General features: G+C 41.6%; 1 protein-coding gene across 2 annotated transcripts; it reads right to left on the bottom strand.

The window, feature by feature from the left end:
• Positions 1–12,798: 12,798 nt before the first annotated feature.
• On the bottom strand, positions 12,799–59,519 carry CPNE3 (copine 3). Of its 2 annotated transcripts, none has more exons than XM_065902548.1 (17): positions 59,386–59,519; positions 46,752–46,891; positions 46,278–46,457; positions 44,682–44,756; positions 43,367–43,438; positions 38,959–39,042; positions 37,359–37,448; positions 32,357–32,455; positions 29,101–29,187; positions 28,363–28,422; positions 27,717–27,850; positions 22,978–23,032; positions 22,844–22,895; positions 19,383–19,516; positions 18,127–18,363; positions 14,335–16,059; positions 12,799–14,288 (listed from the first exon to the last, which is right to left on the bottom strand). In XM_065902548.1, exons 2-16 carry the CDS (start codon positions 46,881–46,883, stop codon positions 15,949–15,951), a joined length of 1,602 nt encoding a protein of 533 aa, XP_065758620.1. In that variant the 5' UTR covers positions 46,884–46,891; positions 59,386–59,519; the 3' UTR covers positions 12,799–14,288; positions 14,335–15,948. The 2 variants fall into 2 exon arrangements, with proteins under 2 accessions (XP_065758620.1, XP_065758619.1); XM_065902547.1 differs by having other exon boundaries at positions 12,799–14,242.
• Positions 59,520–65,937: the final 6,418 nt, after the last annotated feature.

Genomic DNA, 65,937 nt, shown 5'->3' with positions numbered 1-65,937 from the left:
TGTTTCTCTGCTCACTTTAGTTCAGTTCAGTCGCTCAGTCATGTCCAACTCTTTGCGACCCCATGGACTGCAGCACGCCAGCCCATTGAGACAGTGATGCCATCCAACCATCTCATCACTGTCGTCCCCTTCTCCTCCTGTCTTCAACCTTTTCCAGCATCAGGGTCTTTTCCAATGAGTCAGTTCTTCACATGAGGCGGCCAAAGGATTGGAGTTTCAGCTTCAGCATCAGTCCTTCCAATGAACACCCAGGACTGATCTCCTTTAGGATGGACTGGTTGGATCTCCTTGCAGTCCAAGGGATTTTCAAGAGTCTTGTCCAACACCACAGTTCAAAAGCACCAATTTTCAGCGCTCAGCTTTCTTCACAGTCCAACTCTCACATCCATACATGACCACTGGAAAAACCATAGCCTTGACCAGATGGACCTTTTTGGCAAAGTAATGTCTGCTTTTCAAAGTAATGTCTCTGTTGTTCTCTAACTTCTGCTTAATTTTACATTACAATAAGGTAAAGACTAGCTCCTACACTTTATTTGTATAAAGACAGAAAGCCCAGGGGTTGTTTGTTTTTGTTTTCACCTTTTTATTTTTTAACTTATTTTAACCTGGAGGATAATTGCTTCACAATGTCGTGTTGGTTTCTGCTGTACGGCGGGAAAACTCAGTGTATATATTGCGATACGGGTCTCCCTGGTGGCTCAGAGGGTAAAGCATTCGTCTGCAAAATGGGAGACCTGGGTTCGAGCCCTGGGTTGGGAAGATTCCCCTGGAGAAGGAAATGGCAACCCACTCCTGTATTCTCACCTGGAAAATCCCATGGACAGAGGAGCCTGGTGGACTGCAGTCCACGGGGTCGCAAAGAGTCAGACACGACCGAGCGACTTCACTTCACTTCACTTCACATTGTGTATACACACACACGTACGTAAGTGTGTATCTATCCCCTCCCTGTTGAGCCTCCCTGCCACCCCCCACCCCACGCCAGTCCTCTAGGTCTTCACAGAGCGCCAGGTTGCATTCCCGCTGTCGTATGCCAGCTTCCCGTTAGCTATCTGTTTTACCCATGGCAGTGTATATATGTCAAGGCTAATTTCTGTTTGTACCGCCCTCTCCTTCCCCCGCTCTCTGTTTTTTAAGAAGAGAGGTTATTAACAGTGAATTCATGGGAGCACAGTACATAGGAAATTAGCATAGAAAAGAGGCTTGGCTTCACTCATGCTCAAAGAAACATAAATCAGAATGAAAAAGGAATACCCATCAAATAGGAAAATATTCGGTAGTAGACAGTAATACCAAGTGCTGGTATGTAAATTTGGGCTACTATTCCGGCAGTACATCTTAGAACCCAGCAGTACTGGCTCATATATAGATTCCAGAAAATCCTCAAGTAGGTCCATAAAATAAAATGCAAGAGGAAAGGCATTGCTTGTAGTACACAGGGAACGGAAGGCAACCAGATAGGCTCTACCAGCAGAATGGATAAAATTTATATATGGCGTGTGGAGTATGGATGTGTTGTTAATGAAATTTTATTCAGACATTAGAAGTAATGAATTAGATTTACATCTAACAACATGGATAGGGCTCTTTTAAATACTAGTGTATTTTTTTAAGTAAGAAAAAAGAATGAGACCTTTAGTTATACCATGGATCACATTTTTATAAAGCCGAACTAATCAAGACTACTGGGGACAAATCCGTAGCCTAACAAAACCAAGTTTATTAACCTGCAGCAACAGGAGAGACCATTCACCAGAGGAAACATGAGTGTTCCACCAAGCCCTGAAAAGGATGAGTTATGATAGGATCTTGGGCAAAGGTAGAGGTTTGTTGTTGTTGTTCAGTCACTAAGTCAAGCCCGACTCATTGTTACTCCATGGACTACAGCACGCCAGGTTCCTCTGTCCTTCACTATCTCTAGGAGTTTGCTCAAATTCATGTCCACTGAGTCAGTGATGCTATCTAACCATCTCATCTGCCACCCCCTTCTCCTTTCACCTTCAATCTTTCCCAGAATTGGTCTTTTCCAATGAGTCAACTCTTCACATGAGGTGGCCAAAGTATTGGAGTTTCAGCTTCAACATCAGTCCTTCCAATGAACAACCAAGACTGGTCTCCTCTAGGATGGACTGGTTGGATCTCCTTGCAGTCCAAGGGACTCTCAAGAGTCTTCTCCAACACCACAGTTCAAAAGCATCAATTCTTCGGTGCTCAGCTTTCTTTAGGGTGCAACTCTCACATTCATACATGACCACTGGAAAAACCATAGCCTTAACCAGATGGACCTTTGTTGGCAAAGTCATGTCTCTGCTTTTTAATATGCTGTCTAGGTTGGTCATAACTTTTCTTCCAAGGAGTAAGCATCTTTTAATTTCATGGCTGCAATCACCATCTGCAGTGATTTTGGAGCCCCAAAAAATAAAGTCTGTCACTGTTTTCACTGTTTCCACTGTTTCCCCATCTATTTGCCATGAAGTGATGGGACTGCATGCCATGATCTTTGTTTTCTGAATGTTGAGTTTTAAGCCAACTTTTTCACTCTCCTCTTTCACTTTCATCAAGAGGTTCTTTAGTTCTTCTTTGCTTTCTGCCATAAGGGTGGTGTCATCTGCATAACTGAGGTTATTGATATTTCTCCCAGCAATCTTGATTCCAGCTTGTGCTTCTTCCAGCCCAGCGTTTCTCATGATGTACTCTGCATATAAGTTAAATAAGCAGGGTGACAATATACAGCCTTGATGTACTCCTTTTCCTATTTGGAACCAGTCTGTTGTTCCATGTCCAGTTCTAACTGTTGCTTCCTGACCTGCACACAGATTTCTCAAAAGGCAGGTCAGGTGGTCTGGTATGCCCATCTCTTGAAGAATTTTCCACAGTTTGTTGTGATCCTGTGGCCATTGCTGAGTTTTCCAAATTTGCTGGCATACTGAGTGCAGCACTTTCACAGCATCATCTTTTAGGATTTGAAATAGCTCAACTGGAATTCCATCACCTCCACTAGTTTTGTTCATAGTGATGCTTCCTAAGGTCCACTTGACTTAGCATTCCAAGGTATCTGGTTCTAGGTGAGTGATCATACCATCATGATTATCTGAGTCATGAGGATCTTTTTTGCATAGTTCTTCTGTGTATTCTTGCACCTCTTCTTAATACCTTCTGCTTCTGTTAGGTCCATACCATTTCTGTCCTCTATTGAAACCATCTTTGCATGAAATGTTCCCTTGCTATCTCTAATTTTCTTGAAGAGCTCTCTAGTCTTTCCCATTATATTGTTCTCTATTTGCCTTGATCACTGAGTAGCCTTAGGAGAAACCAAAAGTTCAGGCTTCCTAATTTTGGACTTCCAGCCTCCAGACTGTGAGAAAATAGATTTCTGTTGCTAAATACCCATTCTATACTATATCATTCTATACGACAGCCCCAGGAGACTAACATACTTAGTTTCATGAACTATGGCAGGAAATAGCTGTCAGTTGGAGAAGCAAGAAACAAGAATGAGAAATATCTCATTTCAAGATATGGAGATTCAAGAGGCAGTGATAAGACAGGTCTATGGAGGTGTAAAACAACCATACTAGGGGAGCCACAGCTGTGAGTGAATGTACGGAATGCCCGCCTTAAATTACATCAGCTCGTTTGTTGGGTACATGGCAAACAGAGCTCCCAGCACCTTAGTTACAGGGAAGAACAGTAGCTGAAAATGGATTTGTAACTTCCATGGGCTTCCCAGGTGGCTCAGTGGTAAAGGATCTGCCTGCCAGTGCAGGAGATGCAAGAGATGAGGGTTTGATCCCTGGGTCCAGAAGATGCCTTGGAGGAGGAAATGGCAACCTACTCCAGGATTCTTGTCTGGAGCATCCCATGGACAGAGGGGCCTGGTGGGCTACAGTCCACGTGGTCACAAAGAGTTGGACACATCTTAGCAACTGAGTGCACACACACACACACACACACAACCTCCACAGATGTTGACCACACTTCTCTCAACAAACTCTAATACACTGATTCATTCTACATAAAACCACAGGGTCTTATCACCTCCTAGTTCCTAATAGACACCAAGCCTACAACCCACTGTTGATAACAATTCCATACTTTGCTTTAAAATGTGAAATATGTGAAGGGGACAGTGAGAACCTGGTGAAAAACATAGATGGGGGAGACATTTTCCCTTATGAATTTCGAAAAAATCTTCTGATTAAAAATGAAAAATTTGCATAAGGTGGGGTTGCCCCCACCCCGGGATAGAATAACTAATACCATGTGTTCAATAAAAGGTAGCTAAGTTAATTGGAGAAAAGTTATGACCAACCTAGACAGCATAATGAAAACCTGAGACATGAGTTTGCCAACAAATGTCTGTCTAGTCAAAGCTATGGTTTTTCCAGTAGTCATGTGTGAATTTGAGAGTTGGACTATAAAGAAAGCTGAGCACTGAGGAATTGATGCTTTGGAATTGTGAGAAGGCTCTTGAGAGTCCCTTGGACTGCAAGGAGATCCAACCAGTCCATCCTAAAGGAAATCAGTCCTGAATGTTCATTGGAAGGACTGATGTTGAAGCTGAAACTCCAATACTTTGGCCACCTGATGCAAAGAACTGACTCATTTGAAAAGACCCTGATGCTGGGAAAGATTGAAGGCGGGAGGAGAAGGGGACAACAGAGGATGAGATGGTTGGATGGCATCACCAACTCGATGGACATGAGTGAGTAAACTTGCGGGAGGTGGTGATGGACAGGGAGGCCTGGCGTGCTGCAGTCCATGGGGTCATAAAGAGTCTGGCACGACTGAGCAACTGAACTGAAAGTAAATGGAATCCCCAAATGAAGTGTGGTGTTCCTCCACCCAGTGCTGATACCAGGACCAGCCTCTTCGAGTCTGCCTTTATCACTATGCCAGACCTTGGAGTTACTTCTGAGATTTCTGCTGAAAACTACCTGGCTTTTCAAGGCATGGAGCCCTCAAGGTCTTGTTCTTCTGTACTCTTTTCAATTCCCTCAGCTGAGGATTCAATGCCCACAAAGTTCTCATTCAGGCTTTCGCTGTCTTACCCAGGTCCCCTCAAGAAGTAGGGTGTATCTTCCAATATTCTACACTCGATGTCAAGTAACACTGGGTCTCACTGCTGCTGACCAAGTCTTCCAAGTGCTACGGGAGTAGAACACCCCCCAACCTGGTCCCCAGACTCCCCACAGGCGGGCTCGCTCCTGTCAGTTCTCCAGCCTCGTGCCGCAGCCCCGGATCCACGTGCTCAGTACTGCAGGTCAGCACTGACACGTTTCCCTGCAGGGCCTTCTTCCACCATCTCCTTGCCTACACATTGTGCCCTCCAGGGAATGCATACTAAATCCAGCATTGCGTGCTTGCATACTAGGTCACTTCAGTCGTGTCCCACTCTTTGCAGCCCTATGGACTGTAGCCCGCCAGGCTCCTCTGTCCTTGGGATTCTCCAGATAAGAATACTGGAGCGGGTTGCCATGCCCTCCTCATCAACTTGCCCTTGATTGTTATGAGTACAAAGATTTCCTGGGTTAGGATATTGGAAAGGGCTCACCACACTCCACAGAGCACACACACACTTCACAGGGGTTTTATCTAAAGGCAATGGATACCAGGCAGAAAGAGAAGAGCTGCCCAGGCAAACACCGGAAGGTCTGCCTAACCTCCCACCAACGCTCCGCGTCTTTAGTCCCACTAGGACCTGATCACATGTTTTAGGACTGAACTACTCACAACCATGTAAGGAACCTATGCTTCAGGAGAGTTCAAAGCTGAGGTTCCCAATGGGGATCCTATATCCCTGGAGCCACATATACGAGGCTGGCTGACTAACCAGTGAGATCACTAGAAAACTTTCAGTGAAAACTGATTCTGGCGGTCACCCTCGGAGTTTGGCACTTTAAACACTGCCTTATAAATCCCACCACGCTTTTCTTGACTAAGAGTCAAAACCCAGATATCTAGGGGTTCTCAGAGATAAAAACTGAGCTTTCCCCTGTTCCTTCTTTCTTCTACTACTGCTAAGCCATCTATCTCTCTTCTCTGGACCTGTGAGAGCCCATGATCATTAATCATTTAACTAGTTGACAAGCAACTGTTGACTAACTGGCTAATTGGTGATGCAGAGATATATGAAAGTTCTCTCCTCACTCCCACCAGAATCCTACCTCAGTGATCAGTCACCAAAAGTGTAACACAAAACACTGGTGAAAAGGAAGGTATCCTGGAAAGGTCTGCAAAGAAGGAACTAGAAAGCGGGAAGCCACTCAGCAGGAGTTCTACCCTTTATGGACATTACATGGCCAAAGACGCAACGTCTTTTTACAAAAGGGAATTTTTTCTTGTGGGCCCAAGTGCATTCAACAAGCAGTTTCTTCTGATTTCTTGAAGTCATCCTCAAGCATTATTTGCTCAAAATTAATTACAAAAAATATCTCTTACCTTACTTTCATCTGTGGCCTTTAAAACTCAGCACAATCATGAGTTCCCCTCTAGTTTTAAAAAAACGCCTAGCTCCCCTTTGCATTGTTAGGCTAGATCAGTTTCCTTTGCTAATTAAAACTTAAGGACTTAAAATAAAAATTGTTACTGCAAAAGGGATAGATATAGAGAAGGGAAGGATTTGGGCCATTTTTGCAATCTATCATCCAGGTAGATTGCCCTAAAAAATACAGAACACCCAGTTAATGAATAATTTTTTAGTATAGGTATGTCCCATGCTAAATATAGGATATATCTATACTAAAACATTATCCTTTTGTTTATCTGAAGTTCAGATTTAACTTGATGTCAAATTAAACTTGTATTTTTGTTTGCTAAATCTGGCAACCCTACACACAGACCATGCCAAAGATAAATAAAACCTTTATTTAAAATAGAACAAGAACTTTGAACTTGAAATCATTTTTAAAATGTACAACTATACAGCATGTTGTATTAAAATGAGCTAAAATCTCCAAGTACATCCACAGGAGAGGAGTAACTTGGTCCCTCTCCATAGTCTAGGGAACATCTTGGCTTAACTGGTATTAATTAACCCTAAAATAAAACATAACATATTATGTTTCATTTCAGTTATGCATTACATGAAAAATGCCTCATAGGATGCTAACAAGAGAAGCATCTATACTTTCTGTAATTTGGACTTATTCTATACTGAAAATAATTCTTTTACCTTCCTAGGAGGAATTTTTAAAAATCATCAGAAGATATTAATCATTATGCTGTCCTGAAATTGATTATGTCTAATCAGACAAAAGATACTTGAAGCTCAAGTTTTAAGCACTCTACCCATATACACTGTAGTAAAATTTGATGCTTTCCTCTATGAGTTTTTACAGCTGGCAATATTTTTCCTCCTATAACTTCTGTGACTAGAATGGGGACACTGCAAAGGTCAAATAAACGTGAATCATTAAGAAATACAAGCTGACATTTCTAGATAATAACTCTCCCAGATGAGGAAAGAGGCGTACCTGGAAGGTCACGGCCCCTTCCTGTCCTTTGCTCCTGTGATTATCTCTGCCCACTACACACAATTCCGCTGCAAGTTTACTAAAACTTGCTGTGCTGAGACTCCTATGTAATACAGAATTCAGCACACAGGGCATGCTAAGTGCTACTAAACAGACTCATGATGTGGTTTCTTGCACCCAGCTTTAAATAAACCAAGCTGTGTTATTTATTCCAAAACCTCAGACTTGAAATTTAGAGATTCCTACTCCATGCTGCTATTATACAAAACACAATACAAAATCCAGGATCACATAGGATGTGTGTGTGATGGCAAAATCCAAGAAAAAAGATATCACACTGCTTTCAAACAGGAAGATGATGGACAAGCTTGAAAAAGTAGCATCTGCCTGAAGAAGGACTTTTTGAAATAAACAAGTGCATTTCCTGAGATTTCATAGAGCAAAATGGTGCTTAAGTCTGACATTTTAGGACCATATTTATACTCCAAATTTGACAGGAAACTTTCAGATTTATCTTGTCCTTCAGAAATGGACTAACCACAGATTTCATTAAACTAGGAATGTGAAAGATGAATAAAGTTGCAATTTTGATATGCCATTTGTAAAAGTGAGTAAAAAGATTCAATTATGAAATAAAAGGGTTGGTATAAGCACATGTTCATTTCCCTGTACCAATAATGTTCACATCTCACCCTACTTTCTGACTTCAACCCACAGACAATGTCTATTTTTTGGTCTGGAGTCTCTTCTTTACATGATAAAACTCTATGTAACCATCAAACCCCAGGTGAAATGCCAAACCACCCATGAAGTTATTCCAGACCTCTCCATTGTTCTAACTGCTACCCAGATTTAGAAGAAAATCTCCCCACTCTAAACTTCAATGTTTTCTCACATACATTAGCTTCTACCCCTCTATGTGCAGTAATACATACCAGATTCATTCATTCTCTTGGTGATTAGTAGGGAGGGCCTAGTTAATGCCAAGTTCTTTTCCAGACAGTGAGCAAAATTTTTTTAAAAAATCTCTGCTTTCTTGAAACTGACATGTCAGTGAGTGGAAATAACAAGAAAACAAATAAAACCCAAACAGGGAAATAAAATGCCTAGGAATATACACTCCTAAGGAATCAAAAGACCTGTAATCTGAAAACTATAAGCTGTTGATGAAAGAAATCAAAGATGATGCCAATAGGTGTTCTTGGATTGGAAGAATCGATACTGCCAAAATTGCTATACTACCCAAGGCAATCTACAGTTTCAAAGCAATCCTGAGGGGGACTGGGGAACAGAGCTGGAGGAATCAGGTTCCCTGACTTCAAACTATACTACAAAGCTACAGTCACCAATATAGTATGGTACTGGTACAAAAAGAAAGATGTAGATCAATGGAACAGGTCAGAAAGCCCAGGAATAAATCCATGAACCTATGGCAAATTAAACAATGACAAAAGAAGCAAGAATATAGAATAGAACAAAAGTCTCTTCAATAAGTGGTGCTGTGAAAACTGGACAGCTACATATAAGAGAATGAAATTAGAACATTCTCTAACACCATTCACAAAAGTAAATTCAAAATGAATTAAAGATCTAAATGTAAGACAGATACTATAAAACTCTTAGAGAAAAACATAGGCAAAATAAAAACAAAAATAAACAAATGGGACTTCATTAAACTTGAAAGCTTCTGCAAAGCAAAGGAAATCATTAAACAAAATGCAAAGACAAGCCACAGAATGGGAGAAAGTATTTGCAAATGATGTGACTGACAAGGGATTAATCTCCAAAATATACAAACAGCTCTTGCAGTTCAGTATTTAAAAAACAAGCAAACCAATCAAGAAATGGGCAGAAGATCTAAACAGACATTTATCCAAAGAAGACATACAGATGGACAAGAGGGACATGAAAAGATGCTCAGCATCACAAATTACTGGAGAAATGCAAATCGAAACTACAAAGAGGTAACACCTCACACCAGTCAAAATGACGATCATGGAGAGGGTGTGACGAAAACGAATTCTCCAAACTGTCAGTGGGAATGTAGATTGGTATAGCCACTATGGAGAACAGTAAGGAGGCTCCTTAAGAAACTGAAAAAAAGACCCATATGATCCTGCAATTCCTCTCCTGGGCATACATACGGAGAAAATCCCAATTCAAAAAGATACATGCACCCCAATGTTTATTGTGGTGTGGTTTATAATAGCCAGGAAATGGGAGCAACCTAAATGTCTTTCAACAGAGGAATGGATAAAGAAGATGTGGTGTATATATGTGATCGAATATTACTCAGGCATGAAAAAGAATGAAATAATGCCATTTGCACCAACATAGTTGCAACCAGAGACTATCATATGAAGTGAAGTAAGTCAGACAGAGAAAGACAAAAATCATATGATATCACTTATACATGGAACCTTAAAAAAATGATACAAAAATGAACTTATTTACAAAACAGAAACAGGCTCACAGACTTTGAAAACAAACTTATGGTTTGAAAACAAACGAAAGTTGGGGGGAGGAAGAAAAACTGGATAGGTGGAGTTTGGGATTCATATACACACACTACTAAATGTAAAACAGATAATCAACAAGGACCTTCTGTATAGCACAGGGAACTCTATTCAGTATTCTGTAATAACCTATACGGGGAAAGAATTTGTAAAAGGATGGATGTATGCATATGTATAACTGAATCACTTTTCTGTACACCCAAAACTAACACAATATTGTAAATCAACTATAGCCCAATATAAAATAAAAATTAAATTTATGGAAAAACAAAAACAAAAAACCTAAGCCCAGAAAGGAGACAGAATGTTCTGGGGAAAGAGGAACAATTTTAAACAGGATGGTCAGCAAAGGTCTCACTGACTGATACTGGAATGAAGACTTGAAAGAGGTGAGGAAGCAAGGCTCACCAGTGACCAGGAAGGGTTCTGCAGCAAGGGGAACAGCACTGACAAAGCCCTGAGCCAGGAGGGTGCCGCGCAGACTTAACCAAGAGCAAGAACGCCCACATGGTGGGAGCAGAATGGCCGAGGCAAAGACCAAGTAGGGAAGAAGTCTAGAAAAGGAGGAGGAGGGGTTCACGCCACCAAAGTCATTGACCACTTGGAAGGTTTAGTGGATTGAAGGCACTGATGGAGAATGATTTGTTGGAGTTTTACTACTAGAGGGAATAAGTTGGAAAGTGGGTTATTGCTGGAAAATTGGGGTACCTGAAATTGAGATTAGGGAGGGCGTTGTAATTGATAATGACAAGGTATGACCTTAGGAGTAAGGGCTGGGGTAAGGGGGAGAAAACTATTACGAGGACGAGGGACAGAGTGTGGTCTAGTCCAAGGATCTGATATTCAGAGCTGGTTGTCTTAGAGTAGGAAAAGGTCATCTGTAAGCAGAGAGGAGGACTTAGGGGTACACTTCACCGGCTTCCAAGCCCAGTGGTGGATCAGGAAGAGAGAAGAACCACTTGAAAGGGCTGCAGAGGAGGGAAGATTCTTAAAGACAGCCAGGTTTTCATTAGAATAGAAACATGAAGGACTTGTTCAGAAAATGCAGGCATGAATTGTTCAGAAGATGCAAATGAGTGACTGAGCTCCCAAGGACAGAGGCGTCTGAGAGAAGAGGGGTGTGGTCAGAATATGGGTTCACGGAGAAGGCACGTGGAGATTAGAGTGAGAGCCGACAAGAGGCAGCTGGTGAGGAACAGCAGGCCCCACCCTGGTTCTGGTCGGCACAGCGGACCCCGGAGGCCAGGGAGAGAGGAGCATCTGGCCAGAAAGTGCTCAGGGTCCCTTCTGGACTCCTGTCACAGCTTGCCTCCCGAGGAGCAAGCGCCTTTTCTTTTCCTAGCTGCAGTCACTGTCCCCAGGGATTCTGGAGCCCAAGAAAATAAAATCCGTCACTGCTGCCAATTTTTCCCCTTCTATTTCCCATGAAGCGATGGGACACTTCCTCCTTGGCAGGAAAGCTACGGCAAACATAGACAGTGTATTAAAACGCAGAGACATCATTTTGCCTGCAAAGGTCCAAATAGTCAAAGCCATGGTTTTTCCAGTAGTCATGTACAGATGTGAGGGACTATAAAGAAAGCTGAGCACCGAAGAGTTAATACTTTCCAACTGTTGCTGGAGAAGGCTATTGACAGTCCCTTGGACTGCAAGGAGCTCAAGCCAGTCCATCCTAAAGGAGATCAGTCCTGAATATTCATCGGAAGGACTGATGTTGAAGCTGAAGCTCCAGTACTTTGGCCACCTGCTGTGAAGAGCTGACTCATTTGAAAAGACCCTGATGCTGGGAAAGGTTGAAGGCGGGAGAAGGGGATGACAGAGGAGGAGATGGGTGGATGGCATCACAGACACAGTGGACCTGAGTTTGAGTAAGCTCTGGGAGTTGGTGATGGACCGGGAGGCCTGGCGAGCTGCGGTCCATGGAGACCATGGACTCTCGCAGAGAGTCGGACACGACTGCGCGACTGAACTGTACTCTTGACCGCAGAGGACTGAAGGGATAGGGTGCAGTGTGGGCGGGAGTCGGTTGGTGCCTCTGCGGGTCCCCGCGGCCCCTGTGCGTCATGCAGAGGACGTTCGTAGGGACCGTCAAAGCGCCTCCGAGCCGGAGGGCGCCTCTCCGCGCTCAGGCAGCAGCTGGCGCAGGCCACGGGCAAGCAGGCGCAGCAACCGCGCTGCGCGGGGTCCAGGACCGGCTCTCGGCCCCCGGGGCCCCAGCGAGCCTGCGGGCTCTGTAGGCTGCACCGCATCGGCGAGCTCCGCGGGCAAGGCCCGCTCCGACAGCGAGCTGCCTCGCCTTGCTCCTTCCTTGTTTTAGCATCATGTACTGTCTCCGTTCTCATATTAGATCATAAACTCTTTGAGGTTAGTAAGAAATATCACTCACTTTGACCTCACCTGTTGATTGCTAGTACTAAACGATTGGGGTTTCCCTGATGGCTCAGCAGGTAAAGAATCCGCCTGCAATGCAGGAGACCCTGGTTCTTCCCGCCCATTATTTCCACGAAGGCGGCAACTTTGGCTACTGAGGTCACCACTGTTCCCCCAAGACCTTGCCCGATCACTGCAACATGATAGAAGCAACTTTAAAAAAAAAGTTAGGTGAATATACTGTCCATCCTAACACAACTGATAAAATATGAGCGCTGTAATTCTCATGCAAGCACTCTAGTTAAGCTGAGGGCCTTTCCCTTACTGTACCCTGAAAAATACCTTGAATACAATCAATATCTTTAAGTGATTACATCCCATAAAAGAATAAACCCCCCAAAACTGTTTAATTCAGAAAAACATGGAATACAGGCTGATTAAAGCACTAACTTTATTTCTAACTTTTCGACCAACATCATTTGAAGAAAGAACAAAAATAAACAAGGTACTATTGTAACACATCAAGAAATGACTTTACCCAAATGGAAGATACACTTAACATCAATTCATATATTAGTAACTTACACACTTATTACCAAATATGACATAAAACCACAAAACAGTCTCTCGAGATTTCAACCAAACCATATGTGTCACTTCCATGACTACCAACCACACATATAAAGAGACTAGGAGATATTTTATTGAAGATGATTTTCCAGAAAGTTTACACAATTAATAAGGCAAAGTATGTTAAATAAGGCATAGGCAACAAGGGGGCCCTGAATTTACTCTGGAAAGGCTGCCTAAGGCACTACCCAAGTAGACAGCTGTAGATCCCTGTTGTAACTTTAAATTTTTCTGATCTTAAAATTTTCAGTTCCAAGCACAAGGTGACATGACCATGCTAATTGCTATTCTCTCGGTACAGGCAGATGTGAGAAATATTACATCCACCCAAGGTACAGTCACCCTCATATATGTTTGCAATATATCTGTTTGTATGAGATGTGAAAGTCAACTTGGCTATTTTTTTCTTTAAATGCATTTTAAGGACTTTAATGGCACTTGAATGAATGGTAGCACAATAGGGAAAAGAGATATTTTAATATAAAACAATACTAAATCAGCATGTGATGACATAAAATGTTGAAGCTATAAGAACTTTATAAATGATAATTTAGAAATTATAAATGCTTTTATTCAAAACTGCAAGAAGGTATCAATTCCCCTAATCTACTGGAATCACAGGTCTTATGAATAATAGCACTTACTGATGAAGCAAATCAAGAATGCATAATATAAAATTAATTTTCAAAAGGGAACAATTCTGGTTAAAATCAGAATGTAAAATTATGAAGACCAAATCAATGACAGTGGTGGCAGAACGCTGATTTGGCCGATGAAAGCAATGAATGCTTATGACCAGCAGTCCCCAGGTACCCCGTGCAGACGACCTCGGTGCACCAGGATCAGGTTCAGGAGACTGACGGGGGCGCCCAGTGAGCCCTGGACCCCTGGACCCCGCCCCAGCTTCAAACGAGAACCTCTACTTCCATCTTCCAATACACTGAGCTCACCCGCAAATGTTTCCTTTAAAGGCCGCATATGTTTAAAAAAGAAAATTCTGACAACCAAAGCAATATATATATGCTGTTCCCCAGCACACAAAGAGAACTGAAAGTAGGACATCTTAGACAACAAAGGCTGCGAACTCCTGGAAGAATCAGCAGTTTATTCCTCTCCTGACTGACGTCAAGATGACTTGTCATTCAATGAGTCATACTATAGGGTAACAGACGACTAGTTAAGTACCTTCAGGTTAACAACGCACGTCCAGAGGCCAGCTAGCTAAGTGGGAAAGCGTCAACTGCTCGCCTGGGGCGGGCACCCACGACGGCCAGCAGACCCCCTCTCCGCTCACCTGGGGCGGGCACCCACGACGGCCAGCAGACCCCCTCTCCGCTCACCTGGGGCGGGCACCCACGACGGCCAGCAGACCCCCTCTCCCTGACCTGGGCAACGAGCGGCTTCCGAGAAGCCAAGAGCTGTTCATGGCTGAGCGCTCGCTTCCTTCAAACAGTTCAGGGAACACAAGACCCACGCGGTGGTGCATTTTCAGTGAGACATGAAGGCAGGTCGGCACAGGGTGCATCCACTTACGGACCTGGGACCGACATGCCGTCCTCAGTATCCAGATGGCCAAGATGACCGGCCAGCATGTGGACATGCAGAGTACTTGGCACACAGGTCCTCAGTAAAACCTTAATCTACTCTGAAAAGGTAATGTTTGCTACGTATTATATTCTAAAGTGTAAACATCAGGAAAAAAAAATACTAAAAAAAAAAAAGCATGTTAAGTCCACTCTATCCTATGCAGCAGTTGGATTTTTTTTTTAAGTTATAATAGGTTTCTGCTTAATACCATACATTCTGGGCTTAGGAAGCAGCATGTCATTAAAATGTAAAATAGGGTTTTGATTAATAATCATTATCATGAGTTTTAAAAAATCAGAGTAAAAATGTCTTTAAAACTTAAAAAAAAAAGGAGAAAATATCTAAATGAATCTATACAAATGGAGAAATCAATGTATGCTTCCTTTGCAAGGAAAATATAAAGCTTGCCTTTTTTAATAAGTGAAGTCTTTCATTAACTAACAGAAAGTGGAATTCCGAATTTTCCCTTACATGTTTGGTCCTTATAGCTTTCCTGGACAAACCCAGTCCTACCCATTTTCACAAACTCCAGTTGAAATCATCTAATAATGCTGAGTCTAGGACAAGCTATCATTAATGCACATACAGAATCTCGAGTGTCACATACAATCAATGAAAAGGTCAAATCCAACCATGTTTAGAGTATTAAACAATTTATATGAAAGACCTAGGCAGGCAAATAAAATGGCTTACAGGAAGTTCCTTTTACTTGTGATTTTACATTTTTAAGAACTGAATATGTATGTGCCTTCCTTTCTAATTTGGGACTTCTCATGAAGTCTTACGAGGATGCATTCTGTTTTGAACTGTGCATGTCTAAGTTGCAGCAAAACTCACACACAGGTGAAGGTAGTTTCATCCCATGGAAAAGCATAAAATATAGTTCTAGATGCAAATTCAGTATCATCTAATTTAAGAAACTCTCATCATCTGGTGTGGACACCGGCTTATAAAACATTTATCACCTAGAGCACAGCATAGCAACCTGTACATCACATCGTTCCAACAATTTCCCATTCTTTCCATGGACAAACATTCAGAAACAGCATTTTCATCATATGAAAGCAAACAACAAGAACCTTTACTTTTCTCACACCGGTTTCTAATCCAAATAGCCTCACCGCAATTACTGTAAATCACGAGCAATCACTGAATTGATTGGGCAAAGACTAAGTTAGCACTTTCCTCCAAAAAAAGTATAAAAAGAATGCTTTAAATAGACATACTCCATAGAGAACTAGGTTTGCATCGTAAATGGTGGGGTTTGCGAGAAGGGTGTAAGATGACAGATTCACGATTTGGGATGGAGAGAAATCTGTTGCTCCACACAGCACAAAGGAATCCTGCTCCGACGGCCAGAGCGCCTCTCATTTCGTAGCTGGGTTCTTGGGAGGAAGGAGCTTGTATGTGTTGAAGTAGCCCACCACCTGCTGGGGGACCTCCGCCAAGACGCTTTGAGCAAGTGCTTCTTTCGGAGCCTTGTGAACAGATAAAATCAAAGCAATTTTATTAGCAACAAAATTTTTAACTGGGATTTTGATAAAAGACTAGGAATTCCTCACCCACCAGGAAAAAGCAGTTAATTTCCAATTTCTAGGTTTGCATCTTGTCTCAAGAATAGTCCACGAAACATGCAATAAACCAGTGTTACTCAGGAATGCCTTAGTATGCTCACATTTAACAAGTCCTTTTTTGGTGCCTGCATTTTGGCATTTAATGATGTTGGTTCTTTTGCTTTTCAACTTTTAAATGTGGGTCTTTCATTCTCTGGGTATGAATTTTTTTAACTTTTTATTCTGAAATAATTACAAATAGTGCAGAGAGGTCCCATGTATCCATTACCCAATTTCCTCCAAAGGTAGCATCTTATATAACCATAGTACAATAACAAACTAGGAAGCCAACATTGGTACGGTTCTCAGAACTTATTCAGATTTTACCGGTTTTACATGTTCTCACTTGTGTATGTGTGTGTGTGTGTGCCTGTGTGTATACAGCTATGTGTAATTTTATCATGGGGGTCTATCATAATAACATATGATGATAACATATCATCATAACACCATCATAACCAACATACAGAACAGTTTCACTATCACAAAGATCCCTAACATTGCCACCTTTTTTAATATACACCCACCTCATTCCCTTCCACCCATTCCCACTCATACATTGGCTGTTGGGAATGTAAAGCTAAGACATAATTTTATATAATTATGTAAATGACATGGTTTACATTATATGACATTTTTGTCATATTCAGATTTCACCAGTCTGTGCGTACACAGTTATATTCATTTTATCATCGGGGTCTATCTGTATAACCATCATCACAATCAAGATACAGAGCAGCTTCACTATCACAAAGATCCCTAACATTGCCACCTTTTGCATACACACCCACCTCATTCCCCTCCACCCACTCCCATGCACACACTGGCTCGTGGGAGTGTAAAAAGACATAATTATGCCAGAAAAGTTTAGAAGTTTCTTTAATGACTAAAATGCAACAACCACGCACCTCAGCAACTGCATTTATAGGTATTTATCCCAGAAAAATAAAAACTTATGTTCACACAACAACCTGTAAATGAATGTTTATAGCATCTTTGTGTGTGACAGATGAGAACTGGAAACAACTGAAGATGTCCTTTAATGGGTGAATGGTTAAACTGGTATACCCATACCACAGAATACTACTCAGCAACAAAGAAGGAATGTACTCAACAAGTGGGAAGACTCTTAGAATTAAGCTGAGTGGAAAAAAAAGCCAATGTCAAGGTTACACACTGTGTGATTTCATTTATACAACATTCTTGAAATGGCAAAAATATAGAAATGAGGCCAGAGCGGTGGCTGCCAGGGGTTAAGGAGGGAGTGAAGCTGGCCGGGAAGTGGTGTGATTGTAAAGGCTACATGAGGAAGCCCGCCGTGACGGACCTGGACTGCATCCACGTCAGTATCCTGGCTGTGATTCTGGACCATAGTTTTACAAGATGTTACCATTAGAGTCGTCCGGGTAAAACAGTCTCCTCAGAGATTTTTCATCAAATCAACTTCTAGTTTGGTAAATCCCTCATGTACTTACATAGTTTTTCTCTTGTCACATACGTAAAGATAAAATATAGTTTAAAACAGCAGCCACAACAACATCGTTTTAAATAATTTATCATCTGGACTGTAAGAGGAACACAAGACTACAACCTGGAAAAACACCTGCCAAATCGAATCAAGGTTCTTCAAATGGGAAACTCACACACTCCACTAGCTCAGTGTTGAAGCGTCTGCAGGAGGCCGGGGACTGACGCCTGGGTCAGGAAGATCCCCTGGAGGAGCAAAAGGCACCCACTCGAGTGCTCCTGCTGGCGACTCCCCTGCACCGAGGAGCCTGGTGGGCTGCAGACCACGGGGCTGCCAGGAGCCGGACGCAGCTCGCAGGTATGCACGGCAACCCCCGACGCCTGCCCTAAGCGCCGGGCCACGGACGGGCAGAGGCCTCTGCTCACACGCCGGAGCGCGGGAGCAGCAGGGAGGCGGGTACTCACGTTCTGGAACTGCCTGAAAGGCACAAACTGCACAATGTCCCTGACGGCTGCCTCGCCCGACGGGGAGCGGAGGCTTCCGCCGTCACCATCCAGAAACTCCATGGCGCCGAAGTCCGCGCCTCCAACGCCGACGATGATGATGGACATGGGCAGCTTGGCAGCGTTGACAATAGCCTGTCTGGTCTCATCGAGGTCTGTGATCACGCCGTCGGTAATGATCAGGAGCACAAAATATTGCTGCCAAAAAAAGACAGTGAGGTCCGCTGAGCGAGCTGAGCTCCCGAGCATAAAAGCAGCGGTCAATGACATCTCCCGCGGGTGAGCCATTCCGTCGCTCATTTCCCTTGTCAGTCTCTACCCAGGATACCATCTACACGAAATCTTCCAAGATTCTCTGATGACAAGGAAATTAACTGATACGAAAACTGTAGGTTAATTAAAAGTTCAGCAGACCACAGAAGAAGGCTGGCAAAAATACACAGAAGCAAAGATGAAACTTTCAGTTAGCACGGGAACATTTTGATTTAACTGAAGGATCGGATGTGTCAAAGTACCCGTCAAGGGAGCGACTGGCAACAACTACATTCATAAAAGATCCGATATGGAAGTAGAATTGTTTATCAAGCTAAAATACGCTTTTGAATAAATGCATATGGTTCAGGGAGGGGCAGAAGGGAATCTTTCTCTCAATCCTGCCATCTCTGCTAAATCATTTTAGAGAGTGATAAAATGTGACATGAAGTTGTGACTCCATCTTTTGGGTCATTTACGTCTGGAATGGAAAGAAGAATTATAATAGTAGCTATCATATGCTGAGTGTTTATGGTTTATCTCCTCACACTTTTTCAATAACTGTATGAGGCAGTAATCCCTGCCTTACTTCTGAAGATACTGAAGCTGAATGAGGTTCGTTCTCCAGGGTCGAACAGGCATTTTGCAACAGCGACTGAAGTGGTAAGTCTCCTCAAGCCTTAACTTGCTAAGTCTTCTTAAAGATAATTTTTTTTTCAGAACCTACCCAGGAAAATTATTTCAAAATATAGAGAACAAAGTAATTAAGAATAAAGGTTGTTTTGCTGTTCTCTTGTTTTTAACGATCACCGATTTAATAACAGATGTCACTCCCAAACCAGGGATGGCACATCATTGCTTCATGCCCTGTCTTTGCGTCTTAACAGACCAAATAAACAGGAAAGTGGCACTGGGAGCAACTGCCAGTCCACGTTCTCCCTGCCCCCTGGCAACCGGGCACTCACAGAAGCTGTCCGTTGCTGTGTGGCTGCAGCAGCAAATCTGGCCACGTGATTTATGATGGGAGAAAAATTAGTCGGTCCATAGAGTCTTATCTGAGGAAGGCAGGCCCGATATGCCTCTATAATGCCCTGGACTCCTAGATAAAAAAAAGAAAAGTAGGATTAAAAACCCTCAAGCACAATTTAATTGTCTACTATTCACCATAGTGACTGGTTTAATTTATATACTAACATACAGTGCTTTAAAGAGTCAAAAGTTCCATATTTAGGAGTTCTCTAAGGTATATATTACAAAGCTCCATAGTGATGCTCCATCACACACACACACACAAAAAACCCTATAAACTTTACTCTCCTCCAGTAGAAGGCATTTGTTTTCACCTCAGCCAAATGATTCATTAGTCTACAGTAGGGCTGTTATACTGTTTAATTTTGATATGTTTTGAGAATGAGACTGACGGAAAAAGAACCATGCAAAAGATGCTGCAACGTACAACTGACGACAAGGTAGAAAAAGTAACTGATAAAAATGGAAAACATCTGCAGATGTGACCAGAGGTTCTACAAAAATGTCAGAGAGCTATAGACTTAATGTCAGTTCTAGCCCAGGGTTTATTCGATAACTTACAGATTAAGCATGGTCTAGTAGACTGTATTACTTGCAAATATTCACTGCCAGGTTGTTTACCACATTTTGCTGCAGAAACACTCACGCATATGTTTGTGGGCTGCAGCTCAGGCCTGCGGCATGGCTCCGCCCAGTGCAGGTGAAGCGAGGCGACAGCCAAGTCTAAGCAGATGTTTCAAGAATCGCTGCCGGTTTTTGCAGCTCTCTTGCTTTTCCCCCCTGCTATGGGAACAGCGTATTCCAGACTGCCTGAGACCCAGAATGAGTAGGAACAGAGGAGTGCAACAGTCTAGCCAAGAGTCGAGTGATTTGTCAAGTGAGGGAGACATAAATCATTGTCATTACAAATTAGTGAGACTTGGAGCCTGTTGATTACCGCAGCACAGCCTATCAAAAGCTGAGCAGCATTCCTGATTAAGGCCCTGCTGATGAATCTGCCCTTAATACACAACAGAGTGTCTGGGATGCAGGTAAGAGGCTAGAAAGCCTATAGAAATTCCCCACAGTTCTTTGCTGAGAGTATCAAGAAAATCTTAAAAGACTTTTTAATGTCAACCAAAACAGGTGTCCTGCTTTAAAAATGTCCCATAGAACATAGATTAATAAGGAGGAGCCGCGTATATTTGGTTTAAAAACTTAATAAGATCAACACTGTCCACTTAGAATTTGAGTGCTGATAAACTCCTTAGGCACTTTGAATTTAAGAATAAGTGGTCATATGAACCGCCTTTGAGAATGTAACTAATTCATACACAGAGATGATTTTACATGCATAAGGTGAGGCTATAACTAGTGGTTAGTCAGTCCAGTAGTAACAAAAATAATGTTAATATAAGCCAGCAGCAGGATCTTTTTGTAATGATATATGCTATAGAAAAATTGAACCCACAACCAAAGCAACAGTAATATTTTCTCCCATTTCTATCATCTAGCCTGCTTTTCAATCTGAAGGTATACAAAGCTATTAAATGTTTTCATAAAAATATCAACAGCCTTCAATTCCTCAACTAAAACTGAATTATGCTAGTATCTTTCCACTGTATTAAGGGAACAACTGAGACATGTTTTTTTACGGGCAACTAAGTTCAATGACTAATTAAGAGAAGAGGATTAAACTTCCTTGTCTTAAAATAAAGTTGTATTTTTTCCGTGTGAAAAATTTCCTTTGTCTGAAACCTAAATGATTCTTTCTTTTGTCCAGACTAAACCGAAAGCAGAAAAGCTGCACTTGGTGGCAGCCCTAGACGGGCTCTTACTACTCACAGAGCAAATGAACTTCTCAAACGAATCATCCCATGATCTGTCATCCATATTTACTTGTGAAACATAAAATCTAATTACAACAAATTCTAAAAACTGTTCCAATTTTATCATAAGCATGAAGCACATTTTTTGAAAAGAAAAAAGTACTGAAAAAAAAAAGAAAGAAAGAATGGCTACTTATTGTGGGTATGAAGTGCCTATTCTATGGGCTGACTTTTCACTCTTTTGACAATGTCATTCGATTTACAAAAGTTTTAAATTTTAATCAGTCTAACGTATTTATTTTTTCTTTTGTTGCCTGTGCTTTTGGTATCATATCCAATAAATCATTGCCAAATCAAAAAAAAGAGAAAAAAATTCCCATTTTCATATGGCTAGGGATAGGTCACTGGAGAAGGCAATGGCACCCCATCCAGTGCTCTTGCCTGGAGAATCCCATGGACAGAGGAGCCTGGTGGGCTGCAGTCCATGACGTCGCTAGGAGTCGGACACGACTGAGCGACTTCACTTTCATTTTTCACTCTCATGCATTGGAGAAGGAAATAGCAACCCACTCCAGTGTTCTTGCCTGGAGAATCCCAGGGACGGGGGAGCCTAGTGGGCTGCCGTCTATGGGGTCGCAGAGGGTCGGACACGACTGAAGCGACTCAGCAGCAGCAGCAGAACGGAGGGGTCACACCCACAGCCACTGAACGCGCAAAAAGGCACCCTGAATCAGTATGAGAAAAGAATTTTGCAAAAAAGGAGAAAATCCTAATATAAATTACTCCCAACAAAATAATCATACTCTTCTACTTTATGAATATCATTTAAGAAGAGGAGGGAAGGACATCCTCTTCTATTAGAAATCTATACATTTTCTAACTGTTAAAAGGACCCTTCGCAGAAAATTAGCTTAGCGTCTACAATTTTATGCCTCTGCCCCTATCTCTTTCCCTCCTCCAAACTGTTCAGTTTTATATTAATTTTGTGGGAGATTTGGCATTGGTCAATATGATAAAAAGAAAGAGGCACTAGGATATTTGAGAGATAAACAGAAAAGTAGAATGACAGAAATATTTGTGCCTGTTTTCTACACAAAGGAAAGCTACTCCTGGAGCTTAATTCTGTGTTTCTTTAGCCTATTTCCACCTCCTTACAGAAACTGTGTAACAAATAATTAGATGCTGAATACTTTCTTCATAGAAAGTTAACTGTTAAATCTGAGAAAAACATCTGTATATTAAACGATTCATTTTATTGAAGGTTTATTTTTAAATCAACTTATATGTGAAAATAAAATGATTACTCTTATTGATCTATCATCAAGATTGAGAAATCTTTTGTTCTATTAGACCTCTTAAGGTAGAAGAATTTAGCCTGCAGTCTTCATCATTATCATAGTGATTTGCCTTCTTAACATACTAACCACCAACTTGGTGTAAAATTCTACTTTACGTGATAGGAAATTCAATATGTCACAAAGAGAAACCTAGAAAGGAAATCTGAGGAGCTTTCAATCATAGAGAAAAAACAACTGACAAAGAGTTAGTAAGGCCTTCAGTTTAAAAATTCATGTTGATTTTTAACTTACCGTTACAGTAGGGATTGGAAGGATTAAAGTTTATTGGAAATTCATGAGAAACCTGTCAAAAGATGAAAGAAGGACTGATGAGGCTTGTTTTGCTTTCCGAGGAGGCAAAGCTTCACAATCAGAGTTCTTCCTACCTGCCACTGAGGTGGGACCTGTGCTCCAAAGCCAAAAGCTGGAAACATCTTATCACTAAAATGAAAATTTGAAAAAACCAAAAGGTCATTTTTATCTTTACTCATAATAAAACAATATGAGCTTACTTTTAAAACTTCTAAAATCTTAGAAAAATATAAAACTAAAACAAAGACTAGAACTAATGTTAATATTTGGAAACTCTCATCCTAAATATTTTTCTGTGCATTGAAGGAATTTAAAGTCTCTCTATATGTATTTATTAAGATGGACTTTATGGCTCAGGCAGTAAAGAATCTGCCTGCAATGCAGGAGACCTGGGTTCCATCCCTGGGTTGGGAAGATCCTCTAGAGGAGGAAATGGCAATCCACTCCAGAATTCTTGCCTGGAAAATTCCATGGGCAGAGGAGCCTGGTGGGCCACCACCCATGGGGTGGCAAAGAGTCAGACACAACTGAGCAACTATCACTTAACACACTTCTACTTATATACCGCTTATCATTTCACTAAATAAATATGTAAATAAATTAATAAAGCTTTAAAAAGCACAAGTTTTTCATTTGTCTACAAAAAATACTCATTTGGCAGCAAAACGTGACCTCAACTAACAAGAGGTTATTTATAGCCTTTATTTATATCACTTAATATGAATAAGATATCACATGTTTGGCCACAGAAATATAGTACAAATGCCACACATCATAAAACTCTCCATTTCTGCAGCAAAATGTATGAATATTTGGCCCAGGGGCTTAGAGATAATTTGGACAGAATATACAACATCATGAGAGTGGCTGCCAAGTCATCCACTGTACAGAGATTCTCCCCCAACAGACAGACACCCAAAGGCTTGCCCTTACAGAACCCTGTAATGACGACACTAACCTTTCTGCTAGCGGTACTCTTTTTTATATTAATTCTCAATGGTTCTTTTTGCACTGAGGATAGAACCTATGTCATAGATGTCACAATATTTTTCCCAGTTGATAGTCTGCCTTTAACTTTAAAAGAGCTTCCCTTTTCTAGTTACTAACATTAATGACTGTGAACACCCAAAGGTTCTTTCATGATTGTTGCCTTCTCTGTCTTGCTTAAAGGCTGTCCTCACTGCAAGATTATAGACAATTCACACGTATGTTCTCTTAGAACTTCCAAGCCTTGATCTTGATATTAAACGTGTAATTCATCGGGAGTAGGATGTGAAGCAGAAACTGCTGCACGTGGATCCACCAGCACCCATCTCTCCCCCTTTAAGCCTGGATCCCCGGGGCCCCTGGCGACCACATTCGCTCGACCCCAGCCTCCCCGGGCCGGCAGCGGTCAGGGGGCTCTGGCCGGATGTGTGAGTGGAGGGGTTTGCAGCCACTCCTGAGTCGCACCCTCAGGCCCTTTGTCCTCCCACTGGCTGGAGAGGACGAGAACGCGGGCCCAGGGTGGAAGCCCTGAGAGGTAGCACAGCCCTCTCGGCCCTGAACTGCTTGTCGCTAGACGTGCAACAGGAACGAGGCGCAGATCTCTATTCTGTCAAAATCTCGTGGTGCTGGGGTGTCTATTTCAGCAGGTCTGTCCACAGTCTGTACAGAAGTATCCTAACACATACAAGCACGAGCCAGGGGTTCGAATCCCGTTCAGATCCAGCACGGTTTGACAGCTGTTACAACCCCATGCCCTCAAAATGCCATCTCTACCAAGTACTAAAATTCACAGACATTCTGGGCCTGTTTCAAGACTGCGTGCTTCTACAGGTCATGGACTAGTTCCACACTCTGAATGTGCGCTTAATATTGTACCCGTGAAACACACGTCGTGTTGCTGTGCTGAGCACACTCGCTCGGTCGTGTCCGAGTCTTCGCGACCCCGTGGGCTCCTGTGGCCCACCAGGCTCCTCTGTCCAGGGGTCCTCCAGGCCGGCACACTGGAGCGGGCAGCCATTCCCTTCTCCAGGGGGCTCCCCAACCCAGGGATGGAACGCAGGTCTCCCGCTTTGCAGGAGGATTCTTTACTGTCTGAGCCACAGGGAAGCCCAAAGTCAAAGTGTTAGTCACTCAGCCCTGTCTGACTCAGGGATCCTACGGACTGCAGCCGCCAGGCTCCTCTGTCCATGGAACTCTCCAGCCAAGAATACTGGAGTGGGATGCCACGCCTTTCTCCAGGGGATCTTCCTGACTCAGGGATCGAACTTGGGTCTCCCACATTGTCGGCAGATTCTTTACCGTTTCAGCCACTAGGGAAATAAGTTATATATGTATACATATCAAGTTTTAATATGTGCAAGCACAAAGTTCCTTTTTTTTTTTCCCCTGAAAAACTTGGCTATTGTGATTCATTTTACCCTCTAGAAAATTATAAGAATCACTTTGTCAAGGTTCTATTGAAATTTTGGTTAAAACTGACTAATCCCAGAGAGAAATGTTATATTTTCATTATTGTGACATCTGCCTATCTAGAATTGTGGCATATCTTTCCTTCTTTGTCCCTGGGTATAATTCTGTAGTTTCTAACTAAATATCATAGATCTTTTACTAAATTTATTCTCACTTTTATTGCATTATGAACTGTGATCTATTATCTACTACAATTTCTTCAATTGGTTTTTGCTGGTTCATGAAAAATTGTTGATTTTTAACTTTATGTTTGTATGTAACTGCCTTTTGAACTTCACTACGTTCTAACATTTTTCACTTGATTCTCTCAGGTTTGAATTCATTCCTCATTTATGTATGGCGCTGTCTTGGCTGGTGCCTTTGTGAGAAGAGCTCTTTGACCAGTTCTTGGTCTGATGAGGTTCTCTGCCTCTTTGAGCCAAGTTTGGTAATTTGTAGCTGTCTAAAAGAATCATCCTTCAACCTAGGTTTTTTCACTGAAATAGTGTAACATTTTACCAAACATTAACATACAATGTTTAATGATTTTTTTCTGAATTTATGCTTATGATCTTTGCCTCATTACTAATATTCTACGCGTTTTCTCTTTTTCTTGGGGATCGGGGTCACCAAAGGTTTTCCTAAATTTTGTTGAACTTGCAAAGAATCATCTCTTCATTTAATGTGTTAACTTGGTGTGTGCAAGTCATTACTTTGTGTGTTTGGAGGAAGCAGAGCACAGCAGAGTGGTGAGGACACGTCTCCGGAGCCGGACAGCCCGGGTGCAGTTCTGTGTCCGCTGTTACCAGCGGAGGGACCCTGGCCACGTGACTTTAGCCTTCCTGCCTCAGGCTTCTCATCTGTAACAGGAAGATGATGACACCACCTATCTCACAACCGAGCATGAGGATTAGGTGAATATCATATAGAAAGGATCTAAAAGTTTCCCTGGCATAGAATAGCCAACATGTATATGGAATCTCCTACTATTACTGTATCTATACTTTTCTTTCTATTCTTGAATTTTATTTTGTTGAAAAGCTAGTTCATTTATATTCAATTCTTGTTTAAAAATAAAAGTGTCGGGAATCTTCCTTCATACAGCTGAGGCTGCCTGGGTACCTCAGTTGGTAGAGTATCAGGCTCTTAATTGGAGGGCCCAAGTTCAAGTCCCCAGAGATGCTTTAAAAAAAAAAAACAAATAAAGGGAGTTCCCTTGTGATCCAGTGATTAGGACCCGATGCTTTCAGTGCTGTGGGCTGGGGAACTGAGTTGTTACAGATCACAAACAGTCTTCTCATTACCCTTTATTTCTAGACAATCTGTTATTACACTTTGGTTTCCTCTTTGATCTAACAACTACTTAAAAGAGTTTTTTTAATTTTCATGTGGCAAACTTTTTTAGTTAACTTTTTGTTTTAACTTCCAGGAAGCAGTCTTAAACAGTAACCCTGTAAATTTACTACTTTTTTTAATCTAAGTCCCAATTACAACTGTGTTACTTTGAAATTTTTATCATATTTCTAGCTGTTTTCAATGGAAATACATTGATACTCTATTACTATGTCCATGTTTGTATTTTCATTTTGTGTTATATAACAAAGTGTCTATAAAGTAATTTTTAAATTACATTTAATGAGTTTTGCCTTAAATTCTATTAGGGTGGTACTGGAACTGCTACCCTTGCTTGGGTTTTGTATTAGAATTTCATTTAGATGTCATAACAAAGTAATAAAAAACTCCATCAATATGTATGGACTTTCATCATAAAATAATTGACAAAAACAAGTGAAAATGTATACTGTACCCTAACAGATACAGAACAAAAAATTAATAATGTCGATTTTTTCTATTGTTTAGTATACCTTCAGAAGGACCTATTTTAATCTATTCAAAATCTACCCATTGAGAATCGATTCAAAATATTTCACAGCAATTATATCAAGTTATCCTGTAGCACTTGTTGAAAATAAGAAACTAGTTTGATAATGACTGCCAAGAAAATAGACATATTAAAATATAGTGTCTATGAGTGTTTACAAAAGGTGTCCTCTGGACTTCATCCACAGAAATAACTTATCCCTAATGAGTAAGCCCCAAGAAAACCAGATCAAAGAAACAAAAGCCTTGCTGACAGTCAGCTGTTAAAGAAGGATGCTACACATAATACACTATAACTTATCACAGCCAGAGATTAGAGGTCAAAGGTAAACACTGACTGTTCACAAAGGGAAAAATAGAAAAGATAAGACAAGAGAAATTTTAAGGAGAAAGCTACTTCTCCCCAGCACCGTTATCCTGTCAGCTACATCAGAGAGCCAGCAAATGATACAGACACTGCCGTTTCTGGGGAGTTATGTACCGGAGTCATACTCACGCATCGTAGTCTTGAATGACCAGTCCCACAGACCAGATTGCAGTCAAATACTCATTAACACCACTGGGGCTGATGTAATGAAGGGAGTTGGGAGAACTCGGATCTCCATTGGAGCCAGTGAAGTCCACTCCCACCTGCCAAATGACAATTGCGGTCCTTTCTAAGGGGAGGGCATGGCCATCCATGCTTGATGTCCAGGAAAACACACACACTGAAGGGTGATGCAGAAACACTCACCCCCAAGCCTGCTACTCTGATCTGCTAACAAGTCCCTGAGCCGACAGGTATTTTCACGAAAATTAATTACAGCTTCAGCCTGAAGCAACCTGCTATTCCTAATTTTCTAGATGTCTTACATCATAGATTATTATATCCATGACTTCAGACATAGCAGGTTTTTAGTACGTTTGATTAGTGCTTTTTATTATTCAAATTACTGCAGGATAATCACTGATTTATACACACGTGCTTTTTTTTTGCGGTGGAAAAGATATTATTGACAAGGCCAAAAGCTTCTGGATGACCCTAGACAAACTCTCTGCAGAGACCATATTGAACAGATAGTGTAAATTTCATCACAAAGTCAGTTTGGCAGTACAAGAAAGAACACTGCAAAATAGAGGGAAAAATCCAGTGTGTTACTCACAGTAAAATTCAGCTGGCAGCCTCCCATGATGTAGTCAAGGAATGTACATTCCACCGTAATCTAAAAATAAATAGCAAACAAAATTAAAACTTTCCTACTTTTTTAAGAAAAGCAAAGAGCTTCCTGGCATACCTTTTTAATCATTTATAAACCGAAGAGCACAAGATATAAACACATAGAACCCACCCCTACATTTGAATTTAAAGCAACCTACCCCTACATGTCATGAATCTGTAAGATTCAAGATAATTATAGCATGTTAAGATTAGAATATCAATAGCCAAAGATGAAATACACTTGTTTTAAGAAACTAGTAATGAATTTAATATGTTGAGACTTTAGTAAGTTTAAAAACAAAAACAAAAGCAAAAACTCCCAATCATTTAAGAAATCTCTTGGGTTCTTTCCCTTCGCTGATAACATCTCATCTTGAAATTATAACCAGGATTGATGGACTGAGTCAAGTCATTCCCACTGATGCACCAGAAAAACACCAAGGTGCCTTGTATTTCCTAGGATAATGAAAAACTTTAAAATTCTTTGTCCTTTGCTAAAAGACTGTCAAACCTTGGAAGCAAAGTTACTTGAAAGATTTCTCTACTATTTCCTGTTCTCTAAAGGTGCTGAGATGCTCATGTAATTTTCAACTGTTCAAAGTGCTTGTGTGATATATACCATATTGATAGAAAAATTTAAAATGTGATCTCATTACACTACAAGCTGTCAAGAGCAACTGACCTCACACTGCTTCACAGTGATAACCCCTGAATTCTTGTAGCTTTTCTTCTTTTGCCTCTTTTTTTCATTTATGCATTCAAATTCAACCTGTAAGAAGAAAAGACAAAATGTTCATTATTATTAGTGATATTAGAAATGCCCAAGTAAATTTAAGTGAATGACTTTTTTCTCTTGGAATCAAACCATTTACTGATACAGGTCTGTTACAAAATACAAATCTGAAACAATTGCACACTACATTATATATATGAAATATTTATCAGTCACATTTCCAAAAAGCACTTCTAAAATTCTGTACCTTTTAAAATAGTTTCTAAGTATAAATGTTTCCTTTGTAGATCATTTCCTTATAAACACTCCAAGTAATCATCTTTTTTCTTTATAACAAAAGAAATAAAATATTATTTTTAGCTGTCACCCAAAGTACAAAAACACACTGCTTAGTAAAGGAAAAAAAACAACCATCAGAAAACAGAAATATATGAAGCCCATCTCTATGGTAAAATACACAGCAAACATCATCCCTTTCCACTGGGAATATGTATAAAAACAGATTACATCTTCCCACAAATAGATTATCTTCCCTTCCAACTCCTACCCAACATGCCTCTGGAAGGCTTGGCTCAAGTCATCCTTCTCCACAGCATCAACTCCTGTTCTAGTCTTCTCTGATTGCCATCTCTCTCATTAAGCTTCCACAACTATATAAAACTTACATACTTGGTATTAATCTCAACTGTTTCATTTCATTAATTTTTTTCAGAGCTAGGGTACAGTCACCTCCAAGTTATACCCTGAAATTCTCACTGTCTTGCCTAGTAATAAGAGACACTCAGTGAATACTGGGTAAGTCACCTCTTCTAGTCAATAGAAAGCAACTTACATACTTTAGCCAGAGGCATTACTAATTTTCTAAGAATCAAACATTTAAAAATACCTTTGAAACAATGATACAAAACAAAATAATGTTAAAAAAACTTTTTGATGGTTCAGGATACTGCCAGAGTTTGTCATTATCATGCATATTAATTATTGAATATTAGAGATGCAGAAATTTCCTAAACAGAATTCTTACTTGTAAAAGTCTACATTACTTCATCTCATTTATCCACATTTTTACAGTATCCACCCAAGCAACAAGCACTGCTCTAGGCACTGAACACAGAGTTGATAAGATACAGTCCTGACTCCGAAGATAGAGTGGATAAACGTTGTCACTACAACAGTATTAAAAGCCTCATTCTATCATGGGGGAGGAAAGGATCGAGTTAGCTGGATTTAGGAGAGTTTCACAAGCTGAGATGGCATCTTCTCGTCAGCTGCACCAAGGAGTGAGTTCCTAGACCCCTCATGCTTTATTTTTACATCAATTATCTCATGCAATTCTTCCAACAACCTTGCAAGATAGGATTAATGTCCCCTTTTAGGAACTGAAGGGGCTTCCCTCACAGCTCAGCTGGTAAATCACCTGCCCACAGTGCAGGAGATCCGGGTTCGATTCCTGGGTCGGGAAGATCCCCTGGAGAAGGGAATAGCAACCCGCTCCAGTATTCCTGCCTGGAGGGTGCCCTGGACGGAGGAGCCTGGCGGGCTACAGTTCACGGGGTCGCAAGAGTCGGACACGACTGAGCGGCTAAGCCACCGCCACCTCCGTGCTCTGTAAAGTATCACGCGGTTAGTTTCTGGTTCATTCTCTCCCAAAAGCAGGTCATTTACTGGTTCTGCAAAATAACAACAAACTGAAACCAGCGAAACGATGATACACATCACTCCTCATATTTAGTTCTTTCAGGAAGCTTGCTTCATGTTAAATGCTCAGATGGTCACAATTTTCCATTATTTCTGCCCTTAAATATATATATATGTGTGTGTATATATATATTATATATATATATATATCTTTAAGCAGAATATTTACAGCTGAATTTTACTGTTGTTTAAATTTATAGTGTTAATTCAATCTTTGCATTTAAACCATTAGGTGTGATTGGAAAAGCCCTTCTTACTTCACACAAGTCCTCCTGCTACACAAGTTCCTGGGCTTTGTGACCAGCGCGTAAGGACAGGACTGTGTGTATGCGTGTTTGTTCAGTCACTCAGTCGTGTCTGACTCGTGGCGACCCCGTGGACTGTAGCCCTCCAGGCTCCTGTGTCCATGGACTTCTCCAGACAAGAATACTGGAGTGGGTTGCCATTTCTTACTCCAGGGGATCTTCCGACCTAGGAATCAAATCCACATCTCCTGCATTGGAGGCGAACTCTTTACCACTGAGCCACCTGGGAAGCCTGCAGAGACAGGACTAGAGATCTCTATACGACCTACTGAAAATTCTAGTCCCACTATGTTAGTTCAAAACTCATTTCTCCCAATTATTTAAATCAAAAAGCTATTAAGTTCTACTTATTCACTTAGTATTTAAGTTTTGATCTAAAACTATCATCAGTATCTTCTTTTGGGTCATGACCATAATGTCCTTCCTTTTAAACTTCATGTTTGGATTTTCAAAAGCAAATGCTATATTCACGAGCATTATTCAGGTCACAAGTAGGTAATAAACATTTCAGATTATTCTAAGTAAGCTAAAAAGAGAATTAACTTATTTCATTCAAACTAGAAAGGTAAGTAAGAGGGAGGCAGTTTATAAGTTTTATTTATCAAAAACACTCTGGAATAGTTTTTAGGTACTTTGGCATAGAGACAGGCAAGTTTCGGAAGCAATGTTAGAAATAGGTGGGGATGCTAACTAACAAACTGAAAGCAGTTAAGGCAAGCAAATCATCCTAACAAAATTAGTCCATTAGATGGCAGCTTAATACCACATAATTTGAGGTAGTATACCTATGCTTGTATCCTTCCTTTGGGCAAGGACAAGTCAGAGAGGGACAGAAGGTAAAAGCTAATTTCTAAAGTATCCAAAAGGAGAATAAATGTCCAAAATTCAAGCCTAAGTATTTGCCTCACGTAGATATTAATTATTGTGGCCAATGAAATGACAAGATCTTTGAAACGAAGACTTTTCAATCAAACCACATATATTTGTCCGTAGCGAAAGGAAACCAAACCTCTAAACATAAACTCACCCCAAGTAAGAATTTTGCATCAGCTGACTACTTAAACAAAATCCACAGATTTCAGAATATTACATATTATAGAGTAAAAGCAAGGAAAGCTATTTGCTATTTCAAGAGAAAAAAATGAAGTAATAAATACAGGGCCAAATATAAGGTATACACAAATAACAAAGGGGCAACTTACAGGTGAGTTCCTGGAGGCTTCTTTCAGTTTTGTCATTGTGGTTTGAAATGTTCCAATGAGATCATGTGACCCATCGTTGTCATAATCATAACACTCTACCTATAAGGAAGCATAATAGAAATATATAAAAATAAATATGATTTTCAGTTCTAATGAGATGGATGAAACTGGAGCCCATTATACAGAGTGAAGTAAGTCAGAAAGATAAAGAACATTACAGTATACTAACACATATATACGGAATTTAGATAGATGGTGGCGATAACCCTATATGCAAAACAGAAAAAGAGACACAGAAATACAGAACAGACTTTTGAACTCTGGGGGAGAACGTGAGGGTGGGATGTTTTGAAAGAACAGCATGTATATTATCTATGGTGAAACGGACCACCAGCCCAGGTGGGATACATGAGTCAGGTGCTCGGGCCTGGTGCACTGGGAGGACCCTGAGGAGTCGGGTGGGGAGGGAGGTGGGAGGGGGGATCGGGATGGGGAATACATGTAACTATATGGCTGATTCATGTCAATGTATGACAAAACCCACTGAAATGTTGTAAAGTGATTGGCCTCCAACTAATAAAATAATATTAAAAAAAAAAAAAATAAAAAAAAAAAAAAATAAAAAAAAAAAAAAAAAAAAAAAAAAAAAAAAAAAAAAAAAAAAAAAAAAAAAAAAAAAAAAAAAAAAAAAAAAAAAAAAAAAAAATAAATATGATTTTGTTTAAAAGAATTGGTTGCAATAAATGGAACTTACCAAGAAGTGCACTTTTAATTAAAATAAGTGAAACTGTTTAATACACAGTCCTACTTGGAGAAGTAGGAACTAAGTGCCTAGAGGGATAATACTGAAACCCTCTCAAGCCCTGGCTATTCTTGGAATGGGATTCCAAGACAGATGAAAACACATCTACATGTGTTTTGTAGGCACATGAAAAACACAAATACTGTTGAAATTCCATGTTGTGCAGTTTCAGTTCCTGTATATGCCGTTTACAAGTTCTAATAAAGTTGAAATGGATTTAGACCTTCTTTCTCATCCACTTTTTACCTTGCTATTTTACAATGGCTAAAAGCCACTATCTATCCGAAGGAAGAAAGCAAGTCAGTATCCTAGGCAGCTAAAAATCATATAATTAAATTCTAGATGATTTATAACTATGGAAAATGTATTTCATTGGCTGCAATCTGGTGAGGCTCGGCTTCTTTTAGGAGTTAGATTCGATGAAGTTGGATTTGCATCATTCTGAGGATCACAACTCCCACGATGAAAAGGAAAATTCCAGGAAAACAGCATTTAATCCACTGAGGAAGTATCTACACTGGGTCATAACAATGCTATTTCCATGTAAGACAAGGTCAATTCTAGTCTGAGCTATGGCTTTCATTAAATGTTCACTGTTTCTTAAAACATATGGAAGAGAGCTGAGAGTATCTGATTTCCATGTAGTTTTGTACCATGCTGGCAGATGCAGTCAAAGAGTAAATATTCACAAGAATATCTGAATATTCATTGCAGTGAGAAAATTAACATGGTGTGAACTCTTAGCAAGCAGATGTGTTCACAGTGATGATAAATAACTTAAGTTTTTATACTGCTTTATAACTACAAACATTTCTTCCTGCAAACATTCATTATGTGCACTGCACACATTATCTACTGAGGATGTCAAGCAGACAGAAGAATTTAATAGTCTTAGAAGATGACATATCTTGTGTGGTAACCAACAAAGTAAGTCTGTGCCAGGAAAACTTCTGAATACTTCTAGAGCCTATGATTTCAGATAAAAGCCTGTAACTGAAAAACAATTTGCATTTACCCTATCCCATAATCCTTTACAAAGTTATAGTAATCAAGCTAAAACACTCAGGATTTATATATATTCACCAAGCAAAGTGATTCTCTTTTCTCAGTTCTATGAAAAATGAATTGAGTGCTTATCAAAACAGAAAGTCTTTCACTCCATGTATTTTCATTATTTTTCAAGACTAAAAACCAAACGATCAATAAATAAAAACAAACCAGGTCTAGAATTGCAATTCTGAGTAACAGTAAGTGTTTTTATTTATTTCCAGCACTTCAGTCACTAACTCTTGATCTACATATCTGATACTCAATTTTTATTTTATTTTTTTCATACTCAATTTTTAAACCAAAAGTCCTTTATCTGACAGAAAATTAATAACATTAATAATTTTTCTAGAGGGACTAAAATTAAAATTAAAATAATCTTAATATTTTAATAATTTCATTTTAAGAGTTTTTTTTTTTAATTACAGAAAACAGAATTTTACATCTTAGAACTACATTCAGAAAACTCTAATTTATACCTAAGATGACAAGATCAGGCTTTGATAAGACCAAGATTTTATTTAAACAAAATTTATGGAAGAGCTAAAACTGTTCATGTTTAGACTGTCCAAAACTTCTGGAATGCAAAAACATTTTTAAAATGTAATTCTTGATAACTCACTGTAATAAACATATAAGAAAAGTTCACTGTTGCCCCATTAAAGACAAATGTTAGATGTTAAAGGAAAATGTGACATTTATTATGCTTACATGTGTTCAGATACAGTTTGAGGAAAATGATGTAACAATTTATGTCATTTAATTTCTCTTCTCAAGAATTCAAAAACCAGTACTGTTAGCTGTTTTAAACAACAGCTTCAGTAGTCTGTGAACCTGAAATGTACACATATATACATATATGCATATGTATATATGCAAAAGAATGCACACATCACACAATACTACATTCACTAATGCATTCTCAGTTTAGACATGCATGAAGTTATCTTATTCACACAATCTTATGAAAATAATAATCCATGCTAGAATGATAACACTGGGATGTTCACACTGCAGCAAAGAAATTACCAATAATTCTGACTCTATTCTCTGCTCTATAACTCTTTACTACACCTCTAAGCAATTTCCAAACAGCAAGAGAATCAGTGATGCATGACTTTCTGATGACTGGGAAGAAATACAGAACTAAAGAAAGACAGAGATGGTGTGGCAAACCAATTGGTATACAGTGAAAACAAGTGGAGAATCTTTTAAGAATGAACACATTCATCAGAGAAGGCTCAAAAAATCAGTTTACTTACTATAATAAAATAGCCCTGTGAGCATGACACTGTGCACAAAAAAAAGAAGTTTAAGAAACATTGTTTCATTGTTAATATATTATTACAAACAATCAAACAGAGTTGAGGCATTTTTTTCCTAGCCTTTCTTACTTCTTAGATCTAATGAAGCCTTAACTTATTACTTTCAACGTGAAAAGCAAAAGGTCTAGATTTAACATGACAGTAAAAAGTGTCAACTACAGACTGGCCCTCCCCGTGGGGCTGCCATCCGCCTCCACAGGGATTAAGGAGTGAGGCTGCAGCTGCAGCCCTCTAACAGCCCCTGAAGGGGTTCAGGGCGGAGGGCAGAAGTGAGGCGCTCTGTGTTCAGGGGAGAACTGGCAGGACAGGTCTTCAGACGGTTAAATATTCACAGGAGCTGACTGTATGAAGCCAGTTCTTGCATCTCCACCTATCTAGAAAAGCACTAACACCCTTCACGGTGACGACCGTTTCTCATGACCAGCAGAAGCTTCACAAGACTCGCAGAAACCTTTGGGAAGAACCTGTGCCTGGTTGCATGCATTCCCCCATTTACCAAAACCACATCAACACTGACCTTTCCCCTGCCTCTTTGGAACAGTTGCTCAGAGCGCTCCGAGGCGCTGTCTCTGCGGTCCTCATACTGTCCCAGATAAAACTTAACCCCAAACTCTCACATTGTGCGTCTTTTCTAGTTGACGAAAGTAATGTGCAAAGCTACTTTTCTATTTACTTTGCACCAAAATTTTCACTGCTGTTTGAAATATCACACAAGTCATATTAGTTTTTAAAGTTCTCTGAGAAATGGGGAAAAAATTTATGAATCTAAGAAATGAAATGGTTTTCAATAATAATAGCATCGCTACTGTGTCTAACAGTTTCTGAAACTTCTCACGTACATTAACTTAATCCCGATTTTATTTTGTTATGTAGACATTATTTTCTCCATTATATAAGTAAGGAAGTTAACCTGCTCAAAATCCCTTAGCTGGTTCAAGGTCTAAGTCAAGTCTTGGACTGCAGTTTGACTCCAAGTCCCTTCATCACCTTTCCTGTTTTCACCATACTAATTATCAAAAGAAAAAAAACAAAAAACAAAAAACTCACCTCAGGTTGCTGACCTCTGAATATATGAAAAGGTGCCTATCAGGAATCATATGTAAAGAGGTGACTAATATAAAAGTATCTTTAAAATAATATATCTAGTTTGATAAATGGCTATAAGTGAAAACATTAAAAAAAATTCTTAGCTATCTGCTGCAGCTCCCTGCTCCTACTTTGCTTTCCTTTAAAGACTCTAAAACTAAAGCCATCCATATGTTTTAATGAATTATATCTTCCTCTGAGCTCCGGGAGTCGGTGATGGACAGGGAGGCCTGGCATGCTGCAGTCCATGGGGTCACAAAGAGTCAGACACGACTGAGCGACTGAGCTGAACTGAAAATCAGTGACCAGAAATGTCACCACTATTGTACTCTGCGCTGAGGGCAGGAGGAAGCTCCGGGTTCTCAGTTAAAGTAATACCTATTTTTATTGCAAGGGACACACCAAAGGCAAAGAGTGCAGTTAACTGTTTCTAGTCACAGAACGGAAGAATCTTATTAAAAAGTAGGGAAGACTTAAATATTTTATTTTAAAAAATGAAGAATAAAATAAAAACCACAATGTTTGATTAAGCATTAGACAGATCAACAGATCATTCAAATTGTCTCTGCTCCTTTAGAGTGACTGACTGCTTATCAGAAACATTTCTATTTTAGCATTCCTAAATATAAATAAAATTCAAACTTACATCACTTACTTTCTTTAAGTACTATCCAATAAATTAATTTATAAAATCGGGGAGTTTGTATGCGTGTACATAATATGTATATAATTTTCAAATTACCTTAATAGTTTTATCCATATCTCCATAGCACAGAGAGTTAAGAGAGATCTTAAAAGGCCTCCAAACAGGATTCAAGTTGTTTTTAACAACCTATTAAAAACAAATAAAGGCCAGTTAGAAAAACATTCCATTCATCATTAATGTTTTGCTCTTGCATTTCCCAGGTTCCCACCAAGTGCACCATTCACCCTTCACCTCTTCACCCGTCCAACTTCGTCAGTGAAAATCTAGCTAGGACCATATTATACACCTGTTACATGAAAAATGTGAGGGACTGTCTAGTCAAGATACATTCTGAGAAAGAAAAAAACCTGGGAAATATACCCAGCCATTACAAGACGCACTTACAAACGCATTTCCCATTTCTGTCCACTGAAAAGGTCTAAAGGCAACAGCAGCCCAGTGGCAATCAGCACTCATACCCTGCTGGGCAAATCCTACCCTCTTAAAGGAAAAATCGGGCCTCCTAAGAGAAACAGCTCATTCCAGACAGGATAGGTAAGTACTGGTGAACTGAGAACATAATTTCACATAAAATAAGACAGTGCTTAAAGACTAATTTGCTGGTGTTTAGTCACCAAGGTCTGTCCAACTCTTCTGCGACCCCATGGACTGTAGCCCACCAGGCTCCTCTGTCCATGGGATTTCCCAGGCAAGAATACAGTTAGATGTATTGCCATTTCCTTCTCCAGGGGATCTTCCCCACCCAGGGATCAAACCCACATCTCCTGCGTTGGCAGGAGGGTTCTTTACCACTGAGTCACCTGGGAACATAATAGCCAAATGCAAAATGGGAACCTGGAATGGACCCTGTATTAGACAAAACAAACCACATAAAAAACGTGATTGGGGAAACTGGGGAGATCTGAAGATGAGTGGTACAGTAACTGATGTTACTAAATCACTGCTAACCCTCTCAGTTATGGAGGTGTAGAGGAACGCCTTTGTTCTTGGGAAATACCTGCAGCATTTAGAGGTGAAGAGGCACGATGTCTGCTCCCTACAGTAGGACGGTTTTGCCAAAGGGCATGGACGTGGGTGTGAACAAGAGAGAGCACACACACGTGTGCAGGTGTGGCCGTTTGATAAATCTAGGTGAAGGATACACTGGTGTGCATTTCAGGGTTCTTTCCAGGATTTTAAAAATAAGGCAGAGGGCCTTCCCTGGGGGGCCCAGAGGTGAACAATCCACCTTCCAATGCAGAAGGCAGGTTCAGGTCCCGGAGCATCCCACAGGCCTTGGGGCAACTGCGCCCGTGAGCGCCGCGACCACTGAACCGCACGCCTGGACCCGCGGTCCACGAGAGCAGCCAGCAACATGAGAAGCCCGGGCGCCACACGAGAGCAGAGCCCACTCGCTGCCACCGGAGCGAGCCCGTGGGCAGCAGCAAGGACCCGGCTGAGCCGAAAGTAAGTAAGTAAAAAAAGCCACTAAGCATAGCAGCCCTTGCAGAAACGAGCACGCTGACCTGGTGTCTCTGGCAGTTATATACGTCTGAGTTCAGATGAATATTTTTTAAAAATACATAAATTTTTAAAATTCAGAGTACCACAACTCCAGAGGAAACTTCAACACTACTTTTCAGGTTCAGATATTCACCTCCGTTCGATGAACCATTAGCCAGTTTCCATCAGATGTCTGCTTGTGGAATTCTAGGTAAGGATCTGACTTTCCAAATAGATCCTACGTTAAAACAAAAAGCAAAGCAATTATTCTCCTCCTAAAACATGTGAAACCACACTTTATACATGTTACATGTCTGTAGAACCTGAAGTTTAATTCTATAGGACAGAGAAACATATATATATATATATATATATATATATATATATAGTCAATACAGCAGTAAATACAAATCCCAATACATTCCTCACAAACATAAACTTGCTGAAGTCTACAAGGAGGACTTCTAAGGCATTCCTGATAAAGGATCACTATCCTTACACCCTTACATCTCAAAAAGCATGATGGCTTTAAAATACCATGGTCAGCAGAACCCACTATCAACACAGCACGCTTTTAGCTTCTTTTCATTACTAACAGCATTCACTCACTCACACAGCACCAAGCAGTTTTATATAAACCATCCCATGCGTCAGCCGGACTAGCTCCGCGAGAGACAGGACACAGTGGATCCAGAGGAGTTAAATGACTTTGCCAAAATCACACATCTAATGAATTGATGGATCTGAGGTTGATTTCATATCCTACCCTTCGATGTCCAACACCCGTTCAGCAGCCCCACACGTTTCTTTACACAAACACAAGGGAGCAGACAAGCAGATACGTGAAGTGCACGACAGAAGTGCTTGGGGGTCACGAGGCGCACCCCCCATCTCCCCCGCAATTCACCACGGCCAGCCCTCCCGTACAACGCCCACGGACAGTGAGTGTCCAAACGTCCCCTCGTGGCCACCTTACACACGTGCACACACAGACACTCTTCCACAGGGAGACAGAATTCTGGAAAGATGTACAAGGGTAAAACTCAGATAGTAAGATCGTGCATGACTTTACGTTCTCATTTCTGTTTTATCTTCATTTTGAAATTTCTATCCTCCTTAACATACATTACTTATTATTTGTGAAAGTGAAAGGACATCTATTAAGCCCACAGGAATGTAAGCAGATATATTCCTAAACTGAAGATTTTTTTCAATTTACTTCAATATTAAATTAAGAACTAAGATAATTTTATTTCCCTCCTTAGCATAGTTTAATGTTAAGAAAGGAACACATCCTTCATAATCAAAAATAAAAACACAAAGACTACACAGAACTTTTAAAATTTAACCTTCTCTCTAAGAAGAATTTAAGCAATGTAATAAGCCTCTCTGTGCTCCATTTTATAAAACTAATAACAATACAGAATACACAGAGAAGTTAACTTTCTCAAAAGCATATGAACATCCCTGTCTCTTTTATCGTAGAAATAATCTTTTGAGAAAGGCAGAATATCATTATTACCATATTGAAGGTCAAAAAACACACCTTGTTTGACTGTTGATTAAGCTGTCAACAGGAGAACTAAAATAAGAAGTAAAGGCCCCTGACTTTGATCTCTGGGATAAGTTAAGTCAAAAAAGCAAGGCAGAGAAATGCATGTGTAATATTAATATATTACACTACATTTAATCAAAGACTGGGGCTGGGCTGGGGTATGGAAATATAAATATATACATACACATGCATGCACACTCATATCTGTCTATACGACCTATGCATGCATATCTATCTGTTTGTATGTTTATATACACACAGAGATACACACAAGAGACATACGTGTACATACGCACAAAATACATAATACATACACACAAAAAAAACCTTCTTTTTTTGGAAAATGAAGGATTAAGCCATTAAATATAAATTTTACAAAAGTATAAAATATAGCAAGAGAAAAAAATGCAGCATGGACAGGGAAAGAAGCTAAATTTCTTGAATATACCTTATTTTCTGTTGGCTTTGGAACCATCTTATACATGACTATAAAGCAAAATTAAACCAAAAAAATTTTAAAGCAATCTCTAAATATCAAAAGCAAAGTCTGATTATGTGCTAATGTTACAGTGTAACCATCAGAGAAGAATTATTCCTTTAAAACACAGGAATTAAATCTGTCTAATTCAAGTGGAATATATGACCCTAAAGGCAAAAGGAACTCCAAAGAAAGGTCAAACTATTTTCAGGAAAAATATTTTTATTATAACATGTATATTTGTATTCTTAAACTGTTAGATATTACATAGGGCAAAACATAAGCAATTATGTTAGTTTCCTTAGGAATCAACATTTTGACATAAGTGAAAAAAGGCGTAACTACAAAATTAAAGAAATAGCCTTGTAATTCTACATTTGAATTGGAATTTGTTATACAAGTTTACGATTTAGTTTTCCTTAAAAAAGAAAAGACTTTCCTACAGCTATCTACTGAAGAGTCCTAGAAAGAGTGAGCAACAACAACCAATAAACATTAAGCACCCTAGTACCACATCCTGGACTGACCGTAGCAAGGCCCCCTCTAACCTGCCAATCTGGGGCAGAAATTAGATGAAATAAGCCTGGAACATCCCTCATGCCACAGAGCAAGAAGCCAGCCAAAGACCTCTGAGACCTCGCCAAGTGGTCTCAGGGACAAACCTAAATAGGTTCCCTCCCATAGGTCAAACCTGGGGTACTTTAAGTATCAATAAGAATTAATAGAGTTCCTAGAAATACTAAAGAAAAAAAAAAATTTAAGTTCTTCTGTAAAAGTCACATTTATAGAAGTTTATTATTCTAAAAGATAGTAAATATGAAAAAAAATCAAACACTTGCCTTTTCTGGACTATCTTGGGATAAACTATCTTGGAATAAATAAAGATCTAATGTGAAGAAAGACACTTCTCTCGAGAGAAGTATTCCTGCTAATAAAAGCAGCAGCAATAACAGCATGAGATTAACACTATTTTAAGGCTCAATAAAATAATATATCTAGGTAGTCATCATCAAGGGTCACTAATACCCCAAAAACCAGAACTAGACAATGTGAGCCTCCTGACAGAATTAATGCCACCACCTATGAAACTCATACCGATTAAAAATGCCACTAGATCATACCTCTAGATTCAATTTCAACTGATAGAAATCAGGAAATAAAATATGGAGAGAGGAACATATTACATGACATCACAGGGATTTAATTAGTGTATACTGTGTGTCAAAACTTCTACATGACAAAGGAGTCAGTTTACTGAATAAATTCATGGATGGATGGGCAGGACGGAGGGAAAGAGAGAGGGAGGAACAAGAGAGCAGTACAGAGAGGAAGGGAAGAAGAAAAGGGAAGGGGAGAACTTGAAGATTAAAAAAATGTAAGAGACGCATTAACCAATTATATTATTTAAAAAGTCCCTAGAAAAAAAATAAAATAAAAAGTCCCTAGAGATACATTTACACTGATGGATGAAATGATAAGATGTCTGGGAGGAGAGAAAGTAGACAGGGGTAGGGATGAGATAAAATTGGTCATGAGTTTTAACATTTTTAAAGATAGGTGGTAGGAATGCGGAATTTTTTAGAAATACTATTCTATTTTTGTGTATGTTTAAATTTTTCCAAAATATTTTTAAAAAGATAACTGTCTACTAGTCTAAGATATTTGCAAACTGAATTGTAAGGTAGATGAAAATGATTAAGAATATTGATTGCATTATAGAATTACACACAAAAGTCACTCAAAGAATTATTCCAATCCAGGGTATACACTATACCTAAGTGTTCTTATTAGTACTCAACCTAAATTTTGAATGCAAAGAGGAGAGTGAAAGTGACAGTTGCTCAGTCGTGTATGACTCTTTGCAACCCTGTGGACTCTACAGCCCATGGAATTCTCCAGGCCAGAATACTGGAGTGGGTGGCCTTTCCCTTCTCCAAAAAAGAAAAGGCTTTGCTGAATTTTGATTATTCAATATCTGTGCTTCAGTCGTGTCCAACACTTTGAGATTCTATGGACTGAAGCCTGCCAGGCTCCTCTGTCCACAGGATTCTCCAGACAAGAATACTGGAGTGGGTTGCCAAGCCCTCCTCCAGGGGATCTTCCAGACCCAGGGATTGAACCCACGACTCTTATGTCTCCTGCATTGGCAGGCAGGTTCTTTCCCACTAGTGCCACCTGAGAAGCCCCAAAGAGGAAAATCTAATCAATAAAGCATGGAATTTTCACTTTTTTCCTTAAGTAATTCAAATACACTCTAAAATACCTCTTACAATAACGTTAATGTTTGTATTAACTCTTCTTTTAAGCTATACAAACTCTTTAGTTACATCCAAAGGAAAGAGGTAAAGAGAAATATCTTCTGCTTAAACACACATCCACATACAAAATAGAATTTGGAAATAACACTCTAAGTGATGCTTTACACAATAGAGTTCATAATATTAATTGCATTATTATTTTCTCAAAAAGTAATCAATGTGAGGGAAAAAAAAGATGATATCCTTATTGAAATCTGCATCACCCACCTACCTTATTATCCAGTTTTCTTGCTTCCATTTCAAACAAGACAATTCTGTTATCCTTTATTTCTTCAGCTGAAATCTATAAGTAGACAAGGTAAAGTAAAAGAAAACATTTGGGGAATTTGATACAGTCATGAAGTACCAATTTATCCTGTTATCTAATAGTATACAAAGTCTACACTAACATAGTATAGTCTAAAATAAGTAACAAAATGGTACCATTAAGAAAGATTTGTCATTATTTCCTTTATGAAATATATTTCCAAAATACGCCTAATTTACATTATGCAACTTTCTTTTTAATGTTGTTGCCCAAACTGGATCTTCCTTCTTCCGATGGAAAAAATCAAAGCCCTGCACAAGAAGCTAGCGAGAGCGCTCCAGAGACGGAGAAGCATGAGTAAGTTACACCTAGAGAACACTACACGTTCAAATAACAGCTCAGTATCTTTCAGCCAAGGTAACTGAAAGACTTACTCTGCTCAAAAGCAAATTCCAGGCTCTGATGGTCCCAAAAGCCATAAAGCTAACTACTGGTAATGATCTCTGTCCCCCACATAGACATCAACACCCCCAATAGACTGGACATGCTTATGCTTCAGGCACCTAAACTAGAGCAAACAACTACTCAGAGAAATGCGCTTGATAGTTGTAATAATCCTCAAACACAACTCTCCCAGGGAGTCAGCCTCCCATTCCCAGGCAGAGCTGAAGTAAGATAGCTGTCTCCTCAGGCACTGACTACCTGGGCAGCAACTCCAGAACATAGGACATTTAAAAGCATGACACTATATAATGTGAAATCTAAAATAAGATAATGCATATATTCACTTGCTCAGGTCCAGCATTCAGCAAGGAAAAATTTAGGTAAGAGGATGGAAAGCAAAGTGAACATGCACACACACACACAAAAAACATGGTTAAGAGCTGAGCGGTTCAATGGCCTTGTCGTAATACAAGATCATTCGGGAACCAAAACCATTATGGAAAGTTTCTGTCATGTCGATGGGACTATCTTTGATTTGCTGAGAGCCAAATTGATCCATTCACATTATTAAGTAATTTCTTCCTAATCTGGGAATTGATGCTTCCATTAGGAAGAGGCAAGCATTACCAAAATGCACGTGACCTTCTTTTAGCAACAACACAGTTTGCATCTGTGGTCACTCTAAGGCAAGTCAAGGGTGAGCGGAGGGCAACATGCAGGATCAAACGATAAAGCCTGCTATAGAATGTCTGTCTGATATACACAGTCTCAGCTTGTCCTCTTGTGCTAAATCTCAGGAGGCAAAAGACAAGTATTTCAAGGGATCTTATTTTACCGTAATGCTCCCTTTCCCTGCAGGTCTGCCATTTTTAAGCGCCAGTGGTCGCGTTAGCTTCTTACTGGAAACAATCTGTTAAAATTGGAAAGTGGTACAAAGAGCTATTTCACTTCAACATGTGAATGTTTCAACTAAACAGTTTTCCAAAGACTGTTGAGAAAAAAGTACACAAAGTTATCAGAAATGGAGTAAGTCCACTCCTTAAAGATTTAGAGATTACAAAATGCATCTGTACCCAATGGAAGACTTCCAAGGAGCCAATCCTGGTGGATAAAATCTCCCCAAACCACTAGTTTCTTCATCAATCACTTCAAATTCTTCTTTGTAAAGAAAAAAAAGGGCCAGATTCTCATCTCATATACAAATCACTAAGCTGAAATGAAACTCCTATAGGTAACGGGTCACCTGTCAATTTTTCAACCGACACATAACTTCAATGTATAATCCTTATAAGACATCATTTTGATTAAAATAATAGAGCAAGCACAGATAGTCTCACACTGGTATGTTTCTCCAATTTGCTATAATTTTAGATATACTGTGATTTTTTCCCAGAAGACAAATACTTCCTTTAATTTTCTTTTTGATACAACTATCAAAGTTTTAGAAATCTGATCAGCTCCACGTTGTCCTTGAGATACAGGAAATACCATGATCTCCAAAAAAATTCAGCACTAAAAGATAAACTCATAAAAGACAAATCTTAGATGTCAGCCACTGGAAAAAAATAACCCCTCCCCCTGAAAGTCCCATAAGCATGGTCACTATCGCTCCTTAGAAGTCAAACCGAGTTGGGAGCCACTGGGGACCCCACAGACACACCCCTGCTCTGACCCAACCTGTGATATCATAGAAAGACAGAAAATTGAGCAACTACAATAAAATATGGTGAACATTAAGCTAGAAGGAGTGGAGCAGACACGACATGAGCACAGTGGGGTGACCCAAACAACTCTAGGGTGTCAGAGAAGGCTTGCGAGGGGGAGCTGGGTTCACACCCAAGGCAAAATGAGGAGCAAGCCAGGAACAGGGGCTGTGCTGGGCTATCAAGGGGTCAAGAGGCATCGGTCACACAAGTCGGAACGTCAGAGAAGTTGCCGTCACCTTGACGGCACGTATGACCTAATCGTGAGGACAACACTGTACTGAAATCTATAAACAGACAAGCAGCTAGAGCAATGGTACTATTTATTGAAACGGCAAATGGAACATCTTTAACTCATAAGAACTAATACGCTTTGTGAAAAACCTCGGTCCCTACCCTCATAAAAACTAATATAAATTCCATGATGTTCAAGGCAAACATCAGCTCAGTTGCTCAGTCGTGTCTGACTCTTTGCGGCCCCATGGACTGTATCCCTCCAAGCTCCTCTGTCCATGGGATTTTCCAGGCAACAATACCGGAGTGGCTTGCCACTTCCTACTCCAGGGGATCTTCCCAAGCCTGGGATCAAACCCTAGTCTCTGAACTGGCAGGCATTCTTTACCACTAGCGCCGCCTGGAAAGCCCAACAATTAAATTAAAGAGAATTTATCAAAAACACCTAATGCTTTGGTTCAACTTTAGAAAACATCTGTACTATTCATACTCACTTGTCCAAGGGTACATTCACATTCTCCTAAGAAGTCATCATCGCTCAGCTCGATGGTTTTGTTGTCGATGTCATAAATACCAAATTTTAATTTCTGAACCACTTCAAAGTAGTAATCAATAATAAATGTCTTGGAGAATTTGGGATTCAAGCAATTCTTAATCCTTTCTGTGCGCTCAACCTGTATTCACCCCAGCAAAACAAGAGTCTCTTCAGATCAAAGGTGCATTTGTTTATTATCTTTACATCCTACATGTGACTAAATATTGGCATGACAGCTAAAGGAAGTGTCTATACGTATATGAAATATTTTGCAATCAAGGACTAATTGAAATATTTCGCAATCAAGGGCTAATTTGCCCGAAAAACTGCACTAACAGATGAGATGCTTTTATTTTTAACTTTTTAAATAAAATCTTCATATTGTCAAAAAAGCAACTCAGGTGGCTTTTCAGCTGCAAGTTTTTAATATTACCTCATACCACTGTTGACCGCTGGTATTCAAAAATAACACACATAAAGGGTCTGACTTTGACCCTATGTCTTTATCCAAAAGATTGTCGCAGGAAATATTCAGCTCCACCTTTGTGACGCACTGGGCAGCCATCTCTTGAGCTGTGAGAAAAACAAAGAAATGAGTAAGCCAGGGAAATGGTGCCTTTAACAAGCACACGCATTTCTTGGGAATTCCCTCAAGGTTCAGCGGCTACGACTGTGGGCTTTCACTTCCGGCCCCGGTTTGATCCTGGACAAGGAACTAAGACCCCGAGAGCTATGTGAAGCAGCCAAAAAAAGAACAAAGAAAAAGGCACAGGCATTCTTAATGAAACACCTAAATTCTTCAGACACACAGTCAGAACAGGATGACAGAGTGAACTTGCTGGAATGACTGTCGTCTGTGTCTCCAGGGGACTCAGATGTCTCAGATGTCTCCCATGGAAATCATACTGCTTCTGCCAGATTATCTTGCTGGGATAAAACTCATTTTACTGTGTGACAATAAAATGCAGCTTTCAAGATGGCAAATAAGATATATGAATCTTCTTATCATTTCCCTGTATGTTTTACCCTTCAGAAAAAGTCCAAGTAAAATCGTGACCTTTCGCTTAAAAACATAGCCTGCTGCTACACAACAAGACAGATTAAACCTCAACCTCAGTTTTATCTTTGTTTATTTGACAAAATACTGAGTGAGATACTTGCTGTTTTCGAGGAATTTTGGCTAAGACCCAGGCCTGGAAAATAAAAGACCCTCACACACCCCTCCACCCCTCTCTGCAGTGGTCCTCAAGCCTGGCTGCTCCTGGAATCACCCGGGGCGCTTTCAGAGCCCCTGAGGCTGGAGGCCCGCACAAAGAGATGTGATCTAACTGGTTTAGGGTGCAGTTGGGCGGCGCTCCTTGGATAATTTCCATGTGCAGACAAGGTTGACAAACCACCATCTACCAAGCACGCTCTGCTGCTTCAGTCGCGTCTAGCTTTTCACGCACTATGGACTGCAGCCTGCCAGCCTCCCCTGTCCGTGGGGTTCTTCAGGCAAGGAGGGTTGTCCCTCCTCCTCCAGGGGATCTTCCCGACCCAGGGATCGAACCAGTCTCCAGTGTCTCCTTCATGACGGTGTGTGTCTGCAGCTCAGTCGTGTGTCCGACTCTGCGACCTGTGGACTGTAGCCTGCCAAGCTTCTCTGCCCGTGGGATTCTCCGGGCAAGGATGCTAGGAGTGGGCTGCCATTTCCTTCTCCAGGGGATCTTCCCCACCCGGCGCTCGAACCCAGGTCTCCCACACTGCAGGGAGTCCCTTTACGGTCTGAGCCACCGGGGGAGGCTGGGTCACTGCAGCCTGCTTTACCGGTGGTTTCTTTCCGGCTGAGCCACTGGGGAAGCCCGAGCTGCAGTGCATCCAGCAAACGAGCACGGCCTCCCTTGCCTGGAGACTTGCTGATAAATGCTAGAGCTGGCCTCACGTTCGCTCACCCCTGCTTGCCCCAGCTCCCCGGCAGGACACAGAGAGGCCTGGGGAGCGGGCGCAGCGGTGGGCGCTGGCCCTGAGACGCAGCGAGGTTGAGGGCGACCCCTTTCCTCCCGGAGCCGGGGGAATGAAAGGTACCAGGAGAGGAGGCGGGCACTGCACTCCCCAGCTGGAAGCCCGCCGAGCTGGCAGTCTAAAGCAAAGTGAAGCTCTCGGGTCCTGGCGGTAGAAAAGCACCCCTCCCTTAGAGCTGCTGGCAGCATCCTTAGAATGTGGAGTGGTTCGTGCCCTTTGCTCTCCACTTTGAGCTGAAATGCTGAGAATACAGTAGAACAAATCTACTCATCGTCTTGTTACAGTCGAACGGTTTCTGAGCTGTACAAAATGCGTGATCAGGTCTGAAACAATAAGGATTACTATTAGAAGGGGCTTCCCCGGTGGCCCTGATGGCCAAGAATCCGCCTGCCAGTGGAGGAGACGCAAGAGACGTGGGCTGGATCCCCGAGTCAGGAAGGCGGCCTGGAGTAGGAAGCGGCACTGGGGGTGCTGAGCTGCCTCAGTCGTGTCCAGCTCTCTGCGACCCTATGGGCTCTTGGGATTCTCCAGGCAAGAACGCTGGAGTGGGTTGCCTTGCCCTCCTCCGGGGATCTTCCTGACCCAGGGATCAAGCCCGCATCTCCTGCGCTGCAGGGGGGATTCTTTTACCGCTAAGCCACCGGGGGAGCCCGGTGAAGATAACACTTACATGTAAAGTCTGTCTCATAGGAAAGAGACATCACACATCAGAAGAGTGTTATTTTTCCCTTAACAATGCTCACACGAGAGATACAAAAGGAACGCGCCAGGCACACCTGATTATTTAGAATTAATAGCCCAGCTACACTACCGCACTGTAGCCAGGACGCGAATCTCCACCATTAGCAGCGCCCCTCGCCCCGCCTGAAAATGACTCCAAATGCAGCATCGTTTTTATCTAGAAACCCATCATGACTGAGTGGCAAATGGAAGAAATTACATAAACACACCGGTCTGAAACATTCTGAAAGTTTAACGTTCATGAAAATGTTATTTTAATTTCCTTTCTAAGTAATTATCAAGCACAGAATAATTTTTATTCAATTATATTACAATGTTCAGCTTTTTAAAGAGCAATAGACATTCTTTCACAACGGAAGAAAATGAAGCAACTGTTTTGCATCCTTTAGTACGGAAAATAGGAGAAGTGGCTGGGATAAGCGGTCAGGCAGAGGAAGGCAGGTACAGCTAAAGAGCAGGTCTGTGTCTCTCACTCCCCAAAAGAGCAGGATGATAGACAAGATAGGAAGGGTCCCCAGGATTAGACAACAGCTTCTCTGATGCTACAGATTGCTTACTGGGGGGTATTCTGGTTTCTAAATCCAAATAGATTTAGATGCTTTAAAGCATCTCAGTCATTCTCCGAGTCACCTGAACTTTCCTGAATCAACACTATATAACACAGATGAGTCCAAGGAATGGAAAATTAAGGCCTAATACCTTAAGTAGGACCAAAGGTGTGAAATTTAAGGCATATGGTTTTTCCCATGCTCTAGCTGAAAACCCTCCAGTCTTTCTGCTCCCTCCTTTCCATCTTCCCTCGCCGGCAGAGTCTGCCTCCGACAGCCCCAAATCTCTCCAGGGTGGAAGCGCAGCACCTCCCTTCACCCGCAGTCACGACTTCAGGTCTTCTGTAGCGCTCCTCTGCCTACTGGAATAGTCTCCTAAGAGTCTTCCCACCACCATCTTCCCTCAACTCACATCACGATTGTATCAATCTGATGAAAAAATAATAATAATAACCATTACTGGCTGCCCAGGGTATGTCCAAGTCCACTCAGTTCTGCCTGGAATTCCCGGCCGTTTGCCACTGTCGCATCCTACCCAAAGAGCTGTTTCTGACAGTCGTGGGTTTGTGGCATGCTCAGCATACATTAGACACACTACAAAGTGTAGCGATTGTTATTTTATTAAGTACTCAAGTATTTCAGTTGACTGTCTCAGCATTGGTGGCTTATTATTAAACAGTAAGACATAAAGCACCTTTTTCATCCTTGCTTATAAAGAACTGCTTGGAGAACCTCTGGGATTTACACAAAATGAATTTGCCAAAGGAGTCAGCTTTGACGCAGGTAACTGCTAATTTTCCTAAATCCTCTTGGTAGAGTTTATTTATCTGAGCGACTGCAGTAGTTGCCTGGGGACCAGTGACAGTAACATTGTCTGCCCTAAAGCCATCAGGAGGGAGGAGCCGGCGTCCACCCACCAGTGCCTTTAGCACACTTCAGTCTTTGGCTACAAAATGAGGAGCGAGTGAAAGGAGCTCAGTTGGGTCTGACTCTGCGACCCCATGGACTGCAGCCCGCCAGGCTCCTCTGTCCATGGGATTCTCCAGGCAAGAATCCTGGAGAGGGTTGCTGTTTCCTTCCCCAGCAAAAGGAGGACTCTGGCAACACTAAAATGTCCTCAAAGGTTTCTCCTGGTTCCAGCATCATGACTCACTAATTGATACCCACACTATGTCCTGCACGACCTCCTCTGAAAGGGAACCGGGGCCGCCCCGGGGCGGCGGGAAGGAGGCCCAGCAGCATCGCAGGGCATGCCTACACAAGGCTCTCAGGCTGCGTGACTCACAACAGCATCGGGATGCCCGCCAAACAGCGGGTAAAGGGTCAGACGGCAGTAGGTCCCAGAGCGGCCACCCACCTGGAAGCCCCAGGTCAAACCAACAGATGGATATGTTACCAGGCTACTATATCCCTCCTGCTGCTGCTGCTGCTGCCAAGTCGCTGCAGTCGTGTCCGACTCTGCGCGACCCCATAGACGGCAGCCCACGAGGCTCCTCTGTCCCTGGGATTCTCCAGGCAAGAACACTGGAGTGGGGTGCCGTTCCCTTCTCCGACTACATGCCTATCACTGTACCAAGGACAGGGGGCTGGGGGAGGGGGTGCTACAACAACAGAAGATCTTGGAGCTCATTAGAAGAATACTGGGCAACCCAGCCATTCAACACAGTATCTTCCATGTGCTCTAAATGCAGAGGATGGAGGGATGCAAAAACAGGACAAAATAAATACCCGGCTCTCTTTGTATACAAAGAAACACAAAACCGTGGTTCAGACAGAGCAACAGAATACCTCAGAGGCTTTTAATCCTCAAAATTGAGGATTAAAACTATATTCCACAATAAAAGTATTTGCATTCATACTGTCACTTGTTACTGGATTATTTCACCCCCTTAAAGTAGAGACTGGGGGAGCGGAGAAGGGAAAGACAGAGGGAAAGGAAAGACAGTTAACAATTCCATTCATCTGGATAGTTTACGAGTTTGCTTTCTGCAATTTTCAAAGGGCTTCCAAATAATATATTTTATTCTGTGCTCTACCAAAAAAATCCTAGTGAATTGGCCAGGACAAGGAGTACTACTCTATGGTAAGGGGTCAAGGCATCATAGCTGTAACTATAACAGTAACCCTGCAAATAACTAGATTGCCTCTGAATATGTTGGTAATTTTTAGCACATTGTTAAGTTTTCAAAACAATGCGTGGTATCCATTTTAAAAAATGAACTTATCCCAAAAGGTTAATTACCCTAGATAAACAAGCTAATAAGTGGCAAGGCCAAAGAAAGCACTTAGATTATGCCCCCCTCTTGCCAGAATGCCCTGAGGGCACCAAAGCCTCCAATTAATCATTATTTAATACAGCAGCAATATTCTCTAATTAAAAGATTAATATTTATACTATAACTATTACTATATTCTGAGACAAATGTAAACAGAATAACAGTAGCTTGCCAAAGACTGGGAAGAGCTGAAAGGTTTATATTCACACCATAGCAGTATCTCTTCAAGACAGCCCACGAGACTATAAGCTACTTCAGGCTAAAAAAGCGTGTTCTCTGCAAAGTCCCCGCACATGCAGAGCTACGTGGGGTCACGGGATCTCAGCGATCTCGGAGGGCACTGCTGGGCCCGCTTAAGGCGGCAAAGCTATTCTCAGAACACACTGCACTTAACAGCCGAGACTCAGATCAAAAAATCACAGTAAAGAAAAGTACACCAAGTCCGCCCAGTATTCAGAACACAGGGATGCCCGCATCTTTACTTAATCCTTGCAGTGGGATACCACGCATGGGGATAGGGAATTAAGTACAGAAGCGTAAAAACAGAGAGAAGGGCACGTGCTCCTCTCAGGGTGCCAAAGCAACAAGAGGAGCTCGCCGGGACGGCACTTCTGTGCCAGGCACCCCGCAGGAGGGCCAGCGCTGCAGTCAGTTTCTCTAGGCCTCGGGTTTCTTTCAGTCGTGAAAGCTAAGAGTCAAGTCAATCACTTTAACTCCTAAGGCTTCTTCCCGTTGATGTTCTACGATCCCAATTTAATGACAGTGAATAAGGCACTTGATTAGAAACTGATACTGAAAGAGTACCAGTTTGCTCCTTGGAAGGAAAGCTATGACCAACCTAGACAGCATATTAAAAGCAGAGACATTACTTTGCCAGCAAAGGTCCGTCTAGTCAAGGCTGTGGTTTTTCCAGTGGTCATGTATGGATGTGAGAGTTGGACTATAAAGAAAGCTGAGCGCAGAAGAATTGATGCTTTTGAACTGTGGTGTTGGAGAAAACTCTTGAGAGTCCCTTGGACTGCAAGGAGATCCAACCAGTCCATCCTAAAGGAGATCAGTCCTGGTTGTTCATTGGAAGGATTGATGTTGAAGCTGAAACCCCAGTACTTTGGCCACCTGATGTGAAGAGATGATTCATTGGCAAAGACCTTGATTTTGGGAAAGATTGAGGGCAGGAGGAGAAGGGGATGACAGAGGATGAGATGGTTGGATGGCATCACCGACTCAATGGACATGAGTTTGAGTAAACTCCAGGAGTTGGTGATGGACAGAGGCCTGGCCTGCTGCAGTCCATGGGGTCACAGAGAGTCAGACATGATTGAGCGACTGAACTGAACTAAAGGAGTTCCTACTCCTTTAAATATAATTTTTCTTAATTTTTTTAAAGGGGGAACAGAAAATTTTAAGAACCAAGAAGAGAAAAAAAAGAAAAAAGAAACAGGTTTCCAAACTCCACTTCCCACTATTGAAAAAGCTATATCTGAAAAAATGTATATATTTAGATACTTTCCCACTGAAGGAGGTACCTTCACTTAAAATTGCTATTCAATTTCCCATCCCAAGATGACTTGAAAAAATAATCCATGTCAACAAACAAAACAGAGGGCTCAGTCTATTAGGTACATTCAGCATAGTAAGGAAGTGAATTTTACAACCATCTACAGAATCTCAGATTATTAAACTCCAGTTCATATCATGACAGGAATGAAGGAATCAGCTTTTGGCCACTGCTTGTTTTTTTAATGAACTTCCAGATTCTTCAATTACCCTGAATAAAATCTAAGTCAACACTATTGCTGATACTTGGACATGCAGAACTGGGGTTAGCAGAAGTTAATATGAAAGAGTTGTCACATGATGCCTCTTTCTTTAAACTCAAGGAGTTAGTGCAGTTTTACCCTATCCAACCCACCACAAAGTAAGGAATCAGTTAAGGCCCCTTCCTTGATTTCTCTGGAAAATTCCTAAGATATACTGGCCTGATCTATCATTCAGTTTATTTACCATGTGCTTCAGGTGGTACTGCTTTGCTAATCCCCTGGTTGCTGTACACACATTTTAGAAATGTCACTGGTTATTATACTTTCAAGCAAATCAAATGAACAGTTCACCCTAAGTAGTGAGTGAAGTGTTAATAAAAGAAGTAATGATAACATCATATTGCCTCACCCTATGAAACATGCATCTTGGCAAAGCTAGCTACAGAGTATACATACCTTTCCCTACCTCCAGTGGATCTTCCTGATAGTTCAGTTGGTAAAGAATCCGCCTGCAATGCAGGAGACCCTGGTCTGATTCCTGGGTCGGGAAGATCCCCTGGAGAAGAGATAGGCTACACACCACAGTATTCTTGGGCTTCCCTTGTGGCTCAGCTGGTAAAGAATCCGTCTGCAATGCGGGAGATGTGGGTTTGATCCCTGGGTTGGGAAGATCTCCTGGAGAAGGAAATGACAACCCATTCCAATATTCTTACCTGGAGAATCCATGGACAGCGGAACCTGGCGGGCTATAGTCCAAGGGGTTGCAAAAGAGTCAGACACAACTTAGCAACTAAAAAGCAACAAAACTCAGTAAAGCTGTTGGCCAGATACTCAGCACTCCTTGGATGTTATATATTAAGGCACACAACCTCCTGGGGTTCCTTGGGGTTCTCACTTCCCTCAGAGCATTTTAAAAACTGCCTACCTTCTTCAATCTCCCAGAGGCTGGACCAGCCATCAGAAGGTCTCACCCTTCGCATTACCCAACGATGCCCAATTCTGAAACCATGCTTTCTAAAACCTGGTTCCCTTATTTCTCCTCTTAGCTGGGCACATGTACTATTTAATTAGGCAAGACACATGTTTTCACACTTTAACACTACATGCTCCTCTCTCGTTCATGGTGAACAGTGATAATGAAAATTCTTTCCTCTTAGAGCTGCAACAACTACAGTTTAAAACCTTCCTTGGTCCTCAAGGTTTAAAAGTTTGTCATGTTGAGAAAGGACTTGGGATGTTATACATTTCCTGATTTCAAGAATATTCGTTTTCTGGATGCCAAGCACACACATTTCATCGGTTTTAACTTTCTGGCCAATCACTTTCTATTTGCCAATCATGAAGAGTTTAATAGTGCTGTTCATTCACTCCACACTCATTCAACAAATACAGACGCCTTTGTGTCAGACACTATTCTAAGGGATTAGGAGACAACAGTGAGCAAAGCGGACAGAGATCCCTACTCTCATGTGATTCCACTGTAGGGAGATATCCAGTGTGCTAGGTGAAGGTAAGTGCTAGACAGAAATAAAGCACAGAGGGGAACAAGAAGTGTTGCAGATGGGTGTAATATTTATATGTTTATCAACTTATTTTGACAACATCATTGAAAAAACTTTTAAAATTTTCCCTTCTTTTTAAGAAAATCCTGACTACTGAGCAGATTGTACACTGTTTTTTTTTTTTCGTTAAAGGTTTTTAGGGAAGATGAAACCTTAAACTGGGAGTGTGGATGTTAGGTTGTATCTAACAAGCAGTGCGTTATGAAAGTGTGTGATAAAGGTCCTGCCGGTGAAATAACATGCTGGAGAAGAGCTGGAGACTTGGGTTACTTCCTACATGGCTCACTCAAGGGGTGTTCTTCCCTTGGACCTGGAATGCAGCCTCTAGAGAAACACTTTGTTCTTACAAGGTAATTTACATATTTGCTTTCTGTTGAAATAACTGAAAATGTTAAACCTAACAGTTGTTTTTGTCTTATATAGCATCATATATATTTAGGTTGTATATTTTTATTGCTGCTGTTGTTCAGTGACTAAGTCACGTCCGACTCTTTGATGATCTCATGGACTGTACCCTCCAGGCTCCTCCGTCCAGGAGATTTCTCAGGCAAGAATACTGGAGTGGGTTGCCATTCCTTTGCCAGGGGATCTTCCCAACCCAGGGATCAAAGCCACATCTCCTGATTGACGTTTATATTTTTTTTAACCACTGAGTCACCAGGGAAGCCCGTTTTTGTTTTTTTTTTTTTTTTAATATAAAATAAGTCAAATACCAAGAAAGGTGGTGAAGGAGGGAAGACAAGTTTCTCCTTACAGTTTCAGATATCTATTTTAACATGTTCCATCTATCACCTTAGGGTCTCGAGATATCTATTTTAACATGTCCCATCTATCACCTTAGGGTCTAGAGACATGGTAAACTAAATTCTCAAAATATTGAAGTAGCCTGGTGACAACACATATCGCAACCACACTTTTGCTTTGGTAATTTTCACAGGAACCAGACATAATACATCCACTTGGTACATCCAAGTGTACCATCCATTTCAAAATTGAAATTACACACATTTCAAAATTATTTGCTAAAATGAATATGCAGTATTTCCTTCTATTTTCATGGGGAAACTGTGTTAGTATGCTAGCCATCTAATTTATATTGGTAAATTTGACTATCACATAGACTAATTTTAACATCTTTTTAAAAATTATGACTGCATACTCACGAACTGTTCTATATTAAAAGAGTAAACAGTCTCTCCAAAAGAGTCCCATTTTCTCCCCATTTCGGCTTCCAAATAGATTTAAATGAGAATAACTGGCTTAAATGTAGGTATAATCTTACTTAAATATATATAGTGGTGATCATTTTATAATGTAATGTATAAAAATATTGAATCACCGGTACACCTAAAATTAACATAGTACTGTAGATCAATTATACTTCAATTAAATAAATAAAATGTATATATGTCTGCCTTTGATCATCATATCAGAAACTCAAATAATATAGTCAAATCAAATCTATGATACTTTACTTTTAGGTATTAATTTAAACCTTCTTCTTGGGCAACCTTTTACTAAACCTTCTGCCAAATATTCTACTTAATTGTCTGGACTTTAACCAATTAGCAATCCTTATAAGGTAAGAAAGAACTGGAAGGGAGAATATTGGTGCAAAGGAAGCTGGCCCATAGGGTGAAGGTAATAATGGGTAAATTAAAGGAAAGGCCAGATTTGGACTCTTCAACTTGTTGAATGCCACCAACAGAAGTAGTATTAATCCTTGCTAAGAGATCTACCTAAAAGATCATGCTTTTGAGGTGCAATAGTAGCTAATCACAATTCCTTAAAGGTCAAGTGTTATTTAATCCAATTTCACATCCTACACTAACTCTCTAGGTTTTGCTGACAGGCATATTTTCCAGTATAGCAAATCACTGGCTAAATAAAGTTTTGAAAAAAGAAAGAGAAAAGTAAATGATAATAGTAAGGGGAAAAAAAATCACAGGACTCACCAGAAACAAAAGAGGGCAAGTAAACTATGCCTAAAGCAACACCAAGAACTGACAGGAGCCAGGCTGCAGTATGAAATGGGTGCAGTAGGAACCCACGCTACAGAGGAAATACTCAGGGGAATAGGGCTAGCACTGTAAAGAGGATGTACAAATTTGCAACACTTAGGCTGCCTTAAATTTAAGTGGAAATGAAGATCATTGTCTATAAAGTGTCCACAGCTATAGGTAAAATTAGGAGAGGTGTCTAGTCATTTATCAACACTTAAAAGGCAAAAAGATGCTTTGTTTTCCCCAACCTAAACTCTCCTGTCCTTCTCCTTTCTTCAGGCGCTGGATCTGAGAGAAGAAATTCTGAAAGAGAACCGCACAGTTGACGGGGAGGTAACCCTAACCCTAACCCTAACCCTAACCCTAACCCTAACCCTAACCCTCACAGGCGGGGAGCCTCAGCACGGTCCCATCCAGACACTTCTCAGAATGCTTGCAGCCCAGAGTGGGATGTGTTTTTCCAATTCATCAGCTATAACGAACTGCCTTTTAAAAAGTTCTCATGAAAGCAAAAGAGCGGCCCTCGGCACCACGGATTAATCCATTGGCGTGCCTACAATTGCCAGCATCCGTGCCATCTGTCCTGGTTTCCGTTCTGATTCTTTTCTGCCCCCCTCTACCTGTGCTCTCAGTCCATACAAGTTCTGTCAGGCTCCGGCTGGCAGCGCTCAGAGCTGCAGTTTGCTGTCCACAATTAATAATAGCAGGATATATGTTGCTATATATAGTTCATGACTATGTGCCAGACACTTTGCTAAGTGTGGTCCAAAAATGATCTTATTCAATCTTCATAACAACCCTATGACATAGGAGGTATTTTATCTCTATTTTATAAGTGCAGAGACAGGCCCTAAAAGGCTAAGCAACCCGCCCAAGGTCATACAGCTAACAAATCTCAAACAATAGATCTCAAATCTAGGTATCCATCTTACCCCAAAGAGTAATAATATTTTTCGTTGTTGTTTAGTGGCAAAGTCGTGTCTGACTCTTTTACGACCCCATGGACTGTAGCTAGCCAGGCTCCTCTGTCCATTGGATTTTTCCTGGCAAGAATACTGGAGCAGGTTGCCATTTCCTTTTTCAGAGGATCTTCCCAACCCAGGGATTGAACGCTCCTCTCCTGCATTAGCAGGATTCTCTACCACTGAGCCATCAGGAAACCCCAATAACGTTTTTTAACATTAAGCCATAAAGCCTGGGTGCAGAAATCATACAGGTCTGAATTTCAGCTCTAATGCTACTACCACTTAACACTTGTGCAATTTGGAAATGTATGCAATCTGAGTTTCCTCGAGTATGAAATGAAATAGCAACACTATTTAAGCTGATGGCTGCAAGCATTAAGTGAGCTAACATACACGAAAGTTGTCCAGCAGGGTTTGTGCCGTCCTGTAAGCAGTACTCGGCGTACTCAGTGCCGCTCTTCCTCCTACCTGATTAGCAGTTACAGAGGCAGCCACGAAAACATAATCCCGAGGACAAACAGAAAGTGTGGATCCCAGGCAACGTCAGTGATAGGTTTGCTCGGTCTCCCAGAGGTTCTGGTAATGCAAGACAAACCTAACCGCACTTCCTCCACGCCCTCGGTGAGCCCAAAACACTAAACATCAGAAATTCGAAGCTGGAGCCGGAACTGGAGCCGCTAGGATACGCCTTCCCGCAGCCTTCTGCGTTACCCCCAGGCGGAGTCGCTTCTGTCCACCCCACGATCTGGAAGCTCCCCTAGGGTCCTCCGTTACCGAGCGCGCCCCCCTCCCCCCGGTACTCAGGAAGCGCAGACCGGGCCGCGAGTCCGCGTCTCTCCCCGGGCCGCAAGCCCACCACCCCGCCGGGGGAGGCTGGGGGGTCCCGGGCAATCGACGCTAAGCGCAGGCGGCGCCTCGCGGCCAGGAGCTGAGCCCGGAGCTCCTGGAGCTGCCCCGGGAGACGCTGGGCAACTCTGGGCCTGGGCCGGTCGCCGACCGCGCGTCCAGCGGCTGCGGAGGCCCCAGGCGCCCGGCCGAGCCAGGGCCGCGCGGAGCCCAGGAAGCGCCCGCAGGGCGAGGGCGGCCCGGCCCAGTCGCGCGGAGCCCGCGGGCCCGGCTCTCCCGACCTGGCCCTTCTCCTCCCCAGGGCACCGCTGGGTTCCGGGTGCCCCGCCACGCCGGGCCCGAAGCAGAGGAGAGTGCGCACTCACGGCTCGGCCACAGGGATGGGCGTCACTCCGCAAGGACCGGGCAGGCGGACACCGCACAGTCTCCCCGCCGCGGTGAGTCTAAGGAAACCCTGGGGATCGGCCGAGGGGCGGGGCGGGGCCAGTCGAGGGGCGGGGCAGGGCCGAGGGGCGGGGCAGGGCCGAGGGGCGGGGCAGGGCCGAGGGGCGGGGCAGGGCCGAGGGGCGGGGCAGGGCCGAGGGGCGGGGCGAGGGAGGGCGGGGCTGGGGTGGGCGGGGCAGGGGCAGGCCGGGGCGGGACTGAGGGGCGAGGCGAGGCTGCGGCCGGCCTAGCGAAGAGGCGGGGATGCGGGGCGGGGCCTGGACAAGGGGCAGGGCGGGGCTGATGGGCGGGGGGGCGGGGCGGGGCGGGACGGGGCGGAGGCTGAGGGACGGGGCGGGGCTGAATCCGGCTCCGCCCACCCCGGCCACCACCTGCCGGGAACTCTGATTGGTTTCTTTACTGAAAACCCCTAGTCGACTTCAGGCCTTTAAAATTAAGTTATCCGGTACACCAAAATAAATTGCTGAAAATATAAGGATTTACATTTGAGAAAATTTAAACCGCATGTGAGCCAGGAAAGAATAAGTTTCAGCATGAAAGTAGACAAGTGCTAACTCCTAACCACTATTACGTTGAGAAGACTCTTGAGAGTCCCTTGGACTGAAAGGAGATCAAGCCAGTCCATGCTAAAGGAAATCAGTCCTGAACATTCATTGGAAGGACCGATGCTGAAGCTGAAACTCCCATCTTTGGTCACCTGATGCAAAGAACTGACTCATTGGAAAAGACCCTGATGCTGGGAAAGATTGAAGGCAGGAGGAAAAGGGGACGATAGGGGATAAGATGGTTGGATGACATCACCGACTCAGTGGACCTGAGTTTGAGTAAACTTCGGGAGTTGGTGACGGACAGGGAGGCCTGGCATGCTGCAGTCCATGGGGTTGCAAAGAGTTGGGCACGACTGAGAGACTGAACTGAACTGAACCACTGTAGTTAGAGTGCTTTCAATGTGCACACTATCAGAATTATTTGATTTCTTAATTTCATTCAGTCCTCACAGTTTTGTGACGTATTTAGTGCCATTATCCCCATTTTGCAAATGAGAAAAATACGACTAACTTGAGATTTGATAGCTAAGTAATTGGCCTACTGCCCGAATTCACAGATTCAAAGTAATCTCTAAGCGCACCACCTGACTGTGACTTGATGCTGCCTGAGATAAAACAAATTATCAGTATTATGGAAAACATTGCTACATTTGACTACTTGAAATTTGAACTTCCACCCAAGAGAAATGGGACCAAGATCAAGAGGCAAACATTAGAAAAAATATTTGCTACAAACCTAACTTTCAAAGAAAGGGTTAGTATCTTAAGTATAAATTGCTTTCAAAGAAATAGAAAAATGGGTAAAGGATAATTTTTTTAATTACAGAAGACATGGGAAAGTAAATAAAGAAGTACAGATTTCTAAACCAAGCTTTTCTTTTAATCAAAAAATATGCAAAGTAAACACTTCAACATAATTGTACCAAAGCAAGTGAAGATTCCTTCATTTATTCAACACCTCCGGGTCCTTGTTATGTGCCAAGCATTGTTCTATAGAGACCTGATAAACTAGTGACAAACAGAAGCTTCTATTCTAGAGGGAGAACAAATAATAAGTTATTAAAAAATAATAATAATTTCAGATAATCATAAGTGCTGTGAAAGAAAAATAAAAATGGAGTCAGTGTTACTAAAAGAGCTTCCTAAAATGGAGCCAGGAACCCTTGAGGGAGTGAGACATGCACATCTCAGCTCAGGTGGACTCTTAGTAGGAGCATCTAGACCATCTGCCCAAAGTCCGTGAGACTCAAGGTATTTATCTGACCCTAGTGATAGCTCCCCATTAAGAACAAATATCTTCTTTTCTGCATCAGAATCAGCCATAATTCTCACCAGACAACTTTAACAACCTCGTAGTATCTGCCTTTATAAGCCCCTGACTCTTTTCTCCAGAAGCACTCTTCTGGATTTTACCCAAATCTCTGTCTCCCAAATTGCAATTCCTAAGACCCTTGAGTAAAGCTCTTTGTTGCAACCTTGGCTTGGGTTATTGTTCACAGTACTATAAGGAAAATGATACAGAGTAATGTGATAGAAGCTATGACAAACCTAGACAGTATGTTGAAAAGCAGAACCATTACTCTGCTGACAAAGTTCCGTATGGTCAAGGCTCTGGTCTTCCCAGTGGTCATGTACAATTGTGAGAGCTGAACCGTAAAGAAGGCAGAATGCCAAATAATGGATGCCTTCGAACTGTGATGCTGGAGAAGACTCATGAGAGTCCTTTGGACAGCAAGATGATCAAACCAGTCAGTCTTAAGGGAAATCAACCCTGATTTCCTTCCTTGGAAGGAAACTGATGCTGAAGATGAAGCGCCAGTATTTTGGTCACCTGATGTGAAGAGCCATCTCATTGGAAAAGTCCCTGATGCTAGAAAGAAATTGAGGACAGGAGGTAAAGAGGGCTTCAGAGGATCAGATGGCTGGATGGCATCACCAGATGCAATGGACATGAACTTGGGCAAACTCCAGGAGATGGTGAGAGACAGGGAGCCCTGGTGTGCTGCAGTCCATGGGGTCACAAAGATTCAGACACGCCTGGGTGAATGAACACCACCACAATGTGATAGAAAGGGACTGGGGGATAATGAGAGCCTATTCAGACGGGGACGGTCTCTCGAAGGTTATGAAGGAAAGAGAAGTGTCTTATTTTGATTTTACTAAAAGATTGGTAAAAACAACCTTTCTGTTTTGGTTTTTATTCTGTTTTTACAGTAAAGTGAAGGTCCTCCGGTACCATTTATCTTGTTGCAAGTTTCAAAATTTCCAGAATACATAATATTAATACCTAACTTTTATGACCTTTGTCTCCACTAACATTGGGAGCAGAGACAATGAAATGGTTTTGTACTTTTGGTAGCCAGTAAGCATTCTCTCATTTAAATGGACAGTGCTATAGTTGATTAACTTATTTATTCTTCTCAAACTATAGTCTTGATTCCATTCTACTTTTGTACTTCTTTATGCGCCCATTTATTCAACATGTATTGAATGAATATTATGTATCAGACATAACAAGTTTCTAGAAACAGAACAAATAGACATGGGACTAAACGGATGAAAAGGGATGCTAAAATGAATAAGAAATACAAAAAATACATATACTCTTTTGGTGTTCTTCTACTTCACTAGTTATTCCTTCTTATATCCTTTGGTTTTTGACCCTCCTATTCCCACTTCTTACACTGGACTACCGCAGGGTTTAGATCTTGACTTTTCTTTTTTCTATCTTCATCCACACCTTTAGCTATCTCATCTAGCCTTACAGCTTTGAAATTCATCTGCATTCTTTTAAAAAATTATTTATTTATTGTGTATTTTGTGTGCATAGGCTTTCTCTAGTTGCCATGAGAGGGGGCAACTCTTCATTGTAGAGCGTGGGCTTCTCATTGTGGTGACTTCTCTTATTGCTGAGCACAGGCTCTAGGGCACATGAGCTTCAGTGGTTGTAGCACTCGGCTCAATAGTTGAGATTTTCAGGATCTAGAATGAGTGTTTAGTAGTTGTGGCAAATGGGTTTAGTTGCTTCAAGGCTTGTGGGATTGAACCCAAGTCCACTGCATTGGCAGGCAGATTCTTAACCACTGGGCCACCAGGGAGGTCCTCCATCTATATTGTGAAGGTTACCAAACTTCCAACTCCTGAAACTCTAGATTCCAACTTTCTACTTTGGGTTGTTTTAGTTATCTACTACTCCATAACAGATTACACCAAATTTAGGGGCTTGCAATTAAGTAGTCATTTACCCTGGGCATATACCCTGAGAAAACCATAATTGAAAAAGATACATGTACTCCAGTGTTCATGGCAGTACTATTTTTAATGGTCAGGACATAGAAGCAACCTAAATGCTCATCAATAGATGTATGAGTAAAGAAGATATGGTATATACATACAATGGGATATTACTCGGCCATAAAAAGGAGTGAAAGTGGGTCATTTGTCATGATGTGGATGAACCCAGACTCTGTCATACAAAATGAAGTAAGTCAGAAAGAGAAAAACAAATATCATATATTAATGTATATATGTATGTATATGTATATATATGGAATCTAGAAAAATAGCATCGATGACCCTTTTGCAGGGCAGAAATAGAGAAGCAGACATAGAGCAAGGACTTGTGGACACAGAGAGGGGAGGGGAGGGTAAAATGAACTGAGAGAGTAGCATTGAGGGTTTCACACACCCTCGTGTGTAAAACAGATTGCTGTATAGCACAGGAGCTGAGCTTGGTGCTTTGTGATACCAGGAGGGGTGGGGCGGGCAGGAAGGAGCGAGGAAGGTCTGAGCGGGAGAGGATGTATGTATCCATATAGCTGCTTCCCTTCGTTGTACCGCACAAGCTAACACAACATTCTAAAGCGATTATACTCCAATAAAAAATTAAATTCAATGAGATACCACAAAGAAAGGAAAAAAGTTATGACCAACCTAGACAGCATATTAAAAAAATAGAGACATCACTTTGCCAACAAAGGTCCATCTAATCAACGCTAAGGTTTTTCCAGTGGTTATGTATGGATGTGAGAGTTGAACTATAAAGATAGCTGAGTGCAGAAGAATTGATGCTTTTGAACTGTGGTGTTGGAGAAGACTCTTGAGAGCCCCTTGGACAGCAAGGAGACCCAACCAGTCCATCTTAAAGGAAATTAGTCCTGGGTGTTCATTGGATGGACTCATGTTGAAGCTGAAACTCCAATACTTTGGCCACCTGATGTGAAGAGCAGACTCATTGGAAAAGACCCTGATGCTGGGAAAGATTGAAGGCAGGAGGAAAGGATGAGATGGCTGGATGGCATCACCAACTCAGTGGACATGAGCTTGAGTAAACTCTGGGAGTTGGTGATGGACAGAAAGGCCTGGCATGCTGCAATCCATGGGGTTGCAAAGAGTTGGACATGACTGAGCGACTGAGCTGACTGATGGCTAAAATAAAGTAGTCATCTATTATATAGATTCTGTGTCTCAGGAATTTCAGAGTGGCTTAGCTCTGTGGTTCTGTCTCATCATCTCTCATTAGAATTGCAGGCAGGTATTCTTCAGGGTTGCAGCCGTCTTCTGGGGCTGGAGGACCACTTCCAAGACAGACTGCTTACGTGTAACAGTGGTGCACTTTGTTGGTGGGACACCTCAGTTCCTTTCCAACAGGCACCTCTCAATAGGGCTGCTTGAGTATCCTAAGGCTGCTGGCTTGCCCCAGGGCGAACAATCTAAAAGACCACAACAGAAGCTTAATGCGTTCTACGATTTAGCCTCAGGAGTCATATGCAATCACTTTTGCCATATTCCAGTGGTTAGATAAACCAGTCTGTATCTAATGTGAGAGGGAATCCCACAAAGGAGTAAATTCAGGAGGTAAGACCCATTGCAGGCCATCTTGAAGACTGGCTAACACGGATGTCTGATAATCATTTCAAATCTAAATGTACAGGTACACGCTCCCAATCTTCCTTCCCAAATCTGTATCTCCCAGAGTCTTCTCTATCTCAAGTAATGTCAAAGCTTCCTTCCAGCTGTTTGGGCCAAAACATTTGGAGAAATCTTTGCCTCTCTCAGATCCCATCTCATCTGGTCAGGGTGTTGGCTAATTCTATCAACTCTGCCTTCAATGTCTGGATTCTGACTATTTTCCAGCCTAGTCCAAGTCACCACAATTACAGTAGCATCCTAGCAGCTGCTTCCTTACCAGCTCCCCCCAGTCTGTTTTCAAAACTATTAGAAGAACAGTTAAATTAAAATGTAAATTAGACTGTGTCGTGTGTGTGTCTGTGTGTGTCTCTGTGTGTGTGTGCTCAGTCATGTCCAACTCTTTGCAACCCAATGAACTGTAGCCCACAAGGGGTCCTCCATCCATGGGATTTTCCAGGCGATAATACTGGAGCAGGTTGCCATTTTCTACTCCAGGGGATCTTCCTGACCCAGAGGTAGAACCTGCATCTTCCCCATTGTCAAACAGGTTCTTTATCACTGAGTCACCTGGGAAGCCTGTGTCACATTCAATCATACAAAGAAAGAAAGGCAAAGCCCTTACAATGGTTTATGAGGCCCTACATTACCTGATCCCCATCTTCTCTCTGACATTATCTCTTCTTAATACTCTCCTCCTTGCTCACTCAACTTAGAGCGCTAATTGGTTAGTTTTAATCACACAGCCATGTTGACTCTTTGGGACTCCTGGACTCTACCCCACCAGGCTCCTCTGTCATGGAAATCTCCCGGCAAGAATATTCAGTGGGTTGTCATTTCCTCCTCCTCCAGGGGATCTTCCTGACCCAGGGATCAAACCTGGGTCTCCTGCATTGCAGGCAGAATCTTTACCATCTGAGCCACCACGGAAGCCCTTATGTTCAGAGAAAATGTCACTTGACTTCCAAATTCAGGCCTCTGCACTTTCACTTTCCCCCACATGATATGCTCTGCCCC

The sequence above is a fragment of the Muntiacus reevesi genome, chromosome 12 (assembly GCF_963930625.1).
Source record: "Muntiacus reevesi chromosome 12, mMunRee1.1, whole genome shotgun sequence".
Classification (NCBI taxonomy): Eukaryota; Metazoa; Chordata; class Mammalia; order Artiodactyla; family Cervidae; genus Muntiacus; species Muntiacus reevesi.
Note: the sequence above shows the minus strand (reverse complement) of the source record. Positions and strands in the feature narration are given on the sequence as shown.

What these genes read in the sequence shown, in the direction of transcription:
- CPNE3 (XM_065902548.1), bottom strand. Translation starts at nt 46,883, where the DNA reads ATGGCTGCCCAGTGCGTCACAAAGGTGGAGCTGAATATTTCCTGCGAC. An exon ending in CAAGAAAACTGGATAATAAG is followed by an intron (nt 39,043 to 43,366) that starts GTAGGTGGGTGA and finishes GTTTTAACGTAG; the next exon opens with GATCTATTTGGAAAGTCAGA. An exon ending in ATATGGATAAAACTATTAAG is followed by an intron (nt 32,456 to 37,358) that starts GTAATTTGAAAA and finishes GCTTCCTTATAG; the next exon opens with GTAGAGTGTTATGATTATGA.